This window comes from Cucumis sativus, chromosome 4 (genome assembly GCF_000004075.3).
Source record: "Cucumis sativus cultivar 9930 chromosome 4, Cucumber_9930_V3, whole genome shotgun sequence".
NCBI lineage: Eukaryota > Viridiplantae > Streptophyta > Magnoliopsida > Cucurbitales > Cucurbitaceae > Cucumis > Cucumis sativus.
Genome location: NC_026658.2, coordinates 16,371,579 through 16,441,193, shown reverse-complemented (window position 1 = coordinate 16,441,193; position 69,615 = coordinate 16,371,579). Strand labels below are relative to the sequence as shown.

The following is a 69,615-nucleotide window of genomic DNA, read 5'->3' as shown; positions in this document are numbered from 1 at the left end:
ACTTAAGTTTTTTCCTTCTATTTTGTGTGGTTCTTTTAACATTACCGAATGTAACTCAGAAGTGCTTGCTAATGTTACAATTCAAAAGTGTTTGTTAAGTTGGGAGATCGAAATTCATGACCACTCTTGAGTTGTATGATCTAGGCTGTTATTAATTGATTTCCATGTGTTCCAGCTTTCAGTTTCACAATCAGAGAGCAACAATCCTTCAAGGCCAGTAAGGAGCAGTTCCGTGTCCCGGTCCTCTGTCTCCACTCCACAGTATAGTAGTTATTCCTCCAATAGGTCTGCTTCATCAATTCTTAACACAAGCTCAGCTTCGGTTTCCTCTTACATTAGGCCTTCCTCCCCAAGTACACGCAGTGCATCCTCTGCAAGACCTTCTACTCCATCTTCGCGTTCAACACCATCGAGGTCCTCAACTCCTTCAAGAGCCCGTCCATCCCCCAACAGCCCCTCCATTGAAAAACCAAGGCCACTACAAAGTTCAAGGCCGTCTACTCCTAATTCTAGGCCTCAAATTCCTGCAAATTTGAGTTCTCCTGCAGCTCGGTCAAATTCCCGTCCATCTACACCTACTCGACGAAATTCTGCTCCTTCCCTCTCTTCTGTTGTTGGCACTCCATCTTCTACATCACGTGTTCTCTCAACAAATGGACGCAGTTCAACATCAACATCCCGACCAAGCTCCCCTAGTCCTCGGGTCCGGGCTGCACCTCAGCCAATTGTCCCCCCTGATTTTCCTCTCGATACCCCTCCAAACCTCCGAACAACATTGCCTGACCGGCCAATTTCTGCTGGTAGATCCCGCCCAACACCTGCTTCATCGGTTAGGGGAAGTCCAGAAACTACATCAACTGGTACCGTGCCTAGAAGAGCAGCATCACCTACCATAACAAGGGGAAGAATAACAGACGCCCCGGGAAGGGGCCGGTTGAATACAAATGGACACCTCAGTGACAGTCCTGAAACTAGGAGACTTTCAAGTTCTTCTGATTTGAGCGGAAGGAGACCTGTGAAGGCTTCTACAACTACAGCAGAAAGCAACGGATTTGGGAGGTCTATTTCGAAGAAATCACTCGATATGGCCATCAGACATATGGTATGCTCTAACTTCGTTCTGTTGATTATGTACAAACCTATCCTGCCATCGAATTCATTTTCGTTTTAGGATGTGTCTTTTTAACGAACATTCCAATCTGGTTGTGTGGTGTAGGATATAAGAAATGGCCCTGGAAGTGTGCGCTCAGGTTCAGGCAATACTCTATTTCCACACAGCATTCGATCAGCCACTTCGAAAACTCAATCCATTGCTTTGAGTAACTCAGAGGCTATTGATACTGACTACCAAATGAGCAGTAACAACAACATGGATAGAGGAAACCATTTCCATAGACCTTCTGCAACGATTGGAACCGAAGTAGGAGGAGGAGAGAATGGAAGATTTTCTGCAAGCTTGAATCATTTGGACATTTATGAAAGCTCACGTTATGATGCGATATTACTGAAAGAGGACTTGAAAAACACGAATTGGCTGCACAGCACCGACGATAAAACCGATTTGGCTTCCATTTTGGATAATGGATTTGAAGCTTTGCCTGAGCCTTTTGGCCTCTTATAACATCTAAGATGACGATGATGAGGTTTGTATTGTATTTTTTATTTTTCTTTTTTTTAAAAAAAATTAAATTATCATCTTCATCAGCATCATTATTATTATTTTTGGCATCATTTTGGTTTTGAAAATGATGGAGAATCTGTCCAAGAGAAGATAAAGATATGGTTGTATGTGATTTCTTAAGAAAAATTAGTTTGTAATGGTAGAGGCGGGGTGCCTGTTGTCAAAACTTTGGAGTATTTTTGTGTATCCCAAAGAATTTGTTCAGAAAATTTGTGTTTGAACTTTATTTTTGGGGTTAAAAAACACGTTTGGTCCTCTAGTTTCATTCAAGTAATAATTTAGTCTTGAAATGTTTAGCATGTAACAAAGTTTAGTCTTGGTAGTTTGAATTTTGTAATGATTTAGTTAATGGACTTTGTTATGTATATATAACCACTTAAGCTTTACCATGGACAACTCTATGATAATATAATATAATGGGTTTCTTCTTAAATTAGATCAATTATATTGTTCAAAGGTCAAATCTATGTTTTTAAACTAAAGGAATTTAGCTATTACATCTTTAAAGATTGTTCTACTTGCTGAAATTATAAGAAATTCTCATGTTTAACAATTGAATTTTTAAAATTTAAATCAGTTTCTAGACATTGTATTATTAAACTATTTATTCTTCCTTTTTTGAAAAAAAAAAAAAGTTTTGGACAAATTTTGGGGTATGACAAATTTTGATTTGTACTTTCTTGTGTGTTTCGTTCTCTTCAACTTTTAGGTTCATCTTCGTTTTCATCACAACTATCCTTTACATATAAAATTTGTTTTATTTTTCTCAAAAGTATTGTACTAGATTGTGGAGTGGAAAAATCAAATGTTTATCTTCAATGCCCAAACAACTATCAATTATTCTCATGTTGGCATCAAATATGTATTTAATATCATCAAGTATTATTACCATTGTAAAATGCAGATTCTCTAATCATTTTATAGTTTTGGTCGAAGTTTCAGCATTTTTTTTTTCAATTAGTACTTATGGTTTAACTTTAATTTGATTTTATTTAGGTTTCATTTCATTTCAACTTTGTACTAACAAATGTTGAAAATTGGTTTATTTGGTTTGAAGTTAGGCTATGTTTACTGATTCCAATGAGAATGAATTAATGGTGGGTCTCATATGATTAAGTTTTGTGTTCTTTACTTGAGGTCTATGGATGATAGACTAAAAGTGGCTGACAATTTGATTGCATCTGAAAATTAGGTCTTATCGTTACTATTATTGTTACTCTTTTAGAGAAAGTTATGGACAAAATACACTTTTGATATTAAAATTTATGTTTATTTGGTCTCTAAAATTTGAAGATGAATATTTTATTTATGATAAACTTTGCTATATTTACAATTTTTTTAAATGTTATTATACTCTTTATTATTATTATTATTATTAAAATTGTTATTCCTTTTAATTTTGTTTGGTTGTTGACAAAATTAACCATACTTAAATTACAAAGTTGTTTTGTTTTTTATATAAATTATTATGAAAATTTAGGAAAAAGACCATTGCTAAAAAAGAATCATTCAAAATTTTATTGATATATAATGAAATAGACGTGGAAGGAATATATAATAGGAAAATTACATCACAAAAATATTTAGAAAAAAACAGCCAATGACATTTTTTTTATATTGCGAATATGACAAAATTAGTGATATCAGAGAGTTGTCGGCTTTTAAATTTATTATTTTTGTAATTTATAAAATGTAGTGACATAAGTCCTATTATCATAATTTTTTTTTGCTATTTTTATCAACGTTTCAATATAATATCTATATATACATAGCAGAGGAAATTACAAATTTGGTAAGAAAAAAAAAAAAAGCTAGAAAGCACTTTTAAAAATTAAGGAATAATTTGTTAATACCAAACATATTAAACAATCAAGATTCTCCTCAAATTACTTTTATCTTCTAAAAGCAACTCCAAACGAATAACATATTCGTTATAGTTGATACAGTCAAATTATTGTAAGAAAAATTGCAAATATAACAATTAGATTCAAAATAATTTAGTATATAACAATATTTTTTAAAAAGAAATTGCAAATATGGAAAATTTCTCAAATATCTATTTTTAAAATCTCAATGATAAAAATCAATCACTAATAGATCATGTTGCAAATATTAGTTTATCACTATTAAACTATAAGAGCATATTCGACTGATAGACTTTCAGAGATTTTTGTACATTCACAATTTTTTTAAATGTTGCCATTTACTCAATTATTATTATTAAAATTGCTACCCATTATAATTATCTAACATTGTATATACATAACCTTTTGTTAAAGTTACTTGATATAGTCAAAATATCGTATGAAAAATGATATTTTAGGTCTTTCACTACAATAAAATGTGTTTTTCAACGCATAACACGAACGTCGGGATAAGTGACGTTAGGAGAAATCGTTTCTCCCGACATAATAGGAGCTACGTCGGAAAAGGAAGGCAATTTCGACACGACAGGTGACTTCGACATAAGGCAATTTAATAATAAAAAAAGAAGATAACTTCTCCCAATGTCATGCATAACAACGTCTGAATTGGCGTCAGGAATTGCCGACGTAACGTCAGCATACATAAAATATTTTAATATATTAAAATTCCTCCGATGCCATACATAATGGCGTCGAGGTTGGCGCGGAAACTTCTGACACACCCCAACAGGCATCAAAAGTTCCCCTTTAAAACCGATTTTTTCATATTTGTAGACAAATCTAAAACACACTCCAACCGAAAACAAGAGAGACACCCCGACCGGAAAACAAGAGAGAGGGAGAGATTTCATAATCCTGATGTCGTCCACCGTTCGGTCTTCATCGTTGGTTCTTCATCGTCGCTCTCCACCATCCGAACTTCACCTTTATCTGCCGCCCTTCGTCGCCGGTAAGGTAATCCATTGTTTTTTCCCCTTTCCCGATTAGTTATTTATTTAACTTAAATTATTTTTGCTCTAAAATCTTAAGTTCTACTCCTAATTTTGTCTTAACTTTGCTAATTTTTTTCCATTAGTTTACTTAGTCTCATTTTGGGTTTTGCAAAAAAGTATAGGATCTTTCGACTCATTTTTCCTGACTCCAATTCTAACATGGATTTATGCGCTAGAGAATGATTTCTCGATGCTTTTTCATATATCGCCTGACACTTTTGTGCGTCGAGAGACTCTCATATATATATATATATATTTTGTAGTGTTTGAATTTTAAGAAAAATGGATCTAAATTTTGAATTTTTAAAATATAACATTATTCCCACAATTTTTTGGAATAACTTTATTATTATTATTTTAAATAATAGTATGACAGAAAATTAATTTTACAACAATATCTCTCTCCCCCCATATTCTTTCCTCCTCCCTCCCATTCTCATCATCTCTCTCATTGTTTTATCAAGGCAACCAACAATTCTAAATTTTGAGATAAGAATTAAAATTTTCATCAACATCATCATCCTTTCATCAATATTTTCACATTTATATGAGTTTAAAAAAACAGAAGAGTAATCATCAAACTATACTGATTTAAATATATTTTTATTAATAACAAAACATTTATTTACTAATTAAATCTTTTTAATTACTTTTTAGAAATACTCATAAAAATCAACAATTTTTTTCGACGTACATTTCTATTAAAAAATTTCAAAAAATATCTGCACCACACTCATCTCCAATTCTTTCACTTAATTGTTATATATATAAAGAAATGAAATTTTGAGATGGATGTGTGATTTACATATATATAGTAGTTGATTAAAAAGTGTGGTTTAAGGTTGAAATTAGATAAAAAGAGTATAAGAAGAATAAGAAGGTAAGATCCATATTTAATATCAAAATGAAGTTTATAATAAGTAAAAGAAAAATATGGTTAGGTCAACCACTTCCAAATCTTTTGAAGGACAACAAATAAAACAAAACTAAACAGCAGAGATGTCATTCTTATTAGATCATCAATTCTCCATTACTAACTCTCTTCTTCTTCCGTTTTTAAAACTTGAAATAAATCAAAATATTTACAAAATATACCAAATTATCATAGTTTATCTACGATATATTGTAATAGACTAAGATAGACTACCACCTATATAAATAACAAAAAATTTGAAAGTATTTTCAAATACACTAAAATATTACAATCTATCTATGATAGTAAAATATATTAAAAAATATTTATAAATATAGCAAAAGTCGAAAACCCACCAAATATTTATAAATATTTTCACCCCAGTTAGTATTAAAAATAAATTTTCAAATAAAAAAAAGTAAAGTGATATTAATTATGTGTTATTTTGTGAAATATATTATTTACATTTCACGGAAGAAAAAAAACCATTAAAATCTATTCCATTATTATGCTATTTTTTTTTTTTTTTTTGCCATTTCTCAATTAAGAATTTAGGGTTTAATAGCATCTAAATATTTTCTTTACAAAACATGAATTTTCAAAATAGGTTTGAAAACAAAAGCACAACAATATTTTAAAGAACAACTACCAAACAACCCTAATCTTTTTTAAAAATAAATATGTTACAATATAAAATATTAAGCAATGAATGTGCTACAAAAAATTATTATTTAATAATTATTAGTATTATTATTATTATAAAAATCATTAATTTACTTAGTTTAATGAAGCTTTCTTTTTCCCAACCTATAATTTTGGTCCCCCACAAAATAAAAATTAAAAAAAAAAAAAAAGCATCCAATGCCCTATTATTAAACAATAATGGTTGTGATTTTTAATATAAGTATCAAATAGAAAATTTTAATTCCTTTAAAGATGTGGTCTAATATTCAAATTTCCTTTCCTTTCTTTATATATTCATTCAAATAAATTCCTACCTTAAATAACAATAATAAAATTTAACGGTCAAATTTATAAAATAAAGCATTTGTGCCTTTTAATTTACAAACCAAAAGTGAATAAATATATATATAACATATGGTTTTAGTAAATGCATTGATATTGAAATTAAAAATGCTATGTGTAGTGTAGCACTAGACTCACTACTAACAATTATTGTACCTTGTAAATAAAAATTTTACTCCATTATTTTTTTGGGATGTTAATATATGGAAATTAAATGTTAGATTTACTCATTGAGGTTGTGAATAAAAAAAAAAATACTCCATTTAATTTATTTCAAGAAAATAATGGGTTTTTTTCTTTTTTTTCTTTTTAATTTATATATAATCAACTTTTACTATCAACGTTTGTTTTCATTTAATATTTCTTTAAGAAGGCATTCATTGTTATGTTATCATCCCTATTGAATTTTAGGTTTAAATGACTTTAGTAACATTTTTTTTTTCTTCAGTGGAGAAGGAATCTTAGACTTGGAGTTTGATATTGTAAGTTGAGGTATGATATATTTATGAAATAATTATAAAAGAAAATAAAGTAATTTATTGTGTTTATCAAATAATCCACACAATGGAATTATTCGATATCACCACATGGCATCACTTGTGTCTAATTATGATTAAAATTGACCCATTTGATTAACTTTTCAAAAATTAAAATAAAAGTTTAATTTTTCTAGTCAAGTTTTAAAGTAAAGATTTTTCTTTTCTTATGTTTCTTTGTTGAAAAAAAAGACCAATCATTTCATGAAGGGGAATATAAGGTTTTCTTTTTTATAAATTATAATTAATTTATAGCATTTTATAAAAGGGTTCTAGTTGAATTTCTAATAAAATATACTCATTTATATTTTATATACACAAAGCATTATTCCATTAAAGAGCTAATTTTGTTTTATTAACATGGTTTTTTTGGGATCGTTTTAAAAACAAATTACTTACACTAAAATACAAAATTTCACTATATGAAGTATTTATTTTGCTAAATTTGACCTATTTTACAGTTTCCTAAAACTTTTCTTTTTTAATTTTGCTTTCAAAGATCAATTAGATCATATATATGGGAGAATATTATATATTTTCAATTATTTTCATTTTTAGATTTTAATAATTTTTTTAAATAGTTATTGTTATAAAATATTATCGTAAATAACAAAACTTCTCAAAATATTACCAAATATAATAAAATTTCATATTCTATCAAACTATAAGTTTCTATTAGTTCATTGATAGATATCAAATAGAAGTGTACCGGTGTTTATTAATGTCTATAAATATGAAATTTTAGTATATTTTGTAAATACTTTAGTTCATTTTATTATATTTGAAGTTTTTCTTATATTCGTGAGTGTTCAGACTAGCTTATGCATACCTCGATTAATCTTACAGGACAATCTGCTCTACATTATTTAGATGTCAAGAAAACTCGTAGGAAATTGTTCTTATTGTTATTTTATTTTCAAAAAATAAAAAAGTTATTGCTATTAATTTTTGGATGCTTGTTCATTTTGGAAAAATATCAATTATACTCTAAACTTTAGAAGTTGTATAAATTTAATTATGTTTTAATAATATTGATTTAAACTTTGAACTTTTGTATAAAATGCTTCAATTTACTCATGCATCACTCGTTATTTTTCATTTGAAAAAATAATGTTGTATAGAACTTAATTGACTCAAATTATAAGTATCACACGATTTTTGTTTAAACAAAATCGAGAGAATAACGTAAATTGATATACTTATAAAATTTGGATAAATTGATCTTTCAAAATCTTAATTAATACCATCCGAACATAGTGATATAAATCGATATTTATTCTTTTATTATATATAAATTGGAGTTTTTGAAGTGAACATCTCTGGTCAAGAGTATTTTAGTTGGATGGATTGAGGTGAGTTTTGTTTAATTTCAAACTCATAAGTCATGGTAAATTTCACTTTCCCTAATAAATTATTTAAGATTTTATTCACAATGGGTTATCAATTGTTTGAAATAAAAGTTTATTGTTGGACAACAATATTGTAGCTCATTATTTCACTTAGTTAGGCAATGAACTAAATAAGTTGTACTTTTCAAAATAATAATTTTTATAATTTTTATTTTTTAGAAAAAGTCATACATTTTTTAAGAAAAAAAAGTTTGAGTGTGAAATTATTTTAAACAAGGAAATTAGGTGTAAGTATATAATCAAAGTCTAAGATACTCTCTCAACAAAAATTCTAATTATTTGAGAAAATTCAAACATGACTATTTGACCATCTTCTAAAATAGATTTTAAAAATTAAGTTTATAAAATAAATTTGAAATCTACTTTTACAAAAATAAATTTTAAGTGTTTAATGTAATTAATCTTCCTAATTTTTTTGAAAAAATTTGACCTCGTGAGTCACATCTAACCATCATATCTTGTGACCTTCGATTAACCTTCGATCAGTGACCAATCACCATTGAAAAATTCTTTTATAGTAAGTCAAAATTAATAAGCACACGCTTTGGTATATAACAAACTATTGTGAAAAGAACATTTTTAAATACATCAAAGAAATCTAAACTTTCAGAAAAGTAACAATTTAGTCTATGAACTTTGGTTTGTAAGAACTTAATCCGTATATTTGTAGTTTTGTAACAATTTATTCTATAGACTTTACTTACATCGATTTAATTCTTATACTTTAAAGTTTTTAATAATTTAAATCTTCCTTTAGAAGTGAGTGCATGTTAAAATTTAATAAGATCTTTTGAAAAAAAATAAACTAACTAACTAGAAACTAAATATTTTTACAATATATACCGTTTACATCATAAAATAATAAAAATTGACATCTAACTTTGATGAATTTTTTTACGTTAGGGATTACGCCGTTACAAATTTAAAAATACAAAAAATAAATATAAATGGTTACATGATAATAAATTTAAGAAACTAAATAATTATAAAATTGAAAATACAATATCTAAATATGTAAATTGTTATTAAGGATGAAAGAGTTAATTCCATAGCAAAAACAAATTTTTTAACCTTATAAATAACTATTTCTCATTATCATTATTTCCAACAAAATAAAAATCAAACAAATTTGTAGATTTTTGTGTACTTGAAAAAAGAAAAAAGCCATAGATTTATGGAAAATGGCTTTCAACAACCCACCTTTGTATTATTATGGATATTCAATGCATACCCCCATTGAAATATATATTAAAAGATTTGATAACCATTTTTTTAAAAAAAAAGATATAGGTTTGTTTTCTCCTATATATATTCTCCTATTTTCTAATTTTGTAAATAAAATAAAAAGCATTTTGAATTTGATAAAATTTCAAAATAGGAAAGCAATTTATGAAACCTATTTAAAAACTTGGCTTAAATTTTAAAAAAAGATGTATAAAAAGTAGTTAATTAAGAAAAAGAAAAGAAAAGCATGGGTGAAACATGAAAGTACTTTTCAAAAACTAAAAAAGAAAACAAAATCATCATACCAAACTCAAAGATTAAATTATAAATATGTTTACTAAATTCAAGGATTGTGACAATCTTTGAATCTTCATCTCCATTTTGTTGTCATCTCTACTCATGGAGAGTGAAGAACATTCAAAAATAAAACAGATGTGTTTTATGAATACTTTCAAACAGGACCCACAAATAATGAAGAATTATGTGAACTTCTCTCCTATTTTTCTTTCTTTTTATTATTCATTTCTTTACCACCTTCTTCTCAACCATACTAACCTCTTTTCTTTTTCAATCTAACAATTATAAGAGTAACTCATTGAATCATTGACTTTTTTCTCAAAAATAAACCTAGATTGAATCCATAAACTTCATGTTATCAATTAAAGGAATGTTATAATGTTATTTATTAGACACCTAAACTCTATATCATACTTTAAATATGATAATTAATTATATAACAACATTTTATAATTAATTATTATCCTTTAAAATGTTATTTATTCTAATCATCCAAAGTATGATGTTTTTTCTTAGTTCTAACGATATTTAAATTATCAAAATGAAGAGTTCATAACTCAACCAACTCATGAAATAGTTGTTTAGGAGGTCGTAGTAACATTCCCTCTATTTACTAACTAAAGAGCTTTTAGGAATTATGTGAGATTTCCATTGATGGAGGTTTTAACAAGAAAATTTATTTGCATTTTTAGCTGGATTGGTAAGGCAAAATCCATAACATTCCCAAACTTTTCAATTCAACCCTATGTTGTATTGTTTTTAGGACTCAGAATCCCATCTTTGATTTTTCACTCTGTTGACAATAATCGTAATTGCATTTGGTATTGAAGAAGAACTCTGCAATTTGTTTTCCTTTTTGAAAGGGATGGTGAGAAGTCACCACGTGGACTCAGAACAATCAAAAAGGAAAAATTTTCGATAATTTCATTGGTCAAAACTTGCTGTCCCCACTCACTTCAAAGCTAAGACATTCCGATCTAAAGAACCGACTCGGCGGCAGAACAGAGTGACTCGTATGAGGAAAATGCGGTGGACGCGGCCACGACGGTGGCTTCACGGTGAAGTTTGAGCCCAACGGTTGAGGGAGAAGAGAATCTGAAGACACCCAAAAGGGGAAAAAGGAAAGAAAGAGAAAAAATTAAAAGAAGAAAGAGAAGAAAGAAAGGGTATTAACAATGGAACCCAACCCCAACCACCATGGCTCACTCAGTAGGTCACTGACTTTAATTAACTCACTTTACTTCTCTCTCTTAATACCCATTGCGTCTTCTTCTTCAAGGAATGCCGTTAAAGGTCTGGTTTCTCCCTTTCCTTTCTCTTTATCTATTTCTCTATTCTCCACCATTTTTCTTTACTTACTTGCCTGCTTGCTTCTTCTATCTTATTTCAGCTCTATTTGGTTTCTTTGCAATGCTCGTGCTCAATGCTGCTCATGATTTCTTAGGTTTGGTTTCTCTCTCTCTGTTTCACTGCTGAAATTGACGTTTTCTGCTTGTGGGTTTTGTGTAATGTAATGTAGATTGGTCTGTGAATGGGGTTTTCTAATTGGGTTTTTAGATCTAGGAAATGGGTATTGGAGTTTCTGAAGAGACGGGTTCTTGGTGAGTGAGAATGAGGGAGAGATTTCTGGGTTGTTGTTTGGTTTGTGAGAATGTCAATTGGGATAATCATTCTCATTTCATTGTCACTGTCTCTGACCAAACCCCAACCCATATTTTCTCAATTTTGCTTTGGTTTAGCTTTGGAAAAATGAGTTCTAAATCTGTACTTTGTTTGTTAGATTGGAGTCCCCCTTTTGTCCTTTACTTTGACTGAGAGGACACCCTTTCACTTGAAGCGACTTGGAGTTTGATTAATGAAACTAAGTTTTGCCTCTGCGTACTCTGCATCTAAACTTTTTCCTCTTTCTCTTATCTTCATTAATGGATGTTAAGTTACCAAATCTTGGCTGTGTACTATTAAATTTACTGGAAACTCCATCAACATTTTGAATTTTACACATCTTTGATTGTAGTGAGAGTACAGAGTACTGGTTTTTTTTTTTTTTTTTTTTTTGTTCTTCCATGGCTGACTTTTCTGTTGCTTGGGAAAACGGTTGGACCCCTCCTCTCTCCTGTAACTTTTCATCTTCTTCTCCATTTAGCTATGCCTTAAGCTCTGCTATGTTCCTCCATAATCTGGTTTTTCTTTTTCTGCATTTAGATGGTAGATTTTAATTCAATTATCAAAGTTGATAAAGTAAAAGTTTAGGTGAACTTTCCTTTTGGACAAAAAATAAAGTAGAATTATTGTTTCACTTCTTTTCATTTCTTCTCTTTTTCCCATTTTGAACTCTATTGAACTTACTCAAGCAAAATTTTCTGTAATATTTTTTCTTTTTGTTTCTCCCAAAGTTTCACATTTTTAGTCTTAACTTTTTGGATTGTTGTTTTGATTTTAGGACAATTACTCTTCGTTCTCGTGCATTATTTTACATTATATCTATAACTATAGAATCGTTTAGGCAATGCAAAAGGAAGTTATGAAGAATGGAAAAAAAAAGTGATAAAGGGATTCTACAAGCATTTCTTTTGCTGGTCACTTTAATGCTTTTTCTTTTGCAAAAAAAGGTTATGCTTTTGTCTTTTCATTTCATTCCTTCTTCTACGTCCCCATATCCCACCATATGACTTTTGGATTTTCATTCAGCTTCATCTCACTTCTTCAAAATCTGAAATTTATTAGTGCTTAAGAGTTAAGACGTGCGATTGAGACAAAGATATGGCTTTTTCAAGATTTGGAAGGACTACACTGTTTTGGATGTGCTTCTCCCATGATTTAATTCATCAAGTTTGACTGCTCATTACATCTCTTGAAATAGTTACCATTGCTGTGTGGACATCCTAACAAATCTCCCCTTCCCCCTTTTTTCTGTTCTTGGATGTTGGTATGGTCCTGGCTTTAGTTTCTAGACAGGATTTTTGCTGTTTTTATTGTTTTGATCACATATTTGTTTATTATGTTATACTCCTGCAATAAATAACCGGCATATGATAGAAGGTTGCTTCTTTTACTTTGCATTTATATGTGTTATGTGTTCTATGCATTTGGCTGATTATGATTATTTTCGAGTTTGAAATAGATAGAAATAATTCCTGATAATGCTTCTTACTTTGCAGGGAAGAAACTTTTTTGAGATTTTGCCAAGATTTCTTGCTACCACAATTGGCCTCCACTAGAAATTCTCCATGAGGCTACAATCCTTTCTTGCAGCATCGTCTTTACTCTTACTCATTTATTTTCTCTCCTTCATTGCGGCTGATCTAAACTCAGACCAGGAAGCTCTTTTGGATTTTATTTCATCGGTTCCCCATGGTCGAAAAATTAACTGGGATCCTTCTACCCCGGTCTGCACTACTTGGGTTGGCGTCACTTGCACTTCAGACCTCTCAAACGTGCTTGCTCTCAGGTTGCCTGCAATTGGACTGTATGGTCCAATCCCGGCCAATACTCTTGGAAAGTTAGATGCCCTTAGAACTTTGAGTCTTCGATCTAATAATCTTAATGGAAATCTTCCATCAGATGTGCTATCCCTTCCCTCCCTAAAGTTTTTGTATCTTCAACGCAATAACTTTTCTGGTAAGGTACCTTCTTCCCTCTCTCCTAGCCTTACCTTCCTTGATCTATCCTTCAACTCTCTCACTGGAAACATTCCAAAATCGGTACAAAATTTAACACACCTCACTGGGCTGAACGTTCAAAACAACTCCCTGAATGGATCCATCCCTGATATTGGTCACCTAAGGCTTAAGCAATTGAACTTGAGCTACAACAAGCTTAGCGGTCCCATTCCTGCTTCACTGCAGTCATTTCCTACTTCTTCCTTTGAAGGGAACTCACTGCTATGTGGCTCACCTTTGAAAAATTGCTCAGTTGGTGCCCCCTTACCTTCTCCACCGCCCGCTTCGTTGCCCCCGCCAAAGAAAAAGAGTGAAAAAAAAATAAATATTGGAGCTATTGTTGCTATTGGCTTAGGTGGTGCTGCCGTGCTCTTCCTCCTTGTGGTGTTGATTGTTGTCTGCTGTATGAAAAAAAAAGATGGTGAAAGTAGTGCTGCTGCTGTGAAAGGAAAGGGTAAAAGGACTGAGCAACCGAAGGAGGATTTCGGAAGTGGGGTACAAGAGCCTGAGAAAAATAGGCTGGTTTTCTTTGAAGGCTGTTCTTACAATTTTGATCTTGAGGACTTGTTAAGGGCCTCTGCAGAAGTACTCGGAAAAGGGAGTTATGGAACTACTTACAAGGCAATCTTGGAAGAAGGAGTAACAGTGGTAGTAAAGAGGTTGAAGGAAGTGGTGGCTGGGAAAAAGGAATTTGATCAACAGATGGAGATTGTTGGGAGGATGGGCCAGCATCCAAACGTCGTGCCTCTCCGTGCCTATTACTATTCAAAAGACGAGAAGCTTTTGGTTTACGACTATGCCATTGCTGGAAGCTTTTCGGCACTACTTCGTGGTATGTTCTATTAAATTTCTCATCACCATCTTGCTTCTATGGATCTTTTGCTCTTTAAAGTCAAATGACAGAAAATAATTTTGCACCTGTCATGTTCTGCAGGAAGTCGAGAAGGTGGGCGAGCACCACCAGACTGGGAAACAAGATTGAAGGTTTCACTGGGGTGTGCCAAAGGTCTTGCACATATTCATTCAGCAAGTGGGGGAAAATTCATCCACGGGAACATAAAGTCCTCTAACATCCTTCTCACACAAGACCTGAATGGTTGTATTTCAGACTTTGGCTTGACTCCTTTGATGAACTCCCCTGCCATTCCCTCTAGAAGCGTAGGTTATCGTGCTCCGGAGGTAATCGAGACTCGAAAATCAACTCAAAAGTCAGATGTTTACAGTTTTGGAGTCATTTTGCTAGAGATGTTGACTGGAAAAGCGCCATCCCAATCGCCAGGCCGTGACGATGTTATGGACCTTCCGAGATGGGTCCAGTCTGTAGTAAGAGAAGAATGGACATCTGAGGTGTTTGATGTAGAGCTAATGAAGTATCAGAACATTGAAGAAGAGCTTGTTCAAATGCTCCAAATAGCAATGGCTTGCGTGTCTCGAGTACCGGATATGAGACCAACAATGGACGACGTTGTTAGGATGATCGAGGAAATTCGATCATTAGACTCAGGAACTCGACCATCATCAGAAGATAACAAAGCTGGGGAAGGGGAAGGGGAAGGGGACGATGACTTGAATACTCAGACCATGTAAATGTTCTCAACTCATTCATTCTTCTCCAAGAATCTGAAACCTTCATCTAACAGTGGGTTGTTGTTTGTGTGGTGTAATCTTTTTTTTTTTTCTTTCAATATTTGGAGGGTCTTATTGTTTTGGGTTTTGATTGGTTGTTTGTATTTTCTCTTGTAATAACCATGTCAAAGTTGTATCCATTATAAACTATAAAGTAGCCAAGGTGCTGTTCTCTTAAGTTCAATCATAAGTATTTTCATTTTGAGCACACAATCTTATTGAATATGCGAAGACCTTTGCAAAAGCCACAATGAAAACAGGTTGACTTGAAAATCCACAGCCCAACCTTAATGACTTGCTTTATTGCATAATGATTACATGGCTACTGACTTTATTAGTTACTTATTTATGTAAAGCTTGTGAACTTTTTCTTTCATCTAAGATATTGAGTTATGTTCAGGGGGTTGTGTTAGTTTAGATACTTCACAAACATTTCTTAGGTTTGGATAATAGATGAATAATCACGATGCCATTCCCATCTGTCAAGTACAATATACATAAAATGAGTATGAGGATTACTAATCTTTCCATAATTATAACTTGTTGAAATGGGTTCGGTATTAAAATGTAAGTATTACATCTAAGAATAAAATGTATGCTTAATTACAATGTGCAAAATTAGAAACACTCAAACTATGAGTGTCTCTAAAGAAGCTTCTAACCACATTCTTAATCTTAGAAAGTCAATGAACAACTCATTGGGAACACGAATTGTATCAACCGAGTTTAACTCCACCGACGAAGGGATGTTTGGGGGATGAGGCCACCAATCTTGATTCTCACTTCGTTCTAATTTCATGACCTTCAAAACCAACAAAGTCGCACAACATAATCAAAACAAATCAAGTGATTACAAAAAAACAAAGTCACATGACTTGATCAAAAGAAACCATAAAACTAGAGATTGACAAAAATATACTAGAAGTAATCACGTAACCTCTATGACATTTTTTATTTTTGTTTGTTTCCCCTTCAAAATTGATACAAAAAAAGTGTACAGAAAAATCGAAAATAATAAAAATTTAAACGAAAATTTTTAAAAAATATAAAAATTTGACAAATCATTTATATTTTATACGACAAAACTACCAAAAATATAAATATTTTCAATAATGTTCTCTTTTCTATCATTTTGTTTAGACCTAAACGTGCCTGTTTTATTGAAATCTTGAGTTGCTCACCAAATAATAAAAGTGATGTGGCAAACGTGAATTTGAAACAAATGAAATATATATTTTATGTCAAATAAAAATTAAAATAAATATATTTAAGATGTTTAAATAAATTGAGTGTTTATTTGGTGGTTACATATTCAAATATTATAAGCATTAATAAATTTATTAATATAGAATTCAACTCCAAACAATTTGGATTACAAAATATTTTGGACCAAACCTAATTTCATATGAATATCCATTTCAATTTTACTATTATTTTCTATTCCAATTCAATCTACAATCTTTGAATCTAATTCAAAACCAATTCAATCTACAATCTTTTAATCTAATTCAAAATTCAATGTTTCAAATAAAAGTAGTTGACATGCACCCATTTGTTTAAAATTGAAACTTTCATAGCTGGCCATCACAATTATTATACTAAACTTATATTTATTAAGATCTTTTTTTTTTTAATTTATTTTTAGTTTTTACTATGACTAAATAACCTAAAATTTATCTCAACTATAATGATTATGGATAGTAAACTTAGAAGTTTGATTTTTCCATTTTTCACGTTGTTTTAAAATAATGGTTGATATAATTTGAGTGAGATGTAAGATTAAGTATTGAGTTTGAGATTAAATGTTGGATTTCTCCTATATATATATTCATATATCATTAGAATTCAAAGGAATTCAAAGGAATTGAATAAGCCATTGATAGCAAAGCAATCAAAATTGATGGACTAAAAAATTCTTACTTTTTAAAAGAAAAGACAAACAAAACTTGCTAATTATGTGTGTGAAGTAAAAAAAGGGAAAGGATAAGATTAGAATGTGGTAAAAGAAATAAGAAATGGTGGATTTGGGTTTGGATCGCTATAAATATTCTAAGTCTTCAATACTTTTCTTTGGCGATTGGCAAAGTTCTTCGGTCTCTAACATTGTGAAATTCCAAAAAAAAAAAAATTAAAAAAAAAATCTGAGGGTAAAGAGACCGACGAACAACCACCGGTTTCTGGGGTCGCCATCGATCTGATTTCTAAGCTTATTTCTCTCTCCACAGCTCTTTCCGGCCGATCTTGATCTTCATTCCTTTCTCGATCGCAAACCCTTTTGAGTTCTCAAGGTATTTCTCTCATTTCCATCCGGTTTTCCCCATTTTCCTGCCTTCTGTGTTGACCCTTTTTGTTAATCGCATGACCCTTGCTTTTCTTTGTCCTAATCTTAATGGGTTTTTTGAATCTCCTTTTTTTTTTTTTTTTTTATCGTTTTTGTGTGCAGATCATGGCTTCCAAGCGTATCTTGAAGGAACTTAAGGATTTACAGAAGGATCCGCCCACATCTTGCAGTGCTGGTCTGGTTCTAAGCCTTGATCTCTTTATTTCGTGACTTATTTTGACCATTTTCTTTGGATTTTATTGCTTTTGTTTCGTTGATGGGAATGATTCAATGAATAAGATGAATTGGTATTTGTTGAATGGTTGTTTTTGTGTTGACCTTTTGATCTCTCTTGATGTGAAGATGTTTATTTGTTTTTTAGTTTTGAGCTTCGGATGTTTATTTTATTTTATTTTGCTTTTGAGGATAGGCCCCGTAGCTGAAGATATGTTCCATTGGCAAGCGACCATTATGGGACCATCTGATAGTCCTTATTCAGGAGGTGTTTTTCTTGTCAATATTCATTTTCCTCCCGATTATCCTTTCAAACCTCCCAAGGTGAACGTTGTTTGTCTTTTGTTTGTTGCTCTTAATGATCTGTCCAAGATGATTCTTTGTTTGTTGTTTTCATTTTGAATAGAATACGGCCGTGAGGTTTGACAATTGTGTATTGTTGTTTAGGTTGCTTTTAGGACCAAAGTGTTTCACCCCAATATCAATAGCAATGGAAGCATTTGTCTTGACATCCTGAAAGAACAGTGGAGCCCCGCGCTTACAATTTCTAAGGTTGGTTTGGCCTTTTGTTTCTAATTCACTCATAGTTTTCCTCATTTAGTTTTTAATCCTAGATTTTCATTGTGATGTTTGCCTGAATGTAGCTATTTTTTCCATGTTTGAGATCTACATGCTTTTGCGATAGTAAAGTTTTGTGTAGCATGATGATTACTTGTCTTGATGTAGAATTCTAGAACACTCGAGTAGTACTGAAAAATTCACATCCCAGTTCCATGTTCTATAATGGACACCATGTTTTTATATCTGTTTTCTGTTTTCTTGGGTGATTGGTTTGATCACATAAACCTAAGAAACATGGATACGAGTGCAAGGCATCAAACACAATACGGGCATGGTGACAAGTAATTTTTTAGAATCTTTGACATGGACATGTTTATTAAAACGTATATTTCTGAAAATATGTCAGTTTAAGCAGGAAGGAAAATTGAAGTCATTGAGTTTATGCATTTATATGCATAAAGATTAGTTTGATGAATTTCATTCTCAAAGTTCATTATTTTTGTCATATACATATGTTTATTATATATATCAAGTGATTTGATGTGTGTCTAATAAGTTGGTCTCATCTGACTGTGCAAAACTAGTGTTCAAAACATATCTATTGCACTAGCAAGTGTCCAATTGTTGTTGGATGATATAATGTTAAACTTGTCATTACTCATCAACTTAAACTTATGGGTCAATCGAAGATTTAAGATGTTATAAGAGCATGTGGTTCAAGAAATCTTGTGTTTAAACTCATTTAGTGTTATTTCTTCTCCAATTTAAATTGATTTTCACTTATAGTGTCTGCATATTTCAAGCTCAGTGTGTTAGATGATATGACATTAAATTTTTCCTCACCCATGCTTATGCTTTTGGGACAATTGGTGATTTAAGAGGACTGTCCCAGTATCTTGACACCGACACGGCAACCAAACTAAAGTCTTTGCTTAGACATAAACAGTTTGGATATTTCTTTGAGCCATGGTTTCTCTATACAAATGGGAAGTCCTTTTTTTTTCTGTGCATAATTTGGTTCTCTACCCTGACCGCTTGCATAATACACATGGCCCACACCCTATTACTACCGGAATGGGAAGCCATTCCAAGGGTGTAGCTTTAGGGTGGCTGAAAACAGTCGTTGAGTAGTGTTTCAATCCCACTAAGTGTTGAAGTTCTTGTAGTGTGGCCATTAGTTTGTTTCTTCTACCTTTGTTCTCTCCATGTCTATATGAAGGAACTGACATCGAAGTGTGGAGAGCCCTCATTTTTTTCCAACATTGCTATTTAATAGCTGAGCTTGATATCTTCAGGGAACACATATTCACATTAACTTTTTACTGATTTCTAGAAATGTTAAAAGTTAGTAAGGTTGACTGATTTTGCAAGAGACTCATAACCGTTATCCAGAGAGAGAGACTAAGAAAAATTTGATTGAGCTGATTCTAAACATAAATGGTGTTCATGAAACAGGTACTGCTCTCCATATGCTCATTGCTGACTGATCCAAACCCAGACGACCCTCTTGTACCAGAGATCGCACACATGTACAAGACCGACCGAGCCAAGTATGAAGCGAGTGCACGGAGCTGGACTCAGAAATATGCAATGGGTTGAGACGTTTTTGTAGCTTGATGTTGGCGATGGATGATGCTAGTGGTGGTATCTTTGGCATAGCATCCTTCTGTATTACCTCGTTTCTTCCTGGGCTGTGTAGGTATTTTAAAGCAAAAAAAGAAGCAAAATATGAAGGAAAAAAAAAAAAAAGAATTATGATGTTTTTTCCCCCTTTGCCACTGATTTATGAATGAAAATTCAAGCAGGTTGTCTAAGGTTTGTCAAATTAACTGGATTCAACAATCCTCTTTGTGGGGATTTGATGCTAGCTGTTGTTTATCTCATAGACAAAGCATTGTTCAATTTCTCTACTTCCACTTCTTTTTTATGGGATTTATATGTTACTAATACCTTGAAAAAAGAAAACAATCTCTATCCCATGAAAAGTTTCGGGATGGAGACCGAGAAGAATCAGTTTCTTTAGGAACTTATATAATTTTTTAAAAAAATTGTCCATTCATAGATGGTTTAGATGTTTTAGATGGTTTATGTTTACTAAAGGATGAATCAGATAGATATATGAAATGAAGCCTTTTGGAATGATACTCATTTTGACTGATACATGTGTTGCAATATAAATTGTTTACCTACCGACCCTAAAATGTAAATTGTTATGTAATGTATGTATGAACTAATTAATTTCTGGCATCGAAATATGGGGATGGGATTTAGAATTTGGCATGCTTTCTCAAATAAATCTCTAATTTTTACTTCTATATACATCTTAAATTGTCTTATTAGTCATTTTCACATTTCATTACGATGTTTTGGACCATTGTTTTAAATGACAAAGATTTATGGATATGATAAACATCTATGAAAGTTTGTAGTTGATGTAAGTTCGTAGTTTTGTGCATGTTTTGTAGAGTTTTTTGTTTCTTTTTTTCACGTTTCAAAATTTTGATACCTTAAAAGATGAACCAAAGTTGAGAAACAATGTAAAGAAAGGTCTGTTTCTGTTTTTATTTCTATTTTATCATTTCTACCGGTAATAAATACTAGCTTTTGGTGTATGGGGCAAGTTATATGTGTTTGAATCTTAGTAACTTTTTTTTACATTTTTATTTTCATTTATTAATGTTTTTATTTACAAAAATAATCTCCAATATTTTTATTTATTTCATTATTTAATTGTAAACTTTTTCTATATTTGAATTTATTTATTATTTTAATTTTAATGGGGGTTGGGAAAATTTCTAAGTGAGCAAAACATTAAAATTAAGAGTCGTTGGTTTTTGTTGACTGTCTTCCTCAAATTCTATAGTGTAAATGATTTATTATTATTATTATTGGGAAAAACCCCCTTTTTATTATTAATTTTTCTATTTACAAAATAATTTCTCCACGTAATTTTATATATATTTTTTAAATTTTCAATAGGTATATTAAATTTTGAAAAATTCGTATCAATAACTATTTATGAAATATAACAACAAAAATATTAACAAAAAAAATATAAATAAATATTTTACATCCATTTAGCCTAACTTTAATATTTTACAACCCCATAGACATAATTATATAAATAAGTTAGATTCAACTTGACATCATTTAAGAGTTCATGATTCATGATGACACTATCAATCCAATTGGAACAATATATAAAAAGCATGATACACTTTATTATTATCTTTTAGTTGCGATTTATTATCTTTTAGTTGCCATCAAAACGATTAGATGACAAACTTTTGATATAATATTTAAATTTAATGTATGACATCTTTTATATATTAATTTTTATAAAAAGAATAAAAAAACATGAAATAGTAATCAAACTTTTTTGTTCTAGGAGACAAAAAAACAAAGAACAGAAAACGAAAATGTTATTAAGACAACGAAAATGTTATTAGATGGACACTCATTGCCTATTATTCAATAGCTATCACACACCGTATATTGATATTTTTGATATATTTATAAATATTTAGTTTCATTTTGATATTTCTTAAAACGTCCAATATTTTTAACGTACTTTCCAGAAAAAATTACCAATTTTAAACTTTATCTAAAAATTAAAACGGAACATTTAAAAATATGAAAACTAAAGTGGAACAAACACAAATATATATATATACACATATATATATACACCTTAACCCCAATTTTATATTCAATGATTTGGGTTTGAACATGTGAGGAAGAATATGGATGAACACTAATTTCTAGCAGGAAATGAAAATTTTGAATGAGCTGGTTCAACAATAAAGAACCAGCCCTATCCAAAGTAGTTCATATAATCAATTTCAAGAAACAAGCAATAGCAGCTGAACACAAGAAATAAGGAAGAGGAATCCCTGTGCTCATGACTAAACATAAAATAAAATTCAAATAACATACCAATTACTAATCGAAATAATGATAATAATAATAATAAATAGCAGAGTAATCCACAACAATGTCAAGGTAAGAGAGGGAGCTCCACCTTATCAAATGAAAAGAAGCAGACTCTTCCATGTTCAACGTGACAATATTTCATTGGAATGCCTCTTGATGTTCTCTCAAGAACTTCAATCTCTTCTTTTGATGGTGGATATCCCCTATAACAGAAATAAAATTATATCACATGAATGTCAAATCAATTCTAAGTAATGCATAGAACTTCCCAGATGAAAGGCACAACACGAGTCGATACCTATTATTAGATATTAGTATTATTACATGAATACAACTAAATAGTCACAAAAGGCTAAAAAAGAAAATCGATACAATGCCTAAACAATTTCAGAACCATTGACTTTTTTGTTTTCAACAATATGTGAAGAGGGAGAATCGAGCCTCTAATTTCAAAGTTGACAGTATAAGCACTATGTCTATGCTCGTTTTGGCATGTTTGCATGTCTGCTTATTTAGAGATAGAGATGGGTAGGACTTGGTTAAATCAAATGGTTGAGTAGTAAAAGTTGACTAAATGCATTTTGAAAAAGATTTAATAATGAGAAGTAGTTTGAGAAATTCTAGAAACTAGTAAAAAATATATAGAGTGTTTATACAGGAACCATTTAACTAATTTTCTTCCAAAACTGCCTACATCATATGTGTCACTTAAGCATTTAACTAAGTGTAGTTGACAAAGAAATTGAACACAAATCTCATACTGCAGACTATCATATAGAGGAAAATGTTTACCTAGTCAAGCAGACCATAAAATTTGGGTCACCAGGAGAAGATTTTCTAAACTTGTTATGAGGAAGAAAAACATCAAAAATGGGTGTCACTTCATCGAGCTGAATAGCATTTAATAGCCTGCAAATCGATTGCTCATCGTCTGATTTGACATCTGATGCTCCTTTATTTTCAGTAGAACTTGGAGATGAAATGTCACAGTCATTCCTAACATTCTTTAGAGACCAAGGAACTCTATGCTTTCCAACAATGTAACCAAGAGATTTAAGGTGCCTATAAACCTCAAACTGCTCCCAAAGACGGCCACTTCTTCCCTCAGCTACCTTCTTATATACATCTTTCAAAGAAAGACTTGAATTATCATGATCCAGCAGATGTAAGGCCCCGACTTCAATAAGAAATCTGAAAATATAGAAGAAATTATTAAGAGACACAATTTAAAAAAAATTATTATGAAACGTCGCCCAAGTGAATGTAAACCAATGCACATAGATATTGTAAATAGACTAGAAGATGAATATATATTGTAAGTAGAAAAGAAATACATAAAACGATATATTACTTGACACAAACATGCTGAATAAATTTCATTGATGCTACTTATTTTCAAGAGATAATGATAGGAAAAAACTTCTTTATTTTAGCAAAAGAAAATACTTCAAAATGGTAATTTCTCGTCTTTACTAAGACATAAAAGGCAACAACTGCTACCTCTTGTATATTTTTGGTTAGAATTTCTTCACTTTATTCATAATGTAATGGTCTAAATACAGGCCCAAGGGCAACCAAAACGCAATTACAAAAACTGACCAAGAGGCGACCATGGTAATTGCAAGATGCACCTAATGCAGCTCTCCTCACCTCATAGGCCAATTTCTGGCCTTGGCTTGGAAACGTTTCCAATTTCTTTTGTTTTCAATGACATTACCCTATTACTTAAAAGAAATCAAATCAAGACAATGAGAAAGAGAAGAACTCCCCAAAAAATGTTGTGGTAAATATCAAAAAACAATCAGGATAACAAAACCATAATAAACTCATAGTTTAACCTACAAAGTTTCCTCAATGGAACAATAAATCTTGCCACAACGTACAATGCCAGTTGTCGTCCAAAGGCTGCCCTTATTCTCTAAAACTTCTGCCATTCCCATTTGGTCATTCCATCGAGCAGTTGAAGCATGCTTCCTAGAAATAGATAAAATATTGTAACACACTTGATAATAATCAAATAGCATCATCCTATTGAGGGATTCAGAGGAGTTAAACTTCTTGAAATTCTCAACCTGAATTGCAGCTTGCGCAAGCACCCAGATGCACTGAGACATTCTTCTTCGTCGTTTATGTCTTGTTCGTAATTGTCTTCATCACCAGTATCACTAGCTCCTCCTGAAGAGCTTTCCCAATTCGTAGCCTCCATCACAAACCTCCGATTCAAATATCTATTGGAGGCAATGAAGGAGAATTAGGCAAGAGTTTAGAATAGATGGAAAATTATGGAGAAACTTCTTCTATGCAGTGCTTTGACACATAGGCTCAATTGGAGCTTTCTTAGCTTCTTAATTGCTTGGTTACAAGGGAGAGAACACCTCTATTTATAGGTGTCAACAGGAGTCTCTAGAGAATCCCAATAAACGACCTAGGAAATAGTTCTCCCAATAAAATTACATAACCTTTACATATTCAAAGAAGTCATGTTGAGATTGGAAATTACAAATTACATTTAACAATATCGAGACTCCTCGTTCAGGGAACGAACATGGTAGTGAAATATGTAAAAGTAAAACACGGAGAAATAACAACCCAAAACTACTAAGATTGCTAGATATTAATGTGATGTGATTCTTAATTCCGAAGTTTCATTTGGTAACAGTTTATTGAACAACACAATGACCTCGTCTTTCTTAATTCCGAAGTTTCATTTGGTAACAGTAAGGTTTTCAGAGATTTGAGTCACGAGAACTGCCCATCACAACACAAACTAAATAAATCCAAACACAATCTGTCAAATTCATTAAAATTCAGCGTGTTTAGAATCATTTTGTTTTAGGATTCTTCTTATTCGATTACACATATACATTCAACACAGCAAAAATTCAGAAGTTAGGGCTCAATCCACCATAGGCACGACGGATTTAAAAGTGATCGGAACTTAAATCTCACCAGAAAAGTCGCCAAATGTCCATAAGCACTGCTGGAAAGCACGCTAAAGCCCTCAAACTTTTTCTAGAATAAACAAGAAGAAAAGTGACCGAAACGTCACAAAACGCTCACCGGCGTTGGTCTCGGAAGTGACTGGGGGATGGGGGCAGAAGTAGCGACGGCCGGAGATCCGGAAAACTTGTAGTGAGGGTGCAAGGGTTGGAGGCAATGAAGGAAACAATATTGTAAGAAGTTGCATCAGAATTAAAACGGGAATAAATGTTTAATCTCAAAACTTATGACCTAAAATCCAAAAGATAAATGATGTTTAATTTCATAGCCTATTTGCTCCATTTGTTAGTATATTTCAAGTAATAATGCATAACAAGAAAGAAACCTTTAGTTCAAATACAATTTTCCAATAGGGCAATTTACATTAAGTCCCCCGTTGCAAATAATCAATCATACTTAAACTTAATAAAGTATCCCATTAAGGACAAGTATTCCTAGCTCTTAGGAAGATTACCTTGTGATACTTCAGCCACTCAAGAATACCCAATAGGCCAATACAAACAAAAATTGAAAGTTCCATACTACTTGCTTCAATTCGTTAATCTTATTGAATTTATCTTTGGTTAGATGATTTCAAATAAAGTTATTTGTACGTTCTTTCTAGAGACATATACACTCTAAGTTTTTTTTAAATAGTGTTTAAAACTTTTTAAAGTAGGTCAATATAATATATTAATAAAATTTATAATTATGTAACTAAAAGTTACCTTTACTATACTATTCCAATGGTCAAAAGCAACAAAATGGGAAATGGAAAAAAGGAAACCAAAATAATTAGAGCACTTTAGTTTATCAAGTTAAGTAAGAAAATTGATAATATTCTATTGAAAATACAAGAACGTTGCAAATGTATATATATATTTCAAGTAGATAGATTGAAAAATGAGATTAAACTTTAAAAAATCGAGAAATATTTCTTTGCGAAAAATCTGATCCTGTGAAATTTCCGCCCCATTACCTGCAGAGAAATTGGTGAGGGTGAGGAATAAGATATGGGGGCAAGGACGGGGATGAGGAGTGACATTCTGGCCTCGCCTCGTCTTGTGGACATCTCTAGCTAGTCATATATTTACATATTTTGACATTTTTCTATTGTAAAAAAATAAATTCATAATGCAACATTACTCACATATGTTTAGAAATATCTTTATATTGATAATACAAATTTTAATTGCATTGCCAGAAAAAAAAAATTATATGATAATCCAAAAGATAAATTAATTGTAATATATGTATATGTGGTCGAATCTAATCAAACAAACACATAAATAGACCGATCTCGTGTGCACAAATTCTTCAAATGCTTGCAAATTTGAAGATACAAGTATTATGGCAGTTGAATAAATATGTACTAACCACTCAAAATATAAAGACATATATCAAAAATTAGTTTATTTTCTGTTTTTATCTTTTTCTTTACCCTTAGTTTTGTCAAACTAAGAACCAAGGCAGAAAACTATATTAATATCTTCACATGCATCTAAAACATGAATATTTGGGGCATGTTTGGGAGGGTTATCATAATATCTCCTATAACCCCCTTCATAACACTCCTTTGTTTATATTTTTAAATTTTCACGACTCTATTATTTATTATTTTTGTATTAGTGAGAAAAAAGATATACAATTTTATTTTTCTATTAAAGCTAGCAGAGCACCTTTGGTCATCCTATTCATAATAATCTTGGTTAAGTTAGTAGAGCACCTTTGGTCTTCTCATCCTAAACTTGGTGGTAGCTGACTAAGTGGTCAACAAAGCCCCATACACATTGACTATCGAGAACTGGATATATACAATACCATGGTTTGCATATCTCATCAATAAATATGTAAGATCCGAAATTTAGGTAGTTTGAATTTTTTTTTTGGAGTAAGCTTCAACATCTCTCGATTATTATTATTACTATTTTAATTTGTTTAATATATTTTTTAATAACATACTTTGTTAATATATATGTTTTAAAAAAAAAGTTGAAAAAAAATATTTGTATAATTTTGATTAAGAAATAATTAAATTAAATTATAAAATATAAATTTAGTAAGAAAAATTGAAGATTGAAGATTGAGATACTTAATATATATAAATAATGAGAAAAAGAAAGAATGTATGGACCTATATATAATTGTATATAAATAATGAAAAGAAGAAGAAAGCATAGACCTGAACATCTATTTTTGTTGATAGTTTTGCATCAATTCTATTTTTTTTAAGATAAGTTTCAAAATTCACATTATTTTTTATAAAATGTTTTAAGAATGATTATGGAGAGGGTTTTCGCGGTCACTTTAAATATCAAATATATATGAATTATGGAGGTATTAACTTTAAGAAAATTTCGATACAAATATTTGATCAAATGTCGATTTGATATTTATGGGGTCTTTTAAAAGATTGAAGCCAAAATATTTATCTCGTATAACCATTTTGAAAACGAAAAAAGTCCACAATGCCTATGATAGAAAATTTCAAAAAAATACATGATTACTTCGCATGCAGCACTCTTCTCTATTCGATCGTTTAGATTTGGGTAGCCAAGTCTAAACAATTTTTTTAAAGATTAAAATGTTTGATATTTCATAGTTTAGATTTAGAAAACGATTATTTAATTTAATCTTTTAAATTTTGGTAGCCAAATCTAAACGAATTTTTCAAAAAAAAAAAATTGTACGCGGTCGTTTTCATTTGTTATATGATCGTTTAGATTTGTCACATAATCGCTGAACAATTTTTTTCGAAGATCTTTTGGTACAAATTTGATACACGATCATTTAGATTTAGCTATTTTTGTACATGATCGTTTACATTTGACAATCCAATATCTCAACAATTTTTCTTTATGATTTTTTATATTTGGCATATGATCTTGAACCAAATGAAAAAAATATTTTTTAAAAAATCAACAAAGAAAGAAAAAGAAAAAATTATAAAAAGACTATGAAAAGAAAAAGAAAAATTGCAGAAGAAAGAATACAAAAAAAAAGAGCAAATAGAAATATTTTAAAAAAATGGAGAGAAGAGCAAAATATTTTGCAAAGAAAAAATATTGCATAAGAAAAAGAAAAAAGATCACAGAAGACAAGAAAAGAAAGACGATGATAAGGAAGGTCAAATATGAATTTTTTTAAAAAATAGTAAATTCTATGAGCTTTTCAATTTGTGAGACGGGTAGTTAGTATTTTGTCAATTGTTCTATTTATAAAAGTTAACTAATTTGTGACTTTTTTTCTTTTTAAGTTATAAAAAATTTTCTACGATACAATAAACATATTAATTTCTAACTCAACGTTAAAATATCAGCATGTCGATGGAAATTTAGTATTATGGTCATAAGTACCTCACTGATAAGTGGATCTTTTTAATTGCATTTCTTCACCTCAATTAGCTAAACACTTGGAAGACGGATTTTAATAAGACGAAGACTACAGTTGATGAGTTACACTTATAGTAAGACACTTGAAAATTTTGTTTTTCTTTTGTCTTCATTACAAGATCGAGCTGCTCATATGATAACTCGAGATATATATATATATATCGTTTCTCGATTGTAAAAAAAGTTGAGCTACTAATTTTTTTGAACAAGGTGCAGATTGTATTATCTCTAGTGACTCTTTTTGTTTGTGGCCCCTTCTTGTTGGGCTTCTATGAATTTTGCTTCTTTAAAACAAAATAAAATTCAAAAGTTTATTGAATTTCTCCGATGTAACAACTTTGGTGAATGTATTCGTTAGTCGTTGATCATTAATGAACTTTAAGTAGATATCTTCTTTATTTATTGTATCTCGAATATATTGATGATGTATTTTAATGTGCTTTGACCAAGCATGAAAGACAAGATTCTTGGCCATTACAATTTTCAACATAAGATTTTTGTTGACATTATCAGCTCTATTTGAAGATCATTGAGGATTCTTCGTAACCAAACTACTTCATGCTTTAGTTGCAACCATTACTTTATTCTAAATTTGTATTCTACCATTAGGTTTGGGTCTTTTATAAACCTATATACATTTACTCATGGATTTGGACCCACAAGAGACACCCCGGTTTTGGAATGGGAGAGAAGATAGACAAAAGTAAGTTTGTCGATATCTCCACATGTCAATGTCCAGTTGGACGAGGAATTAAAATAATAATATAATATTTTACTAAAAAATTATTTTGAATTTTTATCGGACTAAATTTTGTTTTTGTTTTTACAGCATAAGAGTGTTTGTTTGAGTGTTGGTATTTTGATAAGTATCCAGTACAATTCTGATTGATGAAACACAATTGTTTTATCCTGGAGACGATGAAACTATTCAAATTTGTTTGCACAAAAGAACAGAGTCGCAAAATGTCTTAAAGAAAGCGAAATCCGCAACTCAGCCTTCTTTATCCTAACTTGTTTTTATTTTGCAATAAGTGATTTGATTAGGTGAACTGTTTAGGCAATTTGAAAAGGGAAGATAACATGCAACGTTCTGTTGAGACGAGTTAACATTCACTTTGTCTAGGTGTTCTGTCTAGGCAGGTTAGCACACACTTTGTTTGGACATTTTGTTGAGGTAATATTTCTTCTAGAGGTTCCAACATAAGGATATAGTTCACTTGAAGTACATATATCTTGTAACCAGTGTATTTTTCTTGAATGAGATTTTAAGTTGTCTTGATTTAAAGTTACTTATCTAATAGGAGACATCGAATTTTGATGTCAAATTTTGGTCGGAGGAAAATGAACCTAATCTTTACATAAAAATAAAGATAAAAATTATAATCGAGAGAATAGAAAAAGAAAATGTTGACTAAAAAATTCATGTTCCAAATTAAGATATCTCATATGAAATTATAACGATAAATTTATAGAAAAACAAGTTAGAGTTTAACATTTTGTTGCGGGGGAGGATGTGATAGTTAGTTCCTACTTATAATAATCAAGTCATGGGAAGACATGACTCACCATAGAGCAGAGATTTGGTACAAAAACAATCATTATTTTGTATGTTGTTTTGAAAGAACAAATATGGTTATTTGACTAAACTACAATTGATTAATTGGACTAAAAGATTAATTGATTAATTGGACTAAACTATGAATTGATTAATTGGACTAAAAGATGAATTGATTAATTGGACTAAACTATGATGCACAGCACAACCAAAATGCTCTGTCTTTTCAATTGAAGTTTCCATTTTTACCACACCCAACGCAACGCGCCTTTGAACTCCAAGAAGAAAAGTCTAAAATGTCCAAATTCTAGGGCAATTTCCATTTTCCGATTCTAAAGTTCATAAAATACAATTTCAGATTTTTCCCAGTTTTCTGATCGTCATCGAACGCCTACTCTTTCTCTGGCCTTCAGTTCCCTCGTCTTATTCTCATCCCCTCTGATTTCACCATTTTCCGATTGCTTTCCTTTGAAATCATTATCCAGATCAATTTTCTTCCACAAAACCCGTGCGGGTTTTTTCCTCCACAATTTCTTCATGCCGTCATCCCTCCACCGGCTACTCAATTGACTCGAGGCTCCAATTCGGGGGTTCTTGAGGGTAATTTTCTCATTTTTTGATGGGTTTCTTCTCTACTCGGTTTTTAATTATACTTCACTAGTTTGTTGACGAATAGTATTCAGATGGGTTGCTGGGTCTTCTTTGATTCTATATTGTTGTCTGTCTATTGTGGGATGTCGAATTGGGGGGAAGTTGAGAAGCCTTTTACCCATGATTTTATTCTGCTTCTTTCTGCTGTAGTTCCCCTTTTTTTTCTTTACTTAGGGAATCGTATTTCCTTGCTTTACTATTGGTCTAAAGTAAGTCCGAATGATACGGTCATCGATCCCTTATCTATTTGTTAGTTGATTTACGAACCTTGAAATTGACAGGAGTGAGGTCTTTGCGGTTTGTTAGCTTTCTAACTTTTTGAGGTTATTATGTCACTGAAAAAAGTAGAGCTGGTCTTTTTTTTATGTCTCTTTCACAGAATTTATAACATATCTGTGAATATGAAATATCTACAATAGAAAAGGAGTTAAATGCCCCATGTTTTTCTTCCCTTGATTACTTAATTTTTCCCTTTTTTCAGGCTAACTTGTGATACGTAGAACACTTCAAAAATCTGTACTTGGACCTTCAAATGGGACTTTGCTTTAGTAAGGTAAGAGTCGGATAGCACTGTTAATCTAGTGATGTTAGTTGAGTTGTGTTTGGTGGTTTGTGATGTTCGTGTTGTGTTGGTATCTGTACATGGAACTTCTTTTAAGCAATTGTGAAGCCTTGACAGAGTGTGAATCACGAGTAATATGGACCAGGCTGAAGTTGTGAATTTGACATTGATGAAAGATGATTAAGTGAGAATGATTAGCTGTCGACTATGAATGAACAAGCTAAAGAATTTGGCTAGGGCTTGGCTTTGTGGGGATCAGAAGAGGACTAGATATAGTTGCTTGTCCTTTTAATTGGAATATTTGGTTTGTAAATTAGATTTGTTAATTTTCAATCTATTCAAAACAGTATTTGTATTGGGTAATAATATTCTGAAGGTTTTTTTTGGTTGCTGTAAAAATAAAGCCGTTACTTTTATTAACACCTCAATTATGTATGGATATTGGTGAAGGTGGTGCTTTATCATCATTAGCATGACACCAAAGGTTATCATTTATTGAATATCTGGCAGGAAATGTATAACTGCAGAAAATGCTATTTATATCTGATTCAATTCTTGACTTGATGACTTCAGAAATGCCTCCAAATCTTTTTTATTCTACCTGAGTTTAATCAGCTTATCAGCATCTGCTCTTTTTTTGCCCCCTCTCCTTTTTATGTAATTTTTTTTATGATCCTATAATGTTGAAAAACTTGGTGATAATTGTATTAACTATTATATAAATATTTGAAGGGGAAGAAAAAAATTACTCTTTTCTGACATTTTGGGTTGTTGCTTGTTTTATTTGATCATTAACACTCATCTAACTGGGATGTTTTTATGTTCCCTGTTTCTAGGCCGAAACCAAAGATGATGACTCTGATCATCATGTTGAGTTTGCAGCTGGAAAGGTCCATCTAATCACAACCAAAGAAGCTTGGGACCAAAAGTTGGAAGAAGCTAATACTAGCGGAAAAATTGTAAGATTATAGTTTATATTATTGAGTCATGTTGGCAGTGCTTTATTTTATTTGTTTGGTCAACTGAGCAAATTAAAGAGAAAAAATTGAGAAAATTGAGAAAATTGAAATATTCAGTTGCTATGCTATGCAGTCGCTGAAACTTTAAGGCCTGCTGTTGTTTCTAGATTAGTTCATAGATTAATTAGGCCTGTTTTTCAGAAACCAAAGTAGTAGAAGAAAGAAACTCATGCACTTAAGCAGTTATGTAGATGCCTATTCTGCTTTCCTCATAATTTTAAGGAATGTCATTGTTCTTGCTTCATGAACTTTGTTCATAATCATGCTTTGTTTTCCAAGTATCAATGTCTGAGAGTTGGATAGTGCTTAATTTGGCAGAAACTTCAGATAGTTTATTTACATAGTTAAATAAGCCTTTGATGAAGGAGAGTTGGATGGTATGGTGTTGGCTTCATGGATTAAGGTTTGAGCTAGAGGAATATAGTTATAAAAACAAAACACTTGGACCTGTTACTGCAGTGCGCACCGATATTGTAATCACTTAAGACCTTTCTCTTTTTATTTGCATTCCATTTTGATAACGAGAATCCTCAAAGACCTATGTGCATTGATATTTCCATCTTGATCATGAAATTAACTAAGGAGGGAATCAATAGCTTTCTTTTAGTATGTAGTTTATGATTCTATCTTAAATTTTGTTTTTATAATTTAAGTACTCTCGTGAGAAAATACTAATTTTACATTATTTAATTATCCGACAAAATTGGAATGATATAAAAAATTTAATAAATAGTTTGCTCTGTGTCATGCCTTAATTTTTTTGCTCACTTCTGTCATCTATGTAAGGGAAGCTGCCATGATTCTCTCTAGCTTTTGGTAATGAACATCTTTTGTCTAAATTCTAATACAGTCGTACCTGCTCGTGTTCCTTAACCCACTTTCAGCATATTTATTTCATAGACCATGGGTTTAATCCTATCATAATTGAGATTATGGATCTGACAGGTGATAGCAAACTTCAGTGCAACATGGTGTGGTCCTTGCAAGGTGGTTGCTCCATTCTACAGTGAATTGTCAGAGAAATACGAGTCTTTGATGTTCTTGGTAGTTGATGTTGATGAATTAACCGTGAGTAGTGAATTACAATATCATTTATGGAAGACTTTGTTAACTCTTTTTACTCATTCATCTAAACTGTTTAGACGTTGAACTGAAATGATCTTTGATATTCAATTGATTTGTTATCTGCTAACTGCTTCACTTGATTGACATAAATGGTTTTTTTTTTTTCTCATTTGGGGGGGTGGCATTACATTTTGTGGGGTGGGAGTTCAGGCATGAAACAGAGTTACGATGTAGAAATGGTAGAGCAGGGTGGTCTGATGATATTTTGTTCTTTTTATTACTGGTTCTTTTATGTTTGGAATGCAACATTCCTTGTCAATCCGTCCACAGCTCGATGGACAAGACACTCATTGCCTCTGCCGTTGTACTAAAAGTAAAGGGAAAAAAAGAAAGAAATTCAATGGTCCCTGCTATGAATTTAGCACCCTTTCACTAAGCTAGTACTAGGATGACACAAAGGTCGAAGCATTCCATGTTCGATAAGTTTATTCTGTTGTTATGGAATGCCTTCTTAGAACATTACTGAATTGAAGCTTGTCTATGCTTCTCATTTTGATATAATTCACTGCCCCTCTACATTCACTTCATCATTAGATGTGTCACTAAGATGATAATTATATATGTTATAGGTTCGTTCTTTTTGGTCTACAACATTTATCTGGATGCTTTGGTGTTTTTGCAGGACTTCAGCACTTCTTGGGATATCAAAGCTACACCTACCTTTTTCTTCCTCAAAGAAGGACAGCAAATCGACAAGCTTGTCGGAGCGAATAAAATTGAACTAGAGAAGAAAATTACTGCAGTGGCAGATTCTCTCCCCCCTAATCGGATATGACTTCGGGTAAATACCATTTTAAAGTCCTTGAGTGCCTTCCCTGTATAATGAATGTATGATGTTGTTTCTTTGTATAATGCCTCTCTCTTTCAAGTGTAGACTATTAGTGATATTTATTTTACAATTATTGTGACTTCTTAGAATCTTTTAAGTGCAAGAAAAAGAAAATTGAATGAAGTATGTGGGTTTTTACCACAACGTGTTATAGGTTGTTATATTCTCATTCTTAATTTTAAGTATGCAAGTTTTTTTTTCCCTCGAGTGCTTCCAATAAGTCATAATCTAAATGAACGATAGTGCGTTTGAGACAAGGACTATATCCGACTCTAATAAACACATCTTCGTACCATAAATGCTATTTAAAAGTTCTTAATTATTTCAAAATCTTTCGGTTGTTACCGTATTTCAAAACCTTTCATTTGTTTCCCTATTTACTAATAATTACATATTTTACTATTTTTTTCATTCATTTTTTTTTACAATATATATGGTAATTATGCTTCTCAAACAAAAATAGTTTTAAAATAATTTACATTCAAACAGAGATTATTATGATTCAATTATAATAACTTAGGACTATAATAACTCACTCTGACTCAAGCCTCCTTAAAGGTTGTTTGGAGATGGTAATGTAATTCAAAAAGGGTAATTATAATAGGTAGAAACTTTAGGGATAATATCTAATTGTGTAAAATTGCAAATAAAATAAAGTCTATTAATTATATACTTCTATTGTTGATAGTCTGTCAATGATAGATTAATATTTTCAATATGGTCAATCGATGATAGACTCTATCGTTGACATATACATTAAATACTTAAAAAAATATTATTATATATGTTAATACTTTAATGAGAAATTTTCAAAAATAGCAAATTTTACAAAATATTTACCATCTATAGCAAATTTTATCACCATATGCTATAACTTATAAATATTTTAATTTATTTTGTTATTTTTAAAAATATCTCGACTTTTAATCTAATTGTTATATTATAATTGTTTTACGTTTTACACTCTTGTTACTATTGTATTCCAACACTCTCATTATAATTATAATTATAATTAGTTAAGTTAATTAATGATTAATGAATTTTTTAAAAATTATCATTTTAGAGGGAATGGTTACATTTTTAGTTTCGTTGATTTCAATTATTTTTTACTTTTATCTTTGAGTTTTTATTGATGTTCATCTTGTTTCTTGGCATCAAATTTCAAATAATTAGGATATGTTTTTTATAAAATTAATTTAATAGTGATGAAAAATAAGTGAACTATTTAAAAAGTATCGAGAGATCAAATGGTACATAACTTATTATTTAAATTTGTAACATTTTAAAACTTCATCCAAATAGAAATTAACAAACAAAAAAATAGTGACAATTATTTTCTATCATTTATAAACACTAGTCTATAACACAGGGATATGTACACAAAAATTATAGTATATTTAAAAATGTAAAGAAAGAAAGTTTAAAAGAAAAAGAATATATATATGAATTTATGAAATTTTAAGAATAAAAATGGTTTAAACACATGTATATCAATAGATATTAATGTTTCATATATGGTTTAAATCACACTTTACTTCAACCTACATAGTTATACAGTGTGGTAAATGACATTATTGTTGTTCTACCACGTTTGATTGTTTGTTCATGATTTTTCAAATACGTAGTCTAAATCACAACACATAAAATTACTATACACCACTTCAATTAGAGTAGTTTTTTTTTCTTTTTAACAAGAAACATGTGTATTCATATAACAAAAAAAAAAACAGCCTAAGGGCAAGGGACAAGAGGGTCCTCCTCGTAAGAAACTAAAAACGATGGCCTTTCAATTGTTGAATATCATTGAAAGGCTATAATTACAAAAGTGTTTGGTGTAATTCGTCCTCCACCAAAAAATTGTGTGTTGCAACAGTCCAAAAAGAATGAAAAGAATTATAGCTACCTTAAAAAATTTTACTATTCTTTTCTTTCCAAATGCACCACAAAAGGGATCGAGTAGCACATCTCTATAACATGTTTTCTTTCAGGCTATAACCTCTAATGTTGAGCCCTTCAATCAACCAGTTATCAACCTTACTAGGAAGAGAATGTGTCAAATAAAAAAATTCTAAACAAAGTGTTTCAAGCTTTTCTAGTAAAGAGACAATGTAAAAATAAGTGGTCCAAGGTTTCCTCTTTTTTGAAGCAAAGGCAACACATTGAGGGGCTAAGCATAGTATACTAAAAGTTTTTTTATAGCTTCTCGTGAGTGTTAAGGCTTTTGTAAGCGAGCGACCATAAGAAAAATTTCACCTTTTTCAGAATTTTAGTCTTCCAAATGTGACAAATCAAAGGAACATCAATGAATGGGGATCTCTTAGTTAGGTTGAGAAAAGTAGACTTCGTAGTAAAGTTTTCATTAACATTAGGAGTCCATTTAAGACTATCATCACAATCCAAGGGGGTCCAAGAATGAAGAATTTCTAAAATAGAGGTCATATTGGCAATCTCATTATTGAGCATATTTCTTCTAAGGCCTAAGTTCCACGAATGAGTAACAATACACCAACATTCAGCCACGTAAGCATTCTTATTCAATGACAATGAGAACAAGTTAAGGAATTTTTCTGCAAGTGGCTCCACGCCACCCCAGTTGTCCTTCCAAATTCTGATTTTGATTCCTTTTCCCAGCAAAAAAGCTGAGAATTTAAAGAAGGCCTCCTTGTGCTTCAAAATATCGACCTATAATCTGTAATATTTTCCCCTGATCGGATTTTTAGTAGACCACTCATTCTCCTCTAAGATGTAAATGGCCACAATTAAGCACCTCCATAAGGTGGCTTCTTCCTTTCTAAACCTCCAAAGCCATTTAGTGAGAAGAGCAATGTTCTTTTGCCTAAACCAATCAATCCCAAGACCACCATAACAGATCAGGCAGGAAGTACAATTCCAATTGGCGAGGTGGGCAACTGAGTTAGTAGACCCTCTTGTCCAAACAAATTTTTTTATCATCTTTTCCAATCTATTGATAACACTGGCCGGAGCTTGACCAAGGATGAATAAATAGCAAGGAAGACTATTGAGAACTGATTGCACATGAGTTAGTCTATCCCCTTCGGAGAGGGACACATTCCTCCACCTATCAATTTTATATCTCAATCGCTCTTCAAGGGTATTCTACATCTCTTTTCTGTTGCAACCCCCTCCAATAGAAAAATTCAAGTAATTAAAGGGAAAACTGTCAACCGAGCACCCCATAAAGTTAGTATAAGGAGCCAAGTCACAACTATTAAGGTTAATACCGATCAAAAATATTTTGAATATATTGAGGGATAAATCGACTTCCAAAAGAAAGATATTGATCACCTTCCACCAAGTCTCCAAGTTTCCATCCTCCCAAAAAGAAAAAAGAAGAGTGTCATCTGCATACTGAAGGTGGGTTAAATCATCTGACAAGTTCTCATAATGGAAGCCTTTTAAACTCATTTTCTCATTACAGTAGTGAATAAGGCAACTTAGAGCATCTCTCACAATCATAAAAAGAAAAGGGACAAGAGGATCACCATGACGAATGCCCCTTTTAACAAGAATTTTTCCTCTAGACCTACCATTGACAATGATGAAAAAATTAGTCATCGACAAACAGCTCCAGATCCATCTCCATCATCTCTTACCAAAGCTTTTAAGTTTCATGGCCATATCAAAAAAAGATCAATCTACCTTGTCATAAGCTTTCTCTAGATCAAGCTTCAAAAGAACGCATTTTCTGCCTTTTAAAGACCACCGTGATTGAATCCTCTTTCCACAAAATAAGGATACCACCCGAAGAACCATAAGCCTCTAAAGTTGCCCACCCAACAAACAGACTACTTCAAACTAACTTCACCAAATGTCAATCGACAGTACTAACTTTAGACTCTTGAAGAATAACCACATCTTGATTGAATTTCACAAGAAACTCTTTTACAACTGCTCTTTTAGGACGAGCATTAAGACCCCTTACATTCTAGGGGAGAATTAACATAGATCACCATCGAAGCCAGGGGAATTACTAGCTTTTGCCGCTTGAGCTTCCCTTTCCCAATTACCTAGCAAAGCTTTTACTTCTCTAGTGAGCTTCGTGTTGCTATTCGAGGAGGCCCCACCCTTTCTATGTGGTTTTCCTTTCCTAGTCACAACGCGAATGCATAAGTCGTATACGAGAAGAGCCACTACCACTTCTTTGCTCAATGGAAAAGGATTTTGTATAGAGGCTGCTGGTTCTTTCGATTTCAGTTACCTCTTCAATGGGTAATCGAAGATCGGTGTTTTTCTCTAAAGCTATTAACTGAAGGCTCTCTTCTCTAACTTTTTCCGTGGAGCTTGCATTGTGGAAGAGTTTATAGACATCAAAAGAAAAATCAGAGATGTGCTGCAAATCTTCAACTTGATCAAGTGGGACAAATTTATTTTCAGAGATGAGGCTGCCAAGACTGGAGATAGAAACACTCGAAATAGGATTAATTTAATCTTGGATGTGATCAGAGGAAGACATCAAAGTTGAAGCGTCTACATTTTGTTTTGTGGAATAAATCACACTTTTTTTAAAGAAATACCGAATCTCATATTTTTTCTGCAAACTTAATTTTTATGGACTTGGGTAATTTCTGGGGAGGATGGTGGTTTACACAGGGAGCTTGAGAGATTTCTCTAATAATTATCCCAAGTTGAGTTTTGTTGTTGGGCTTTAGAGCACTGATTTCATCCACAACAATGTCTTTCCCTTTTAAATCAGAAAAGCCCACTTCCTTAGTCAAGCCCACTTCATTAGTCAAGCCTAGTAGGATTTTCTTGGGCGGTAAGTTTAAATTAAGTTCGCTTATATCTGCAAGCATGCAGAAAAGGACGATAAAATTCAGCTTCGTCTGCCATCGTATACATTGAACTAGAATTATGAGTAATGTCTGACACCCTTGAAGTTGACCTCTCAATGAGCCAAATGTCAACTGGGTTCGAATCCGGGTCACCCGGGCCTTTGAAGAATTTCTTGTTCCAGCGAGAAGGATCCATGGATTCCATCAACTTTATCAATAAGAAGAGTGAAATCTTGGAAGGAAACCACTTGCACAAGGAAAGAATCGGAACCATCTATCAAGGGAATAAAGTCACAATAATTTCCTCTAACTTTGATATTCACTTCCAAGCAGTTAATGAGATTCGAATTCTCTTTCGCAAAATCAATAAAACAACTAAACTTATCACTGACCCTCTTAAACACCTCCTTGTTCCATAAATGCAAGGGAAAATTTCTTAGTTTAACCCAGCCTCCATAAGAGGGAACAAGCGACATTTTTCCATGTTTTTTTGGATCACATCTTTCCATTTTCAAAATTAAAGGACCATAGGTGGCCCAACCCTTGTTCATTGTGAGAAGTCTTGCTATCTTCTGATCAGGACACTTGAGCAGGGCCTTGTCAGTGTAAAATGGATTGATAATAAAGGTATTTTGTATTTGAGCTTGAAGGACTTACAGAATCCTCTGTCAATCATCATGGATAAGTCACATTTAGTGACAACCAGCGTATCCTTCCAACAAATCTTTCTTACTCTTTTTTCTCCTTTGCTTCTACTTTCTTCATTAGAATGACTAGGCATCATGCTTAGAGATTTTCCATATTGAGAACTTCCCAGAGGATGAGGAGGTTGATATTGGTTTTCCGATTTGGTTCCAAAATGAGGCTTTTGGATTGTTTTCTTCTCATAATGAGGGGCCTTAGGTTCGTCATCAGCATTCAAAAAATCTAGCGGTAAACGCCTAAATCATTCCCAGCCTTTTGAAACAATACTAGTTGGAACAACTATGTTTTCTTTTTTTCCCCAACTTCAACACCTTCGAGATCTCAAGAAAACTTCCTCTCTTATTTGTAGTTTTTTTAATCCAGATGAACCCTCCATTGCAGAATATCTTTCGAAAAAATTTATGAGATTTCGGGGTTTGCAAAACTTCCTTGAGAGAATCACCCAAACAAATAAAATTTCATCTCCTCAAAGTGTATAAGATTTGTTCATATGAGCTTTAGTGAAGCGAAACACTCTTCCTTTGCTATTCAAATCAAATTCACAAGAAAAGAAATTGTTTTTGATTTTGTTGAGGTTTGTCTTGGAGTCATCATCGCCAGCACGAAGAGCAGGGAACTCTCTCTCTCTCTCTCTCTCATCGTTCTCAAGAATTACATGCATTGACTTTAAACTAGAATAGTTGTTGTAGAAAGAAAAAAAGATTGAAATGGACAATCACATAATTTTTTTTGCCTACAATTGTTTTTTTTTTTTTTTGAATAGTTGTAGTCAAAAACAACTATGTGATTGTCCATTTAAATCATATCTTTTTTTTTTCTCCTACAACAACTATTCACACATAACCCTATTCACACATAACCATCTTGACCTGAAAAGTTGTGATGAAGGACAAAATTTGAACTACGAGTAGTTGCAAGGACAAAATGGAAATGTAAATATTCTCTCATCATAAACCCCTTTTATATATAGTAGTATCGATATAGATATATACACACATGAGACTATAAAAAACTACTATTTCCTAGTTAGGACCTTTTCCGCAGGGTTGGATTATGAGATTCTATGTTTCATAGAAAAATAAAGGAAAATACCGTTTTAATCCCTAAAATTCTATTTAAACGGACTGTCTTTAACCTCTAAAAAGAGAGGTTATTATAATACCACTAAACTAAGCTCACTTTAACTTCATCCAAAACGAGTTGTTTTGTTTTCTAAATAAAATACCAAATCGACCCATAAATATATATTGAAAATGTTCAAATGTAAAATCAAGATCTAAAAGACCAACACTATACTCCAGAAGAAAAAAGATTCAAAACATTTGAGTTTGTTTGATTCTTCCATTTTCTTCACCATACTCTTCCAATTTTATGTCAAACATGCCAATTATATAACTTTTTAAAATCCACATCAATTAAACTCGATAATGAAATGCCAAATTCGGAACACAAAATTCAATGTTATACCATGTAGATTCGTGATTCATTAATTACAAAAAATCTATTAGACCCAATTGAAAGCTTAGAGATCTGAACATTTTTACTTATTAAACACATAATCAGAATTTTTAAAGATCTATTAGAAGCATTTTAAAGCTTAATATTTAATCAAATCAATCAGACATAAATCCAGAATCCAAAAGTCTGAGGACTCAACTAGTAAAGTTTGACCTGTATTTCCAATATTACACAACAATACCAATTTGTTTGAAATGATAGTAAGAAGAAGAGGAGGAGGAGGAGATGGAGTTGAAGCTGAAAAGCATATAAAAGACACAAAGTAAAAAGAATGACAATAAATATTTAAAGTACAAAATAATACACATTTTAAGCAGTCAATAATAACAAAGAAATAAAAATCCACAGATGAAAGTGAAGTATGGAGTGAAAATATGTTCAAATATACCGATATATCGATAATTTTATAGATACAAATGATAGTACTAGGCAGAACAACAGAACACCTTGTGCTTTGGGATTGAAACAATTAGAAGCCTCAAAAGAGAAAGTGGAATAGATCTGTAATAGTTGAACAGAATTAATGAGACAAAGATTGTACTTTTGATCACTCAAAACTATGAAAAGTATTAAGGCCTTACTGGGTGGAATGAGTTCAGCCTCTCCTTGGGCTGTTAACGTCCTTTTGGGTTCATGATCTGTGAGAACACAGCACTCGGCGTCAACCCGTCTGAATCTTCACTGGCAAGACTTCGGCTTCCAATGCTCATACTGATTCCGGTGCTTCTTGAGTCGGTTATGTTTCCATCAATGCCGGGGGAAGCATCTGGATCCTTCTTTCCTTTGTAAACTACATCCAGTTGACCTTCTTCCACATCCATCCCACTGCCTACCTTGCCACTCTCTTCTGCGCTCTCCTGCAGCTGCAATGCAAACTCTAGATTCCAGAGAACATCGCCCATCGATGGCCTGTCAATTCCCTGATCAGATACACATTTCATTGCTGTCTCTGCGAACTTCTTGAGACATTCTGATGCTATCTTCCCTTTAAGGAATGTGTCGATTATCTGATCTAAAATGCCTTTGTTGTAGCAGTGTGCAGCCCATTCAGCTAAACTCACTTGCTCCTTAGGGAGTGTTGGGTTCAAGGCTGGCCGAGCACATAGGACTTCAAAGAGAACGACTCCGAAGGAGTAAACATCTGATTTGTCGGTCAATTGTTGTCGCCTAAAGTATTCAGGATCCAAGTATCCAAAACTACCTTTCACTACAGTGCTAACATGTGTGTGATCCAAAGTAGGACCAGTTTTTGACAACCCAAAATCAGATACTTTTGCCACCCACTTTTCGTCTAAAAGGATGTTGGTTGTCTTCACATCTCTATGAATAATCGTATGCTTGGCACCGGTGTGGAGATAATGCAGACCACGGGCAGCTCCAATGCATATTTCGAGCCTTTGCCTCCAAGACAATGGCGGCTTGTGAGTCTTGTATAAATGTTCTCGCAGTGTTCCATGAGCCATGTAATCATAAACAAGAATCATTTCACAATTCTCTTCACAGTAGCCAATCAATGAAACAAGGTGGCGATGGCGAAGCTTAGAAAGCATTTCAATCTCTGTTTGAAATTCATGGACACCTTGCTCAGAGAGAGGGTTCCCTCGCTTGATGGCAACTTTCGTAGTCCCACCATCAATTTCTCCCTTGTAAACTTTGCCAAAACCACCAACTCCAAGTAGTAAAGATTCATCAAAGTCCCTTGTAGCAGACTTGATCTCAGAAAATGAGAAGTGGCGGCAAAGGTTAGAAGGCAGGGAGGATGTATAGCTTCCAGTTGTATTTGTCTTAGCAGATCCAGCTGAATGGGAATTTCCATAGAGAGAAAGAGGGAGCCATCCCGACGGTCCCTCAACAGTACTAGAATCTTTACCACGCCCACGGCGACGTTTAGCAAAAACAAAGAAACCAATAATCAGAGCTAAAACAACTGCTCCACAAACAACTCCAGCAATCACCCCTGAATTATTCTTTGATTTACCGTGAGAAGCTGGCTTAGCTAATGATGGATCAATAATGTCCTGTTTTGGAGCAGGAATAGGATTTAGCCCAGCAAGATTAGCGCTCGAGTCATTAATTTTGAATATCTCCACTCCATTTAAGATTGCATCATAGTAATTGGGACGCATGGTCTTGTCTGGATGCAGTTCAAGCCATAAATCCTGCTGTGGATTTCCATTAGCAGGAACAAAAACCACATAATCTTTGTAGAAAGGAGTATCATTACTTTTAGACCAGGCAATCACATCAGCACTATCCATAGCAGTTTTATTATAAAGGAAAATGTCGAACACCCTTTGGTTGACTTTTGTGATATTTGCAGCAATCTCACAAAAATGAAGCCTAACAAGGTAAAAGAACCCAGAGTCAACAGGGAAAATCCATGTCAAGTTATAATTCAGATTGACATTGTTATCAGGTCCCATTGCTCTAGCAGTGGAGTAGACATTCTCCGGTGCAACATAAGAAGGAAAGCCCGGCGGATAATTAAGCGTTGTGTTTTGATCAGTACTCATCGTCACTCCCTGTGCTGCCCCATACAAGAATGGAGTATCATCAAACCAAGACCTATACATCCCGGTATCATCAGAAGGTGAAATATCATTCCCCCCGACATTCAACCGAAAGACGTTCTCAAGTGCAGTGGAATTGTCCACAATGAATGGAGTAGATGGACCAACAATCAGGGTACTCCCAGAAGTATCACTATAAATATCAGCCATAGATACAATCTCAATCCCATTCACAAATGCATAAGCCTTTGGATGAGTGGAGGATGGAGTGAAAGTCAAGTTCAACCTATCATCATCAACATGGATAGAGTATTCCTTAATGATATAGGCATAATTCAAAGCTGCAGCCGTTTGTGAAGCGCTGAAGTTCTTAAGAAGAGTATAGGATTGAGTGGAAACAGAGAAAAGAGCATCAGATGCATCAAGTCCACCATAAGAAGAAGGGTAAAAGTAGAGACGAACAAATAAACGACTAGGAGCCACAGGAAAGCTGTAGGTGAAACTAGAACTAAAAACCCTAGCCGTCATGAAAGGGATATCAGGAACTGAAGGATCCTGAGTAGCGGCTTTCGATACAGAGCTATCCCCTGTCGCCGGAACAAACTTAGATTTGTCATCGGTGTTCCATTTCCGGTTGTCGATGTCGTTAGCAGTTGAAGGTCCTCCACAATCAAGGAGGATTACATCCCGAGGGATGTAATTTTGTGCTAAAACCACATGAACATCGAAGAACAAGGAAACGAAAACAGATATAGATGCAAACGCAAATGCAAATGCAAGACCACGAATTTCCTTCATGAATCAACTCGAGAAGCTTCTTCTTCCACTAGATCGGAAACAACATCAACACCCAGATAAAGTTGAAAAGGAATCCAGGAATTTCCTACACAAGAATTAAAAAAAAAAAAAACAACAACATCAACCCAGAAATCTAATATGGTTTATGAGTGCGATCAAACAAATTTCAACCCAATGAAGGGATATTCATGAAGAGTGTAAGATGAATCAGATCCAGGAAAATGAAGAACACAAAGTCAAAACAAATTTGGTGGGTGTGGAGGATTTGGAAAGAGGAAGCTTACCTTGTGAAAGGAAACTGAAGATGGAGAGAAGAAGGAGAGAGATGAGTGAGAAACAATGGCGGAAGGTCTAAAACTAAGAGACCAGAACCCGAAGGAAATGGGGAAGAAGAAGAAGAAGAAGAAGATGGTGCCAGCCAAGAACTTCGGTGCGGGCCGCATTTTTCAGTGTCCAACACTTCATCACCTTTCCAATTGTTCTACACTTACCCTTGTTTTTTGGATTATCTACCTTTTTGCCACTACTATGTAACCTTTGACGTTTGAGCTTTGAGAAATAAAACAAATAAATTACCATCACTTGGATCTTCACTTTTGTAGTTATCCATTTCAAAATGAATAACCTAACAATTTAGGTTCTTGTAGTTTGGAATGGAAGAAATTAAGTTTTTGTATCTGTATGAATACGACATTCTTAAGTTTGTGCACCAACTATATACTTCAGTTATTTTGATTGCTAAGGAATGAAACATAGGTTTTATAGAACTTTTTTTAGAATGTGAATGATGGAGATATCACATTTTAATTGTGCAGGGGATGACGCCATGATGTTGTGAATATATGTGACCAAATGTAACATTAAGTTGGGCATAATCAAGCAATGTGAATCAAGTTTAACCATTGCTAAAATTTAGCTTCCCCTTATCTATAGACTTGGATTCCAATGTATCATATCTTACTAAAATATAGTTAAATTTTATCCATTTAGATTTTCTTTTTCAAACTTTGTCAAACTTTATGCACCATCATGCCCAACTAAAACAAAGTTTAACAGTTAAAAATTAAATAATTTTTTAGGTGACATGTTAATAATGGTAAATTCACAAACCAAATAATATACCAATCCAAGGGGTTTATAATCAATCCAAATTCTTACCTAATTTCAAAATATAGACTCAAATTTACACTTTTTCAAAGTTAGTAATTCATTTAATGACCCCACTACCATACTTAACCCCATAACATTATTATAAAATAATTTTATACAAAAATAGTTACCATCAAATTATATAATATCGTAATAAATAAATCAAGATGGATGCGAACAACGTATAAAAGTAATAAAATTTGAATAAATTTGTAGAAAAATATTTCATTCAATGCCTAGTTTTTAATTTGTATTGATTAACTAAACTCTTGAAAATTCTACAAATGAATTAAATAGATTGTTTGATGGTCGTTAACGAAACATACATGTAATACACCATGTCATAAACATAAGTTTGGATAGAGAATTTTGGACTTAATACAAAATTCATTTGTTTCAAATACCTTTCAATCTTACTTCTACTATGTCTTTCACAATCTAATTTTTGTTTTATCTTCAATTATTATCTTACTTACTTTCCAATAATTATAGGTATATTATAGTTTTCCAAACAACTCATAGTTTGATTATCATAAATACACTTAGGAAGTCAGATGTTTAATTAATTTCATTATAAATTTGAGACATTGATTTTTTTTTTCGAACAACCATAACAAAAGGTGTTGAACAACACACAATTTAAATCGATTTTGCCCCAAAAAGGGTTACTATCAAAAGAAATTAAAAAATAAAAGAAAAAGGTCCAAATCAATGTGTGAAAGAAAAAAAAAAAAAAGAAATGTGAGTAACGAATATATTGATGGTGTCGTTAGTATGAATGCCACCTGTCAAGAAGTTGGATATGTGGTGGATGTATGACTGAATGAAGGGTGGATCTAAGATAGCAATTTGATCGGAGGGTGAGAAGGGTTTTAGAAAGAAAAAAAGATAAGTAGAAATAATATTAATAATAGAAACAAAATTACGCGTTTTCGTTTTTCTGTTTTTCTAAATTTAATTGGAAAGGAAAGAGAAAAAGAAAGGGTATAAAAACGACGCGTTTTGATTGGATTTGTTTGTCGTCGGCGCGGCGTGGAAGCCATTTGGCGCCAACTACATCTCATTTATTTTTACTATTATTTATTTCAGAAATATTAGGGTAACGTGGGTAGGGTCCCACCTATATCTCCACTTTTGGGCATACGTGGATTTTTCATATATATTATATATATATATATATATATATATATATAATATATATATATATATATAATATATATAATATATATATATATATATATATAATACATAAAATGTTTAATTTCTTTTAATAATTTTCTCAAACATCATAATTTTTAAAGAGAAAAGAGAAACTATGATGTCATTATTTTAATCTAGAATTTAAGTATATGGTAGGTATGTTTTATAATTCATTGAGCACATAATAGAAAAGACATTATTAATGATATTTGGAGTGTTAGATAGATTATTAGGGAGTTAAAAACTGTATTACTAGCTTTAACTTTAGGCTTTAGTATCATTATTTAATTTGGTCCCTTCTAATTTACAAGGAATCATATTTTTATCATTAAACATGAATTTAGAATTGAAAGAAGAAACCATTCTATAAGAATTGTATTAAAAGTAAATTTAGAAATTTGTTAAAATCATTTTTGTCATATTTAAAATTATTAGAAAACATATCTTTAATCATGTTTAAATTGCTTTAACTAATATTCAATTTTATACTTGAATTTTCGTAACATAAAAAAAAGTAGTTTAGAAAATGATAAAAGTGATCTTCAAACATTATTTTAAATAATAACTTTTTTTAAAATATTTATAAATATAGCAACTGCTATCTATGTCTTATATCAAAATAGATGCAGTCAGTTGTAAATAAACTGTGATATTTTGTTGTGTTTTTGTAAATAAGTTGGTTAATTTTTTTTAATGATATATTAGAAAATGGTTCTGTATTAATTTGAGTGAATAACATTTAGAATAGGTGTAAAATAAAGAAATAAACATAACTCTTTGGTAGTGAGATTTTGATTAAATAAGATGGTTATTTAAATGTTAGTTATGTGACATAGATCACTTGGCTTGCTTTAATTAAGGAAGAAAAGTAGCTGATTGAATAAAGACTAAGCAATCTTTGGATTATATTTAAATGCAACAAATTTTATGCTTAATTATCTTATTTGATCTTAGTTTATTTCCATCCATGTAATTTTGTCACTTTGTATCAAATTATCATTTATTATTTTCAACTAATAAGTATAGGAAAACATGGATTTTAATGTTTAAAGGACAAATTAGACAAAACCATCATAGTCTAATACTATATTTGTATCTAACCCAATTTTTAATTCACGTCCAAAAATTGACATTAAAATCATAAAAAAAACAAAAAGATTTTTCATTTAAAAAAAAATTGACATGATTGAGTTTTGAAGTAATGTTTTTTTAGGGTGTGATAGCAAGTTTAACACATTCAATTTTAGTATTACTATAGTGACGATTGAACCATATATATTGACATTTTTACACTATATCATTAGAAAAAGTTTAATTAATTAAGATCATTTTCTGTTGTTAAGAATATTTTGACCATGACAATGTTTTAAGTCGAGAAGTTTCATATGAGACAACCCATATTTAATATTATAGATGTGCTGACAATGACACTTTAGCATTGTTAATTAAATACATTTTGTTAAAGGTTAACAAAATGTTTATAACCTTATTATTACACATGATTTTCATCATCAATGGATCAATCCATAAATAATTATGATGTATAAAGAATAAAGTTGACATAGTTCTTATAAAGAAACTTTAACCGGTTAATGCTAAGACATGGTGTTTATTTTAAATTTCAATCAAACACATGAATGTTAAAATTATAATAATATACACGAGTCATACACCTATTACCAAAAGGTAATTCAAAGTCATGAAATCTTAGTATATGATGTAGATTTGTTAATGTAATCGTCGATATTACTATTAAGTTAAATTACTATTTTGGTTCCTTTTACTTTAAAATTTGTTCAATTTTATTCTATGTACTTTCAAATTTAACCTATTGAAGTTAGTTTTTACTACAGGATAATAATTTGGCATGTGTAGAAATATAATATATGAATAGATGTTTTCAAATTTAAAGTAAAATTGTTAATAAATGAAAAAGAATTTAAGAAAATGAGGATTTAAGATTTATTAAAATTATATAGATTAAAACTTAGTGTATAGTTGAAAATATAAAAACTAAAATGAAACAAATTTTAAGTATGGGAACGAATACCATATTTTATCATTATTGTTGTTATTGTTATTTTTATTATTAGAGAAAATATCAATTTAAATCCTACATTTTAATATTTGTATTAACTTAAATCTTAAACTAATAATTATATTGATTCAAATCCTAAACTTTTGAGTTGTATCAATTTAAATCACAAATTTAATAGGTATATTAAATTAGTCATTGAAATTTTTATATAAGTATATCAATTTAAGCTTTAAATTTGTATAACTGTATTAATTTAAACCTTACAATTACAAGAGAATCGTAGAAGAACAAAAAAATAAAAACCTAAAGAAGAAGACAAGAGGAAAAAATAGACCATTTATTTGTATTTTATTTTAATACCGTTCTCAACATTGATTGTAATGATTTTGTGAAAGTTTGAGGTTTAAATTGGCATACTTAGAAAAGTTCAAGGTATAATTTGATATAATTATTAGTTATATTTGAGGTTTAATTTGAAACAAATTCAAAATTGTAAGATTTAAATTGATACAATTATGAGTTTAGGTTTAAATTGTTACAATTTGAGTGATTATTAGAACGGTTGTTATTATTTGGTCGATGAAATGTGTCAATTTTTCTAAAATGGTTGGCAGCAACGAAGCATGTCACATTTCAATCATCCTATCAATTTTGGAACAAACATCATATATTCAACACTACTTTTTATAAACGGAAGGAATGACAATCATTTCCATTTCTTTGTCATAACTCATAAAATAATTCTTTAGAAGTGAAAATTACTACTTTTTGTCTTTTTTTCACCAGAATTATGATCTATGTTTGAATATAAAAAAAAGTTTGTCTGGAAGTTACCAACTTTTAGAAGTCGTTTGGGGAATGAAAAAGAAAAAAAAGAAAGGAAAGGACTTCTTTTCCTTGTTTGGCCCATTCATGAAGGGAAAGGGAAAAGGAAAGGGAAAGGAATACACTTAATCTCCTTGTTTCTTCTCTTTCCTCGTTTATTACCGTATTTAATCATTTCATTTTTCAATATAATTCTTATCTTTCTTCTCCTTCTTCTCTTTCCTCATTTATTTATTTTTCTTCCTAAATTAATCCTTTTATTTCTTCTATTTCCCTAACAAATTAATTAACCTCTCTTCTTCTTTGTTCTTTCTATGTCAAACGAATTACGAATTAGTCATTTTCTCGTATGTTACTTATCGTATGTTACTTATCGTTCTCATGAAGAAAAAATAAAAACAACATAATACAATTTAAATTAATTATGTATTTTGTGTACGATCCAAATTTAAATTGATAATTCAAATTTAAAATACAAAATTTATTTTTGTATTCTATTTATAGTACAATTTGAATAAACATATTTTTCATAAATGAAGTAAATACAATTTATTTGTATTATGTATTGTGTGTACGATCCAATTTTTTATACAAAATAAATTTAAAAATTAGTACATATTTTCTGTGTGTTAGGTTACAGTATAAATATTATTTTAATACAACTTTTCGTCGTTTTGGAAAATAGTGCGAACAAAATAAATAAGTTTATGATAACACAAAAAAAAAACATAAACAATTTTTGTTTGTATTTGGTTTACATAAAACATTTCATAAGCATTTCTTACCCATTGAAAAAAAAATGTAATTCAGTTTCTTTCTCATATGGGGTTGCAGTAGAAAAATAAATATTTGTCATAAATTAGAAAAAAATAGCATATTTTTTTTAATGTATTGGGTTTACGGATCAAATTGAACTACAAATTGAACACAAATGAAAAATTAAATAATATAATTTATGTGTGAATTGAATTTATGGTATAGATTTCATAAACATATTTTACACAAAAAAAAAAAATTAATACACCTTCTTTTGTACACTTGATCTAATGTTAAAAAATAAAGAAAAAATTATTGTACAAATGAGAAAAAATACTCTACTTTTGAAAATATATTAGGCGTACGTTGCAAATAAAAAAAAATATTTATACAAAATCAACAAAAGAAGATCAATACAAATTTTTTGTGAACGGTTGAATTACGACACAACCTAACTAAAAAAATGAATTTGAAGACAATTCTTAGTTGGAGAAGGTTTATGGTACGAAAAATTTACACAAATGCAAAAAATATTATCACATTTTTCATTTTGTATTGGGTTCGCAAAAAAAAAATAATAATAATTTCATTTTTAGAAAAAAAAATTATGTATCTTTTCTCTTGGGTTTAACGTACAAATAAAAAAAAATACAAATTTTTTGTCACAATCATTTCCTAAATTAATCCTTCTCCCAAATAAGGATTATAAAAATCCTCCATAATCCTTTCAATTAATCATTTCCCCAAACAAGAATTATAATAATCATTTTCTCCACTTAACTCTCCATATTTTTTATTCTTTTTTCCCTTATTCCTTTCCTTCCCCAAACGACCCCTTAAATACTATCGGGATCTATCACGATACGCACATGGTAGTATATATATATATCACAATCTATTACCTTTTAATTTATTTTGTTATATTTAAGAATAACTCGTTTTGATTTTTATATATATTTTTTCACATTTGTTTAATTTTAATCTTTATATTTTTTAAAAAATGAAACTAGTTTATGAAATTTTAGTAAGTTAATTTTTTGTGTCAATAAATTTTAAATTTAATCTTTTAAAATTAATTCTTTTTAAATTTGGGTTCAATAATAATAATATTCATAGAAGAAAAAGATGGGCAAAAGTTACTATTTATAAAGCGGATGCTCATATAAACTACTTTTTTAAACAAGAAAATTAGCGAGAAACGTTTTAATTATGTCTAATTGAAAGTATTACATTACATTGCATTTCATTTTCATTATGGGTGTCCAAATACTCTTTAGAGTCTTCAGAACAAAGATAGTAAAAGTAGGACTATGGCGATTTGTATTTTTTTGTACATTGTCGCGTGTATACTACGATAACGTGAAAACTACTTAAAATTTCAATTTTCTCTAACCATGACTTTGGTGATGTCTATTAACTCTTTATAATTTTAATTTTCTCTAACAAAGACATTAATTTTTAAAATTTTATCTTTAATAAGTTCTTGATTTATAGACTCTATACTAAAATTAATGAGCCCATTAAAAAAAATTGGAGTTTTAATCTTCCATCATACATAAATTTGAATTTTATATCTAATAACCTCATTAATATTTTTTTAAAAGAAAAAGTGTTGAATTTAAGACACGGATCTATTAGATACGAAATAAGAAAAGTTAAGGTTTATTCGGATTAACTAGAGTGAATAGTAGTTTTCCAAAAAGTTCAAAAAGATTTTTTATATTAACTGTTATTTTGAAAGTGTTTCGACAGTTGTTTTGAGTTGTTTCCAAACACTTTATTTCACTTCTTTTTAAAATGTCTTACTTTTAATATTACACACCCACAAAGCTTCAAACAAAACCCTTGGTCTCTTCATTAAGTTTCCAAAGAAATGAGTGCATCGAGCACACTAGTTTCATTCATGGCGCTGATTTAGAAAAGAGATGAGGTTGAACTTTTTTTTCAATTCAACGTAATTACACATGAAAAATTGAATCTGTATGACTTCAAGAAATGAAAGTTATATTAATTCGTCAAATCCATACACAGGTTGAATATAATTAAAGGGACAAAACTCAAAGTTCCATATGCTTTTTTTAAGTGATAACTTTTAATCAAAGCTAGCCAAATTTCTAAGCCACTTCCCTAATATTGTTGATTCCAACTTCAAGCAATGGTAAAAGCCCACAAAAAATAATTATTTGAATGTTTAAAATTGAATTATTTAAATCTCATTTATAAATTATTAAGCTTTTAATGAATAACTGGATTGGTTTCTTTTTTTTTTGTATGTATCACTTGTTTAATAGATAGATAAAACAAAATTGAATTTTAATATTGTCATAGTGTGTGCATATATCCAATTAAGTGAATTCACCATAAATTAGTAGAAGAGTTTGGTTGTTTTTAAAATTGATTCAACGTTTTGGATTACACGTGTGAAGTATTTACAACGTAACGAGTGAGTTATTTTAGTTGGGTTACAATAATATGTTCTTTTTGGGTTAAAAGAAAATAATAAACATATTATAGTAAATTAAAAAAAAAATTATGAGTGTAAAATAGCAAAAACGGTAGCAAATGTTTATTATAACTAATTGTGTGACTTTTAAGTAGTATTTACGGTAGTAAATAGTAGGAGTGATCATCCATCGAAAACTGACAATTGAAGTCAAGGTCGAAAACCAATTTTGTACATAAATTGATGTTAACGGGTCGGTTTTGATCGGTTCGATTTTTTCGATTCAATTCAGTCGGTTTGGTTTATTTAATATTAAATAAATATCATTATTTATTATTTATTATTTAATACTAAATATTAAATAATATTTATATTACAGAAATATAGAGAAGTTTGGTTGGTTTTGGTCGATTTATTTAAACTTTTTAATTAAAGCTACCACCGACCATATTTTTAATAAATCGATCACTGAGTGTTGATTTGATCGTTCGGATTGATTTTTCGGATGTCAATGTTCACTCCTAATACATAGATGATTATTATAATCTTATATAATCTTTGTTCGAAACATCTTTTAAAAGTAGAACTAAATTCAAAATGTTTCTAACTTTATCAACCTTTTAAAAGTAGAACTAAATTCAAAATCTTTCTAACTTTATCTATTTTTAGTTAGGTAAATGGAGATTATTATAAAGCTTTTGAAAATTTAGAAACTAAAATTAAATATAAAGTTTAAAGGGAAAAACATGAATCAAAATTTCAAAATGGATGGTTGTAAAGAACAACAATAAAATATTTAGTCTTTCTAACTTTAGCTTATAATATATTTTTAGCATTTAATACTTTATTCTTTCTACTTTTAGTTTTCTAACGATATAACTTTTTATTTAAAACCATTTATATATTGGATAAAAATTTATATTATTTCATAATAATAATAATAATTTTCATTGATTGAGATTAAATTGCTATAAATTGTACAGTGCAAAAACTAAATTAATTAAAACTTATAAATTAATTATTATAATCGTTACAAATTAAATTGTTATTTTTACAATTTACCAATTCTTAACTATAAATTCAAACGCTAATATATTAGAAGTAGAAATCTTTCCACACAAACTAAAGAAAATTTAGTGAATATCAATTTTTTTATATAACGAAAACTTAATTTCTTAGAATCTTTTCTCTTGAAGATCCATTAAAAGGGGTAAAGACTTTTTTTTATGAAAGAGGAAGACCCAAAGTCATGAAAACTTATCCAAATTTATTGTTGTAAATGTTATTATTATTTATTTACTAATGGAATGTGTCAATTTCCTTGAAATGGTTTGGCACCAACCCAATTGCACATCACATTTCAATCATCCTATCAATTTTAAATAAATGTCAACAACAATTTCTATAAGTGGGAGACCGATAATAACGAGCAATACTTAGACCATCTAAATACCATTTTAGCTTATGTTTATTCCTTTTATACAAATAAAAAAATATTTAATAATTTTTTAAAACATGTCAATTTATAATTAAAGTTTAAACTAATACAATTGTTAATTTAAATATTTAGTTGATACAACTCGTAAAGCTTAAGATTAGAGTTTTAAAACCCATCCTTGAGAATTGTTAGTTATATTATTTATATGCTACATTTATAGAGAGTAATAAAAGTTCATTCATGTCTATTATGGTTAGAATTTAATCTTTTGTTATATTTTATAAATACTTTAGTTTATTTTATTATGTTTGAAAATGTTAAAACCATATTTAATTTCAAATATTTAACGAATTTAACATTATTTTATTTATTAAAAAATAAGTTCAAACTAGCAAACTTCACTACTCTTTTCGTTCATCTCGTTTGGACACTTTTTAATACAAAATATATCTTTTATAAAAAGATAGTAAAGGTGAATTATGTTTTGTTTGGTGACTTAAACACTCTTCTTAATTTTTGTATCGTCATCTTTGAAGTGGTTATTTCGTACCAAAATATTCTCCTAATAATCCCATCGTAAAATCAATAATCAAATGAATTGAAATAAAGCTCTCCAAAGTATGCTATTGGTTTGATGCATGTGATTTTATTACTTTTCCATCTACCAATACACAAACAAACATGTCCTGTTTGTATATTCATATTCTCTCAAACTATATAGCTTTAGACCCATCCCAACCTTTCAAAAATTAGTTACTCCTAAAGTACGAAATTATATTTCGAAGATCACAATTTGTTCTTGAATATCTGGACCCAGTGGGAGAGACTTTCATATACTACACTATATAGTAATCATCTGGACTTGGTGATAAATAAGGCATAACACTTTTTCTCTCACAAAAATCCCATGAAGTGCTTTTATTTGAGCACCGTTATTTTTCTTTGAAATCTTAAAACTTCTGTTAATTAGTTCTTAGTTGTGCTTTATAACATCTCCTTTACTAGAAGAAAAATGTAAGTCAAGTGCTCGATTATTCCTACTGAATAAAATTGTAATTCAAATAGCTTTTTACATTGATATTTTTGCTTTAAAATTTGTCTTCCTAAGGGACCATCATTGTCCCATGTAATTTAATAAAAATAACCATATGAAGATGAAAAATGAACTATAAATTTCTACTTACATTCCCTCCTACAATCTCATTTTTTGACTAAGTTTAGTTTTGAAATAACTGCAGCTGCCTGATCACTCCCCAACAAGAAATAAGGGTGCCTCAGTGCAGCGGAAGCCGATAAACGCCCCCTTCTCTCTGTAACAAGCTTCGTTGCGAGATCCCACCCTCTCCCTGAGTCGAGATCGAGTATAGTTAAATCGGGCTTTGCTCTTGTTTTCTCCCTCCATTTATTCAAATCATATCCATAGTTCTTAATTTCCATATTGAAATTCTTCAACCCAGCACTACTCCTCAAGTTTGGTACTGCCATTTGCATCAGCACAATGCCAGCAGAATACATGTCGAACAAATCAGGGCTGTTCAGCTGCAATAGCACAACAGTCCCAAAAAAGTATTTTAGTGTTTGAGCTCGAGGCATGATAAAGTGTAAATAGTCCGTTGGGGCTTAAGCACAATGCAGTATGCACAAAAAGAAAAACACATGCTTTTCTTCTATTTTTTTTTCTCTGTGAGAAAAAAAATACTAATAAAGAAGAGAAAAGAAAGCATAGTTGAAGCGAAAATATGGAGAGAGAGAAAAAAGATCCTTAAACACGATATTTTGCATGGAGAATCCCAAACTTTCAGCTTCAAGAAAAGATCCATGGAGAATAGCTTACCTGCCAGAGTATAGGAGAAAGGAGTGCTGCAATGGGGGCTGGAGGAGGGCTAGGTGTTTCTTCAGGCATCACATAAAGCTCAGGGGGACAATAATCAGGATCCAGCAAAGCAAGATTTGGTACATAGTTCTTCCCAATTCGAAGGTCGGTGGCTGCCCCGAAATCTATGATCTTTATCTGACCTTTCTTGGTTACTACTAAGTTTGCTGGCTTTACATCCCTGTGAACAATGCCCGTATCATGAATCTTCTTCAATGATGTAATGATTTGTCGCAGTATTTGCTTGATTATCAATGCATTTCTTTCAACCGAGTTCATGCTTTGTAAGACACGCCCAAACATTAAAGATTCCAAGTTTACCGGGAAGCTTCTATCTTTCATGTAATCCCCAAGAGTCTGATCTCCCTGCATATTTAGTCACATTTCACCATGCTTCAAATTAAACGTAATGGTTTAGAAAGCTACCTCCAACTTGTTTCTTAATTATAAAGTTTTAAGTTTAGATTAATTGTGAACTACTTCTAGTTCAATAACTAAAACTTTTACGTTTTACCTCTAGTATCTGGTCCCAGAACTAGAATTAAAAAGAAATCTTTACCTATACAATGAATTTTAAAATTTTAGGGGACTAAATTAAAAAGAAATCTTTAAAGTTGGTTTTAATGTTTTCCAATATATATTTGGTAGAAAATTTAGGAACTAAATCCTAACTTAAATAATAGTTCTTTCTTTTATATATAATAATAGTTATGGTTACCAATTAAATGCCATTTTGAATCACAACTATTGTTAAATAATTATGAATATATTGTATGTTAAGAACCTTGAATAATTATGTTTTACAATATCACTAAATTTACAAAATATTATATATGCACCGAGTTTATAAAATGAAATCCCGTATTGAACAATTCTTTTATTGTTCTTTAAAGTTTATTTCCGCATTTTAAAATTATAATTTCAAATACAAATGTTCCTTTTAAGCAAGGTGAATACTACGGAAAAAAACTGGGAGAAAACAGAATTAAATTTATAAAATATAAAACAAAATCACTATCAAACAAAGCCTGAATTTTAACAAAGGGGATATTTCAAGTGCAAAAACTTAAAATGTTACAACCTATCCAATTCATATACTTAAGTTGTAATTCAAGATTAATATCCCAAAGTGCAATTACTGGATAATAATAAAACAGCAAATGATTAAGTTGTTCAACAAAATGATTTCAGAGTACCTCAAATTTCCAAACAAGCCATTTTCCTCCTGCAGAGAATTGCTTGGTTTCTCTACTAGCTACAAAACTACCAAGAAAGTCAGCGCATGTTTCAGGTGCTGCTCTTGAAAGTCTGTAGTTAAACCACTCTTCATATTCCCCAAACTCTTCAGCTCCTTTAACTCTCAACTTAATCTGCAACACACACAGTAAAACAACTGCATCTTCATTTGTTCTTTTCATATCTTAAAGATGTTTGAAAGTGTTTAAAAGTACATCTGCTATGCTCAAAGGCACTTCTCCCTAGAAATGTTAACATAGAGAATGTTTCTAGAGACTCAAAGGAACTTAAAGCATTGTGAGAAAGCACCCTTAGAGTTCTTTTGGTAAAATAATGGACAGAAAACTATCCATAAGTATTTTCAAGAGTATCAAACCAAATATTTAATCCATAAGTATAATAGAAACTGTTATGGGTCATTTTGGACCAAGAGCAATTGAGTTCAAAAGAGCGGGACAGTAGGGGAAAAGTTGGAATAATGATAGAAGCGTGAGGGAAAAGGAGGCCAGCGAGTCGAGGGAGTAAGAGACCAAGGGCAGGGAGGAAGTTGGGCCAAATGACCCATCTCCTTCTGCCTTGTCCACTTCTTGTGGCCAAGGTCTTAGCCCCTACGGCCAGCCCAAGTCAGCATTCCTATATCCCTTCCGGATTAGGAACCTAAGTCCACTCCTATATAAATAGGAAGTTATAGGCATCACCCAAAGTAGGTTCTCCCCACTTCTAGCTTGCTCTGACCTTTTGTTAATTATTGACTTAACTATCAAAGATTTTGCAGTAGGCACAACCACTGCATTCTCTTTTTTTCTATTTTGCAAGTAATCTTTCTTCTCCCAAATTGCAAATTTTCTGTTGTATGCACGTGAAGGTCAGGTGAGTCTTGTTGTCAAGATTTTTCCACGAACATAACCCATATAGAACTAGAATAGTGTAAGTGATACAATTTAAGAAGTATCCAAGACACTTGGAACCTCTTAAGAGCAATCACATTTAAGCGTTAACTCACTAAACAATTGCTTAGTGCACTCTTACCTACTCACCTTACTTATACCAAATACCTCCCAACAAACTCCTTAACTAATTAGTAACAAACCCTTAATACCTTAATAATACGATAAATTATTCAAAATATATATATACTGAACTTTTTGTTCTTTGTTTTAAAAATACCCACATACTTTGAAAATCGTAGCATTACCTTGAGCTTTCATAAAGGTATCAACACTATTCTAGAGTGAAATCTTTTGAAATTTTGGATGGCAATTGGAATTTGGAATAGTAGGGATGACCCAGAAAGAAAATTTGGATCGTCACACCAATCTAGATTACAGTTTTTTCTAAAATTATAAAGCATTTCCATTCCAAGGTAGTTTTCAAACATTGATGGAAAGCCGAACGCAAACATAGGAGTAATTTTAAGGGCAAAGTTCAAAGTAAACATTTGAGTGCAAGTAAACTAAGTAGGTGATCACCATATATTGAGTTCATTTTTTATAAGTCCTTGCCTTTTTTACATCATACAGTCTTAATATTAGGAATCTTGTGGATGCACTATGTTATTGAGTACTTTTAACTAAACAGCTTAAATTAAACTACTTTTGCTGAAAACTCTCAAACACACTGTTAAAGAAATTTGAAACAGCCGTAACAATTCATTGCATTGAGAGTTACCTTTTTAAGAATCACCTTCTCCTTACCATCCAAGGCTCTGCTTGTTTGTTCTTCATTCTTCACATTCTTCGGAAGAAAAGCACCCGCATAAACAACTCCAAACGAACCCTCTCCCAATTTCCCCCCAATCACAAAGTCAGAGCACTTCAAGCTTCTTCTTCCCAACAAACTATCCAGCCCCAGCTGCAGAGGAGCCAGAAGATACGCATCAATGGCACCAACGAGAATTCCAGGTCGAGCAGTGAGATAAACCCAAATGAACCCAGCAAAAACAACGAAACCCCATTTCTGCAAATCGCTCAATTCCCCAGAGAATCGTTGAAACTGAACATACCCAGATTGCAAAACCGGAAGCTGATCAACTCTAAGAGGGGCATCCAGGTTATCGAGGAGATTATCGGAGATATCTCCGAAGAAGGACGCTCGACACTTACCCGCCAGCGGCTTGGGCGTGAAAGTTCCGGGCAAGAGGGGGACTTGGGTTTGGAGAGAGGGTTTGAGAGGAGAGAGGCGGGTTTGTTGGAGGGAAATTGCAAATGGGAAGATCAGAGAAGCCATGGTGAAGGTGTGGAGTAAATGGGTATCGAGTTTGGAGGTTGTTGGGCAACATCTTCTTACAGAGTACGAGTATGGCGTGAGGCAGTGGCTGGCTGGACTGAGGCCGCGTGTCTATATCAAGTTTTATCCTTTTGAATTCCAAACTTTTGAGCGCTGAGATTTGGGTAAGTAGGTCCGCTTGGGGGTTCCTTTTTCGTTTTTCTTTTCTTCTCTTTTTGCTTCTCTCGTTCTTCTCTATGCTATTATCAAACTCATTTAGAGTTTGGTTAATGTATTTGGTTTGCTACATTACACCGTTCAAAAATATGAAATGGCTAAAGCTAACGAGGGAGAGCTGCTGGAAGATGAAGTTTAAATACTATTTATTGAGTGAAACTAGTTGGAATGCGTGTTCTATTGAAGTCGGGTGTATTTCTACATCTTTTAACTAGTCAATCAAAGTTTTAGTAGCAAAAGTCATTGTGGTAAATTGAATTAGACTCAATTTAAGTCATCAAGTTTTTTAATACGAGAGTTTTGACATATCAACTATGTATTTGTGTTTCTTTGTTGTTGGGGTTATGTATTCTACTCTATTTGCTGATGTTTTTATTTCTTTAAAATCTTTATAGAGAAGAACAAAGCTGTACATTGCTAGCAATTTGACATCTTTTGGTTATCCATATGGATTGTTGTATGGTCATTGAGAAAAGATAATAAATAATCAACTATCTTGATGTACTTAGTCTTTCAATACTTAATTCAAATTTTTATCAATCAACTCAGTTTTTTATTAGTTTTTTTCCCAACTCCAAGCTAACTCAACTTTTTTTACATTCTCATATTTTCAACTCAAAACTATGCACTCAAATGGCAACCCAAACCAATAAGTGGTTCATGTCAATTCAAGTGAGATTGTTTCAATTTTTATTTTTATTAACTATACATCACTGTATAATAGTCATAGTTAGTTCAAGTAGATATAACAACATGTTTACTGGAAATGAATCAATGGTAAATTTAAAAGTGGGTTCCATATGATTACATTTAAGGTTGTTTACTTATGTTATGAATTTGTATTAACACATAGAGCCCACATCCAAATATGTAAACAAAAGGTGCAATCTGATTGACGACTAGATTGATTGTCTTCAAAATTTACATCGTACCTTTGCCGCTATCGTACATATATAATTATTGTTAAGATTAAAAAAAAAAAAAAAGACTACCATTATTGTTAAGATTTAAAAAAAAAAAAAACTATGAATCTTGACACATGTACAATTACCACTATCGTTATAATTTGGCCCTCAAAGGTAAAGATAACTGTAAAGGTAAATTTGACAAAATTCATAGTTTTAGTTAAATACGATCAAAGCAATTCGGTTACATTTATGATTGTAGTCCATTACCATTATTCTATCGATGAAATTTCATCAAGAATCGATTGACCTAAGGGATTACGATGAGAATATGTGTCTTAGGGAGTGTTTGGTGCACATAGTTGATGTAGTAATTATCATAAGAGGAGAGTAATTTGGGAAGTTGATATAAAAACCAAGATGAAAAGTGATAGTTAATACGAATAACTAAGTAATTAATTTATTTGATTATTGGTAAACCAAACGATGGATGCTAACTTAATCTAATTTGGGGTCATAGTAAACCTCGATTATGAGAGTAGTTCATTGGTGGGGTAATTATAATCGTAGAGGTTTTTTAAAAAATTAATTTAAATATAACAAAATTTATCTATGACCAATATCTACAACATCATTGGAGTAGATTTTGATAGATTTGTAATTTTTTAATAATTATGTTATATACTTAATTGTTCGGAATAATTGCAAATATAGTAATTAGATACAAAATAATTAAGCACATAACAACATTAAAAAAAACTTGCAAACATAAACATAACAAAATTTGTCAAAACGCATCGCTTATAGACCACATATCATATTGCAAATATTGATCTATAAATGATACGCCATAGAACTCTATCATACGAGTTTATCAGTAATACAAGTCTATCAGCGATAGTTTTGCTATATTTTTCATTTTTTTTAAATGTTGTTATATTCTTAATTATTATTAATTATTATTAGTCCGATAACCATCAATTACAACTACAATTACAAATTACCGATGATTTTGAATCTCGATCAGAGATTCACGATTGGGCCTAAGAGTCGGTCCACGATCGAAGAACCCAATTTTGAGGCCCAAAAGTGATGACTTCCCAACTGTGACGAACGACGATAGTCGTCATCGGCTCCGATTGCTCAAATCCTCCGGTCACAGTCAAGGTTTCACCATGTGCGACCCTGTTCCGCCCCTCTCCTTTGCATCTTCCATCAAATTTCGACCATTACCGTTCACCCAATTTCATTCCCATTCCCTTCTTTCAAATTCCTTCAATTATGGTCTTGGAAGTGGCTGCCTTCTCGTCCCTTCAAGAACAAAACTCACTAAAAGCTTGAGCGCATTGACACCAAAGCGAAATCCATTCAGCGGCGACTTAGAATTCAAAGGGGAAGACGAAAATATTTTCGACATCGTCGACCCTAGTCGGAGCGTTGCAAATTTCGATGGTATCGACGGGAATTTCTCAAGTAGAAATGAGAATGATTCCGACGAAAGACGGGGCGATGGTGCAGCTGGATCGTCCGGATTGAACTTTCTTGATCAGAAAGATGGTGGGGAGGGCAAGAAGAAGAGGTTAAACAGCGAAAGAAGCTCAGAAGGGGAAAGGAATTTGGTTCCCATTGAAGATGAGGATGCAGAAATAGAGAATGGGAAGGTAGCTTTGCGGAAAAGGAGGCAAGTGATGAGGAGATCGAACATGTTGGCGAAGCAAGTGATCAGCATTCAAAGTGCGCTTAGCTTGGGTTTCGTATCGCAGCTCTGGGTTGATACATCCGCTGTAAGTGATTCTTTTCTAATTGTAGCTGTATTGTATGTTTCTTGTAGACTATGCAAGCTCAGAACGACTTCAAGTTTTTGCATTCCCTCGGGTGTCTAGGGCGAGTTGAGTTACGAAGTCTTGAGTTGTAATTAATTAGGAAGTTTGTGTTTGTGGTAAATAGCTGGTAGAGTTATTCGATAAATGTGTAAAAGCGAAAAAGAAGTGAAGAAAAGTTTATCCATGAATGTATAAACTTCAATAATAAACACTACTAAAGTTTAGTTATTTAACGCCACTGGTGGGCTAAACACCTTACTAATGTTTATGCTTTACTTCTTTTTCCTACTGCAGTGGATGGTAAAATTTTTAGAAGTGAAGCCAAACTTGCTATCTGGAGAATCAGAATGGTTTCTTCTTGAGGATATTAGTCAGGTACTTTTTCTTTAATTCCTTCATTCATATGCACCTTCTCTGCACATTGATGTAGTAAAGATGTGAAGATTGAAGTTGGCATGTCCTAGATTAGATGGTGGTAGAAAGAGTTCTACAATTCCCTTCAATTTAGGGGTTCTAGATTGTTTGCCTATAGTTACCTCAGATAACACCTTGTTTTTTTCAGTCTACTTGATTGGCTGCTCAATTTAGATGTTGGTAGTTGTGTGTGTAATGCTTCATTGGATCTCCTATATCCACCTTGGACTTTTTAGCTTTGTTAGGGAACCTTTTTATAAATTTATAGGTCTTAGCAGTAGTTGAACATTCATGAATGAAATGATTTCAATCAGTTGGGTCTCTTGAAGGACTATGGCTATCTTTTATTTCCAATGCCCATGTTTGAGTTTATGCACATATCTTTTTCTTTTTTTAACATCTAATCTAACCCATTGTAGGTTGGTGATGTTGTGCTTGTCCATGATGAGACTGTGATGGATAATGACTTCAAAATGGCTGGAATGGAAACACTGGTACACTTAGTTGTTTATAAAAGAAAAAGTCTTCTTTTGGGAGTGATAGTTCTTGGTTTTCAAGATAGAAAGATGCTTTGGATGTTCACTAGTGTTTTTCTTGGGTAGTTGTTGAGTACCTATATAACTATATTTGTGGTTTATTTTTGGAAATTAACAATTAAGTATTTCCTAGGTAGGATACAGAGTAGTTACACCTGGTCGACGGAATATTGGGAAGGTATCCATTTTCTCTAGAAAGCTCTAGATTCTAGAATTGTTAATTCTTGTTAATTTCTAATCTATTTTGAAACTCCACTGTTAGATACGTGGATACACTTTCAATATTAACTCAGGCGCTGTTGAATCTCTGGAACTCGATTCATTTGGATATTCCTTTCTTCCTTCCAGCCTTGTACGTGAACTTATCCTTGTAAATGCATTGCATATATCCACAAACATGAAGAAATGTTGCTTTTAGGTTGTTAGATATCTTTACTGAACAGTGAACACCATTCCTTTACAAGTTGACTCTCATTTTCTTGAGACTATTTCAGGTGAGTACATATGCTTTGCTTGTTGAGGACGTGCTGGAAGTCATATCCGATGTGGTTGTTGTACATGAAGATGCAGCATCACGCATTCAAAGGCTGACAAAGGTACCATATTCTACGTGTTTAAATTTCCTGCTAAGTATTATGGTGATGATAATATGGTTGGTATGCTACCGTTTCTTTTCTTGTGTGCTGAAAACTAATGACACTAGTTTGTGAAATTTCTAGTAGTTGAGTGGTAGGTTTGAGGTGAGTTTTACTGTGGTTCACTCTGATATTATGGGAAATCTGTGAGATAGGAGATTGTTCTTTTTAGTTTACTGTCGTTTTGGAAAATTTCTAGAGTTGGTGGTTTGGCAATGGCATTGGCTAAATTAATAAAATTTCTGAAACCTATTTGGCAAAGTTGGCTGGTTTCTCTTATCTTTAATGATATAATTAATTGACAGAATTAAGGTGATAAAAAATGGCATAACTAAAAAATCCCAACTTAAACAGAAGAATAGATACCAACAAAAATAGGTATTTCCACCTCATGAACTCCCATAAACATTTTAAAATATCGAACTGCTCGTTTAAGTTCAAATTCCAATTGGTTTAATAATATGAGGCTAAATTACAAAAATGTCCGAGAACTCTAACCTTTGTTTGATGTTCTTTCAAAAGTTGTAATATTTTCCTTTTATCTTTTATGAATGTTTAAAATTACTCTTGGAGTACAAATATATTAGAACATTGAACAAGAATTGTTAATTGGTAGTTGAAACCATGTGGCAGTAAACTTGAATGATAGTTAGGACCCAAATACCGTCACTCTTCCAGGTCACTCTCATTCTGTCAAGCCCAATTTTCATCCAAAATTGTAATGAACTTTTGTAGTTCTGAACATTCTTAATAATATTGCAACTTTGTATTCCAAACTATAAAGTACTCCCACTTGTCAGACTAACTCAAAATTATATGGTTGGTTATACTAGGGATTCTTAGGCACCCAAAGCGTGGGGAATTCGTTAGATGACCTGGAAGAATTTTACGAGTTTGAAAGACGGAGATTTGACGAGGACAATTGGAGTAACAAAAGAAACTATGATGGTAAAAGATTCAGAAGGAGACGAGAGGCCAATGATGATGATTTGGGGCTTCCAATGGATTATATCTGAACATGATCTCAGGCTTTCCACTCCTTGTACACTACATGTTTCCTCTCCTCTGAACTCTTGGATGGACGTTGCATTTGGTGGATTGAAATGTTCTTTTCATTCAACAATTGCACCGAAGCAGATTGAACTATCAATCTTTAAAATGGTATAATTAGTTCCTTAGTTTATTAAACTATCTTCAGATTTAATGTTGAGGTCTTAGCATCATTGAGTTCGAAGTATATTGTCTCCCAAGTTCGGGTCTATCTTCTTTCTTGTGTGGTTGTATATATTGTGATTTGTATATATGGGAACCTTATATGTTGTGTATATAAGTGAACAATCGTTTTGAGAGTTTATTCATTATGAATGAGGAGAAATTAGTATGCATCTGAACTTCTATACAAACTTCTATACCTTTTTATGTAGTCTACTATTTAGGAGTATGCACCCTTGATATATAGGAAGATGTTATAATTACCACCCAAAAACTTAGGAAGATGTTATAATTAACTATCAAATGTTTTTCACCTATAAACTAAATTACAAGAGCGCTACAATCAAACCTAAGTTTTTAGGTCAGTTTTTTTTCTTTCTTGAAATGACTACCCAATATCCATCTTAAGCCCAAAATTACAGGATCTCGAGTAAAAAATCTAAATAAATTTAGAGTTTAAATTCGAATCTAAATAAATTTAGAGTTTAAATTGATTTGTTTATACAGTAGTTTAGATGTTTAATTGATAAAATTACAAGTCTTGCATGAGGATTAAAATTGGTACAATAAGTCAAGCTCCGTGGTATAAGATTTAAATTGATACGATTTCAAAGTACAGCTTTAAATTAATACAATTACTATTTTAAGAATGCCACCCTCTCAAAGTTTAAAGGTATAAATTTGTATTGATACAATCCATCTTCATTGTCCTTGTTAATAGAAACCTCCAAGATTTTCAAGTTATTGTCCTTGTTAATAGAAACCTCCAAGATTTTCAAGTTTTTGTAGAGTTTAGAGAGTTAGATTTTGCAATTTCTCCAAAAAAGAAAAAAATAGTAATAATAATTTTGTGTCAATTATTTTGGAAAATCATATAGTCATTTTGAAACTTGACTCACTTGAAACTTGACACTTTTGAAATAAGTTGAAAGGAACAAAAGATGTGTTGCATTTGATTAAATAAAATAATATTTATATGATTTAAAAAACAAAGTCCTTATTGGAAAGATGAAGAGTTTAAATAGAAGGTTTAAAGTTTTTAAGAATAAATTTCAAAATGTATGAACTCAAAATTGCAATGAATCCATGGGAGGGAATCAAAACTTTAAAGTTCTTTTCTTTTTATTCTACAATCCACTTTTATTTAGTTTGAATTTACATTAAATTATTGTTTTTTTTATGACTTATACTAAATTAATTATTTGAAACTTCAAAACTGATTTGAATGTGACATATTTAGAATAATCCCTTTAAAAGTTTAAATTATTAAAATGTGATGTTAAGCTGTTCACTGTCTACCAAACAGAGCATATTCCCTTTTAAGCCAATTAGTGGATTTGAATTTTATACATTACATATTTTAAATAATATGATACTCTCTCTTCAAAACAAAATTTATCATACTCTTTCACCTAATATAATAATAATTTTTTTATATCGTCCTTGTCATCAACGTTACTATGTAGAATTGTCAAAAATGTAAGATTGACAAAATGAGTTAAAATGTTCTCAATATATTAGTATTTTGTGTTTATTATCATTAGGTTAAATCATTGGCATTTTGTTAAATGGGTAAACATTTTTATGCATTTTTCTTGCTCGTAAAGTATTTAACCAATTTTGATAACTTTTAAGTTGAAAGATTAATTTTAAGATTGATTGAAAACACAAAATTAACATTAAACAAATTTAAAAGTTTAAAAGTATAAAAACTAGAACAATAATTTAACCACTGATCTTAGACAAAAAAAAATTCAACCTTACTAGTAATGAGGGAACCTAACCCGACCCCGACCCCAATCCGAATAGATGGCACTCTTTGTCTTTGTCTTTGTCTTTGTCTAAGTTAAAACTTAAGTAAAGTAATCCAAACAAAGATAAGTTATTATTAAACAAAGTAGCCGTTGGCGCCTATATACATTCAAATTCAAACCCTAAAAACACAAAATTCCAAATCCTTCAGGAAAGAAAAAACCCCTTTTTTTTCCATTCTTCTCTTTTTCTATGATTCCATTTCTTCACTTTCAAACCAATTTCTCCATCTCCACTTCACACCAATATGCAAACTCTCCACCATCCCTTACCCCCTCCTCGAGATCTTCCTCTCAAGTCTGGCCGCCGCCCACTCCAGCCAAAGAATTCTCTGCCAAATCCTGTCCCTTCCGTTGCCAAAATCATCAAATCCAAGCCGGAAATCATCCAGATCTCCCTCTCCGGCGACGCCAATAAGGAAAATCATCCGCCGCCAACAACGGTGAGTATTGAGTCATGTGATTTGTCTCTGGCGGATGAACTGAATGCGGTTAAGAGGAAAATGGAGAGATTGAGATTGGACGGTGAACGAACGGAGAAGATGTTGAGAGAGAGGGATTTGGTTTTGGAGTTACGGATGAAGGAACTGTTACAGAGAAGTCAGGAACAGAGAGATCTGGAAATGGAAGTCGATAGGTTATTTAGATTGAAGGAACTTAGATCGTACTGTATGGTAAAATTGCTAAACGTTTTTTTTTTCTTTGGTTAGTTTGAAGTTTTGATTCGTGTTTCATTTGCTGATATTTCTTTTTATGATTTAAATCAGAGGATTTCTCCGATTCGAAGTCTCAGAGAGAAAGAACGAGAAAAGATTTTCACCGATGCACAATTTCCGGTACGTTCTGATCTAGAATCTTCAAAGCTTATTTCTCGATTCATCTTGTGAAATCAATCCACAATCCACTGATTTGTTTCAGGAATTTGAAATCGGCGATGGAGAAGAATCTGTCGGCGAAAACTCCTCGTTGGATTCTTCAGAATTCGTAACAGGTTTTTGAAATCGATTCTAAAGTTTAGTGGATTTGCCCTAATTTTCCGATCATTACTACATCTTGTACGGGTTTTCAAAAGTAGAAATTAGAAAAGGAAATGGATGTAATACCTCATTATGATTTTCTTTATGCATTGATGGAAGCTTTTGAGTTGTTGTAATCAATGTGATTCTTCCTCCATCTTCTTCTTCTTCTTTTTCTTCACTTCAATTAATGTTGGAAAGTGAGGAAATTCCAAATCGTGTTAGTGAATTTTTCTCTCGCCCCTCCATAATCTTCATGATATGTCATTAATTTTGTGAGTGAGAGTTTAGGGGTATCGATTGATTCAATTCATCGTCATCAAAGTTTAAATATTTTGGTAACTTTGAATTTTAAAATTGATAAATATTTAATGCGTTGTGTTTGAATAGACAACATTACAGAAACCGATCAAATCAATTGAAATGAAATGTATTAAAACTTAGTTGATGACCAAATAAATTCACATCGTTTTAAGGTATTAAATTTTTATGGGTTCGAGATTTGACCCAAATTTTGGGGACAAAAATGTGCAAGTATTCTACCCACTAATAATTTCATCACAATTCTTACTTCTTTCTGTATCAATTTCAATCACTCGTTAAGCCTAAGTACTAAGATTTGTATTCTTTTTAATTAACATCCGAACAAATCTATGTATGAAAAATTCTCAAAACTAACATGCTTAAGTTTTTGTTTTATAAAATCAACATTAAACGGTCCATTTACACAAGATCGTGTCATTAAAAAAGGTTAATTTTTAAAAACTAGCATTAAATGGTCTATTTAGGGTGAGATCGTTTCATTGAAAAGTTTTAATTTTCCAACAACTGTGCTTTGGATTTTCGGGTGCATTTCAAGAGATTACATCAATATTCTTGTAATGAGTTATTTTGCCAAATAATATATCTAATTCTTGTTTTTGTCTAAAAAAACCATTTAAAGATTAATAAACTATGCAGATTTTGATATGATATTTTGTAAAAAAATAGCTGAATTTATTTTTAAAAAATTAAAAATATATAAAATTTGGTATGAGATTTGAGAATATTTGAAAAAATTGCACAATCTACCCAAAAAAAAAGTTCAAAAT

At 31.5% G+C, this 69,615-nt stretch overlaps 9 protein-coding genes across 14 annotated transcripts in view; 6 read left to right on the top strand and 3 right to left on the bottom strand.

Annotated features, from left to right (window-relative positions):
- The window catches only part of LOC101206216 (mucin-5AC), a 3,679-nt gene extending 1,565 nt beyond the window's left edge, over positions 1–2,114 (top strand). Inside the window, exons 4-5 of the mRNA XM_011655427.2 lie at positions 176–1,102; positions 1,217–2,114. Coding sequence (XP_011653729.1) covers positions 176–1,102; positions 1,217–1,621 — 1,332 coding nt within the window. The 3' untranslated portion in view covers positions 1,622–2,114. The remainder of the gene's footprint in view (positions 1–175; positions 1,103–1,216) is intronic.
- Positions 2,115–10,913: 8,799 nt separating this feature from the next.
- Positions 10,914–15,498, top strand: LOC101210437 (probable inactive receptor kinase At5g58300). Of its 2 annotated transcripts, XM_004142626.3 has the most exons (4): positions 10,914–11,296; positions 11,394–11,447; positions 13,162–14,494; positions 14,597–15,498. In XM_004142626.3, exons 3-4 carry the CDS (start codon positions 13,231–13,233, stop codon positions 15,247–15,249), a joined length of 1,917 nt encoding a protein of 638 aa, XP_004142674.1. In that variant the 5' UTR covers positions 10,914–11,296; positions 11,394–11,447; positions 13,162–13,230; the 3' UTR covers positions 15,250–15,498. The 2 variants fall into 2 exon arrangements, with proteins under 2 accessions (XP_004142674.1, XP_011653728.1); XM_011655426.2 differs by lacking the exons at positions 10,914–11,296; positions 11,394–11,447 and adding an exon at positions 12,530–12,929.
- A 1,752-nt stretch (positions 15,499–17,250) lies between these two features.
- On the top strand, positions 17,251–20,313 carry LOC101210924 (ubiquitin-conjugating enzyme E2 28). The gene is made up of 5 exons (XM_004142628.3): positions 17,251–17,576; positions 17,732–17,804; positions 18,039–18,166; positions 18,290–18,394; positions 19,859–20,313. Exons 2-5 carry the CDS (start codon positions 17,735–17,737, stop codon positions 20,000–20,002), a joined length of 447 nt encoding a protein of 148 aa, XP_004142676.1. The 5' UTR covers positions 17,251–17,576; positions 17,732–17,734; the 3' UTR covers positions 20,003–20,313.
- A 1,773-nt stretch (positions 20,314–22,086) lies between these two features.
- On the bottom strand, positions 22,087–25,599 carry LOC101210680. 2 transcript variants are annotated; one of them, XM_031883746.1, is made up of 6 exons: positions 25,286–25,599; positions 24,409–24,564; positions 24,220–24,310; positions 23,987–24,054; positions 23,129–23,527; positions 22,087–22,539 (listed from the first exon to the last, which is right to left on the bottom strand). In XM_031883746.1, the coding sequence occupies exons 2-6, from the start codon at positions 24,540–24,542 to the stop codon at positions 22,401–22,403; spliced, it is 831 nt and encodes a 276-aa protein (XP_031739606.1). In that variant the 5' UTR covers positions 24,543–24,564; positions 25,286–25,599; the 3' UTR covers positions 22,087–22,400. The 2 variants fall into 2 exon arrangements, with proteins under 2 accessions (XP_031739606.1, XP_011653726.1); XM_011655424.2 differs by lacking the exon at positions 23,987–24,054 and having other exon boundaries at positions 24,179–24,310; positions 25,286–25,592.
- A 4,865-nt stretch (positions 25,600–30,464) lies between these two features.
- Positions 30,465–34,649, top strand: LOC101211423 (thioredoxin H-type). Of its 2 annotated transcripts, none has more exons than XM_031884826.1 (5): positions 30,465–30,862; positions 31,395–31,466; positions 32,312–32,434; positions 33,440–33,481; positions 34,242–34,649. In XM_031884826.1, exons 2-5 carry the CDS (start codon positions 31,446–31,448, stop codon positions 34,392–34,394), a joined length of 339 nt encoding a protein of 112 aa, XP_031740686.1. In that variant the 5' UTR covers positions 30,465–30,862; positions 31,395–31,445; the 3' UTR covers positions 34,395–34,649. The 2 variants fall into 2 exon arrangements, with proteins under 2 accessions (XP_031740686.1, XP_004142678.1); XM_004142630.3 differs by having other exon boundaries at positions 30,466–30,862; positions 33,440–33,562; positions 34,242–34,609.
- Positions 34,650–41,748: 7,099 nt separating this feature from the next.
- LOC101211171 (receptor-like protein kinase FERONIA) lies at positions 41,749–45,217 on the bottom strand. 2 transcript variants are annotated; one of them, XM_011655423.2, is made up of 3 exons: positions 45,057–45,217; positions 42,046–44,857; positions 41,749–41,965 (listed from the first exon to the last, which is right to left on the bottom strand). In XM_011655423.2, exon 2 carries the CDS (start codon positions 44,770–44,772, stop codon positions 42,079–42,081), a length of 2,694 nt encoding a protein of 897 aa, XP_011653725.1. In that variant the 5' UTR covers positions 44,773–44,857; positions 45,057–45,217; the 3' UTR covers positions 41,749–41,965; positions 42,046–42,078. The 2 variants fall into 2 exon arrangements, with proteins under 2 accessions (XP_011653725.1, XP_004142677.1); XM_004142629.3 differs by having other exon boundaries at positions 41,749–44,857.
- Positions 45,218–55,623: 10,406 nt separating this feature from the next.
- Positions 55,624–60,156, bottom strand: LOC101211669 (serine/threonine-protein kinase STN8, chloroplastic). Its single transcript, XM_004142631.3, has 4 exons — positions 59,399–60,156; positions 57,691–57,864; positions 56,456–56,860; positions 55,624–56,160 (listed from the first exon to the last, which is right to left on the bottom strand). The coding sequence occupies exons 1-4, from the start codon at positions 59,954–59,956 to the stop codon at positions 55,822–55,824; spliced, it is 1,476 nt and encodes a 491-aa protein (XP_004142679.1). The 5' UTR covers positions 59,957–60,156; the 3' UTR covers positions 55,624–55,821.
- A 1,929-nt stretch (positions 60,157–62,085) lies between these two features.
- LOC101206450 lies at positions 62,086–65,880 on the top strand. 2 transcript variants are annotated; one of them, XM_031884924.1, is made up of 7 exons: positions 62,090–62,861; positions 63,195–63,275; positions 63,734–63,808; positions 63,984–64,028; positions 64,113–64,202; positions 64,345–64,446; positions 65,319–65,880. In XM_031884924.1, the coding sequence occupies exons 1-7, from the start codon at positions 62,253–62,255 to the stop codon at positions 65,499–65,501; spliced, it is 1,185 nt and encodes a 394-aa protein (XP_031740784.1). In that variant the 5' UTR covers positions 62,090–62,252; the 3' UTR covers positions 65,502–65,880. The 2 variants fall into 2 exon arrangements, with proteins under 2 accessions (XP_031740785.1, XP_031740784.1); XM_031884925.1 differs by lacking the exons at positions 63,984–64,028; positions 64,113–64,202 and having other exon boundaries at positions 62,086–62,861.
- Positions 65,881–67,642: 1,762 nt separating this feature from the next.
- On the top strand, positions 67,643–68,753 carry LOC101211904 (high mobility group B protein 6). Its single transcript, XM_004142632.3, has 3 exons — positions 67,643–68,182; positions 68,276–68,344; positions 68,427–68,753. The coding sequence occupies exons 1-3, from the start codon at positions 67,757–67,759 to the stop codon at positions 68,505–68,507; spliced, it is 576 nt and encodes a 191-aa protein (XP_004142680.1). The 5' UTR covers positions 67,643–67,756; the 3' UTR covers positions 68,508–68,753.
- The last annotated feature ends 862 nt before the right edge of the window (positions 68,754–69,615 follow it).

Coding starts and splice junctions, on each gene's coding strand:
- LOC101211669 (XM_004142631.3), bottom strand. CDS start 59,956: ATGGCTTCTCTGATCTTCCCATTTGCAATTTCCCTCCAACAAACCCGC. Junction 56,861..57,690: donor GGCTTGTTTGGAAATTTGAG/GTACTCTGAAAT, acceptor CTAAATATGCAG/GGAGATCAGACTCTTGGGGA. Junction 56,161..56,455: donor TTTCTCCTATACTCTGGCAG/GTAAGCTATTCT, acceptor GTGCTATTGCAG/CTGAACAGCCCTGATTTGTT.
- LOC101211171 (XM_004142629.3), bottom strand. CDS start 44,772: ATGAAGGAAATTCGTGGTCTTGCATTTGCATTTGCGTTTGCATCTATA.
- LOC101211904 (XM_004142632.3), top strand. CDS start 67,757: ATGCAAACTCTCCACCATCCCTTACCCCCTCCTCGAGATCTTCCTCTC. Junction 68,183..68,275: donor AACTTAGATCGTACTGTATG/GTAAAATTGCTA, acceptor GATTTAAATCAG/AGGATTTCTCCGATTCGAAG. Junction 68,345..68,426: donor TCACCGATGCACAATTTCCG/GTACGTTCTGAT, acceptor GATTTGTTTCAG/GAATTTGAAATCGGCGATGG.
- LOC101210924 (XM_004142628.3), top strand. CDS start 17,735: ATGGCTTCCAAGCGTATCTTGAAGGAACTTAAGGATTTACAGAAGGAT. Junction 17,805..18,038: donor GCCCACATCTTGCAGTGCTG/GTCTGGTTCTAA, acceptor TTTTGAGGATAG/GCCCCGTAGCTGAAGATATG. Junction 18,167..18,289: donor ATCCTTTCAAACCTCCCAAG/GTGAACGTTGTT, acceptor ATTGTTGTTTAG/GTTGCTTTTAGGACCAAAGT.
- LOC101206450 (XM_031884924.1), top strand. CDS start 62,253: ATGTGCGACCCTGTTCCGCCCCTCTCCTTTGCATCTTCCATCAAATTT. Junction 64,203..64,344: donor CCTTTCTTCCTTCCAGCCTT/GTACGTGAACTT, acceptor AGACTATTTCAG/GTGAGTACATATGCTTTGCT. Junction 64,447..65,318: donor GCATTCAAAGGCTGACAAAG/GTACCATATTCT, acceptor TGGTTATACTAG/GGATTCTTAGGCACCCAAAG.
- LOC101210437 (XM_004142626.3), top strand. CDS start 13,231: ATGAGGCTACAATCCTTTCTTGCAGCATCGTCTTTACTCTTACTCATT. Junction 14,495..14,596: donor CTTTTCGGCACTACTTCGTG/GTATGTTCTATT, acceptor CATGTTCTGCAG/GAAGTCGAGAAGGTGGGCGA.
- LOC101210680 (XM_031883746.1), bottom strand. CDS start 24,542: ATGGAGGCTACGAATTGGGAAAGCTCTTCAGGAGGAGCTAGTGATACT. Junction 24,311..24,408: donor TTGCGCAAGCTGCAATTCAG/GTTGAGAATTTC, acceptor ATCTATTTCTAG/GAAGCATGCTTCAACTGCTC. Junction 22,540..23,128: donor TTTATGGTCTGCTTGACTAG/GTAAACATTTTC, acceptor TTTCTGTTATAG/GGGATATCCACCATCAAAAG.
- LOC101211423 (XM_004142630.3), top strand. CDS start 31,446: ATGGGACTTTGCTTTAGTAAG. Junction 31,467..32,311: donor TGGGACTTTGCTTTAGTAAG/GTAAGAGTCGGA, acceptor CCCTGTTTCTAG/GCCGAAACCAAAGATGATGA. Junction 33,563..34,241: donor TTGATGTTGATGAATTAACC/GTGAGTAGTGAA, acceptor GTGTTTTTGCAG/GACTTCAGCACTTCTTGGGA.